Source organism: Amphiura filiformis, chromosome 11, assembly GCF_039555335.1.
Source record: "Amphiura filiformis chromosome 11, Afil_fr2py, whole genome shotgun sequence".
In the NCBI taxonomy this organism is placed as follows: domain Eukaryota; kingdom Metazoa; phylum Echinodermata; class Ophiuroidea; order Amphilepidida; family Amphiuridae; genus Amphiura; species Amphiura filiformis.
In genome coordinates, this window is record NC_092638.1 from 21,049,268 (window position 1) to 21,121,356 (window position 72,089).

The window sequence follows — 72,089 nt, forward strand, 5'->3', positions numbered from 1 at the left end:
GAAAAAAAAACGTATGATGAGAAAACGATGTATGTATGACGATACTACACTCCACGTCGTACATCAGAAAGCCATTTCGGATATGTTGAAGAATGATGTGAGACATGAAAAATTGTATGTATGATGATGAAGGCGCTGAATGATGAAGAGAAAGCCAAAAAGCATTAATCTTGGATACGTTAATAGTAATTTTCGTTAAGAAAATGTTTTAGTTGATTATGGCCACCCTCCCAGCAAACAAAAGTTATATTTTGGGTTTTGGTTTAGGTAAAAACGTTTTAATAACATTATAAAGGTCATGAAATCGTTTTAAAACGTTTTGTATGAAAACACACTACAACAATATTTTTAAAATGTTTTCGAAATGTCATTGTAAATTATTTTTGCAAACATTTTTGACCAAATATTTTGTCAACACTTAAATAACATTATGTTAAAATATTTGCACCAAGCAAACACAGAAATGTTCTTAAAATGTTTTTTACAAAACGTTTTGATAACATTTAAATGTCGGGTTATATAAAGGTCGTGAAAACATTTTAAAAACGTTATTGTAAACATTTTTTGCAAAATATTTTTTCAACCCCAAAATAACAACCTCTTTAGAAAGTTTTCAAAATGTTTTTGGAATGTTATTAAAACGTTTTTATACCCTTTATATAACCCGACATTTAAATGTTTTCTGTAAAACATTTGTGTTTGCTGTGCAGTAAATTACCAACAAATGTTATTTAATGTTATGAAAACGTTTTATACCATTAATGTACCCTTTATATAACCCGACATTTAAACGTTTTCTGACAACGTTTTATAACCTTTTGCGAATGATGTCGAAAACGTTTTGTGTTTGCTGGGCTGTTTGACATGAGAAGTGTGGTTAGGGGTGGTCATACTAGTCATGTGGCGGATTGTGCCCCCACATTTTTTTTTTCATTTTGGGAATTCAACACCACCCCGTATGTTCTGAGGTGGTTGTTTGGCTCCCTTTTCTTTTTTTCTTATAGTATCAAGCATGATTTCTTATTTTATTCTATAGCCTAATTATTTCTTAACTTTAGTATAGCCAAGGGGCTGTGCAATAATTAGTAGCCCCTCCCCGTTTAATTTTTCAAATGGTGTGCCAAGAACGCCCCCCCACATCCGACTCGGTCTGCCCAAATTGCTTGCCCCCCCGATCTAAGCATTGTGCCAAATATTCCTTGTCCCTCTCCCTCCCGGCTTGCCAAAAATTGACCCCCCTCCTCTTGGCAACTTTTTGCTGTGCCCAACGCATCTCCCTCTGTTCAAGTCAACCCCCCCGTTATTATAAGGACTATGCTAATGATTTAAGGATTGACATGTAGAGAATAAACCATACTTGATTGACAGAGAGTACTAAATTTGTACCTATTACGGTTTCGTGACACCAATCTTCCAAATACGACCAAGCCAGGGCTGCCCGGTGAAGTAAAATCCGGGGGGGGTCACTCCCATTGTGGCCCGTACACCATCCGCGATAATCAACTTTTGAAAAGCACCCTAAACAAGGATTTAACCCTTGGCTAAAACGACACCCTAAACAGGGATTTCATTCCTAACATCAAATTTCATACCCTAAATTTCATTTCCGCGTATTTAGCAATTGCAGTTGTTCATGTTTTTGACACGCTAAACGCGATACGCGCGTATCGTGCCTACCCACGAAAAACCCCAGACAAACGTATGTCTATGCGAAAAACGACCCTTTTTTCGCGTTTTCATTATCGCTGATCGTGTACAGGCCACAATGGGAGTGACCCCCCGGAGTAAAATGTACACTTGGAATAACACGGGAGCTTGGATAGATGGTAGGATTTCTTTCTCATAAAAATGTATGCTCCCCCGTTATTAAAGCGTGTACCGGGTAGAAAATTCAGATATTTTGAATAGAATAAGTAATTGAAACATAGACATGATAGAGCAAGTACTACAATCATAGCTTTTATTCTTTTTGATATATGACGCTAACTAGTTCATCTCCTATATATCTACAACACAGCGCTACCAGTAGGGGTCAATTGCCTATTGTGAGTGTCCCTGTCACCTGTGTTGTGTGCATACATGTAGGCAACAATAACTGCATGATGTGGGGTGGGGGCACCTAATACAAATGACCATACAGGTATATGTCCTCGGAAAGACCATCCCCCTTTTTTTTAATTCGCAGCTCCCAGCTAGCTAAAGACCCCCTATATTTGACCAAAATAGAGCTCCAAAAGACCCATGATTTTGATAATTTCAGCTCTAAAAGACCCCAAAATTGCTCATTCCTTTTATTTCTGGGGGTTATTTTTCAAACGATTTTCAACCAGAAAGCCGAGAAAGACCCTTGATTTTGAATGTTTGCAGCTCCAAAAGTTCTCATTTTACTTGTTCGCAGCTCCAAAAGACACCCTTTTACCGGTACGCCGCCAGCTCCCGAAGACCACCACCTAAAAATCCGAGGGAACAAACCCATCAATTGTTTTATGTGCCCAGGCTCCTTTCCCCCACCACCCCACGTATAAAGCAAATTAGCATCTGTTAACCATGTTAACGGCAAGCAGGAAGATGCGATTATTGACCTTTTCGGTAAATCCCATAAGCCTTAGCGAGTACACCTAAGCACTCGTCATTCTGCGTCACGCCGTTCTGCGCCGATGCGCACATCGTTTATGGAACATCGTTAGTGCGCATTGCAAGTCGGCGTGACGTCAAATGACGAGTTCTCAGGTGTACTCGCAAAGGGTTATGGGATTTACCGAAAAGGTCAATTACTGAATTTCAGTATTTGAGTAGTACTTAGTCTTTATTGCCAGTCGTTTAGTATCGAATTTAATAATTGTTCTCTATTATCAATATCATGAGTATTTGGAATGCTCAGATATCATGGATATGGAAGAACTATTACGACGGAATGTTAGTGATATACGTATTTACAACTGCAGGGATGCAGATAGGGCCTACGTATGGACATTTAAAGTTGTGAAACGAAATACGAAATGCATGTAGGCCTACAATAATTAAAAAATAAAATATAAATAGGCCTATTGCCTTGTATGGGCCCAACGAAGACGTACCTCCCTCTTTGCATGCTTTTGGTTCTTTGATTCACCATGCATGATTCTATAGATTCAGTGGTGGATCCAGGGGGTGCAAACTGCCCAAACAACTATCAAAGGACATGAAAGAAAACTAACACAACGGGGTATCCCTGGGTTATCCCCCACCCCCACCCCGGTCGTGTGCTTTGCCGCCAGTTGCCCCTCATTGGGCTCCCCCAGTTGCCTGCAATTTGGGGGGGGGGGGGGCAAAATCAACAAATTGGAAAGTGGAAATTTTCCTAATTTGGGGTTTTACTGGGGCAACAGGGACAAGAATTCTGACGGGGTATTTTCCCCCATGCCCCCTCGTGGCGCTGCCACTAGGTATTTGTCCCTCATTTATGGACTTGCCGCCTGTGTCCTCATTTAAATAGGGGCAACACGAATGGGCATTTGTAGTCTTGACATGCTTGAGGAAAAGTTTCCAATTTTGAGGGAAATAATCGAATATGCACAATATTCGACATGTTTGTTACCTCAAACATTGGTTTTCCCTTGGGTTGGCCGCCATAAATTTATCCCCCATCACTGACAATTGTTCCGGGGCGTTTAACATGTTTAACATAATTTCAAGCATTTTGCATGAAATATAAATAATTATGTCTAAAGTTAATAGCACGGGAGGGCAGTGGCGTGGCGTAGTCAAGGAGCGGGGGGAAGGGGGCAGCTCCCCCTTGTGAGAAGTCTTGCCCTCCCCAACAGTGGGATGCTGGCCACCCTGATCATGCTGGTATGATTTTTAGCCCATTTTTGACTATTTTCGTCAAAGTTCCCGGGTCAAAGTTCCCCCCTTAAAAGTTGGTTTGCCCCCCTTGTTCCCTCTTTGCCCACCCGCTGAAAAAGTGCTGGCTACGCCACTGCGGGAGGGATACCGGTAAAAGGGGTCTTTTGAGCTGCGAACAGTGTAAATCAAGTCTTTCTTAGCTTTTTTGTTGAAAAGAGAAGGAAGGGAAACTTAAGAACAAGAAGGGGAAGTAATTTAGGGGGAAGTAATTTAAAGGAACCGTGGCAGTGGCGTGCGCAGCACATTCAAAGCCCGGGATTCAAAGTGGCGGGGCCAGGTTGTTCAGTTCCCCCGAATGGAGTGTGGTTAGCTTAGGGTGCGGGCACTGCTAGCGGCTTGCCGCGAAGCCCCTCAGGTGGGGTCCAGGGGGCCTTAGGGCCCCTGGTGGAGTCCAGGGGAAGCTCTGGGGTTTTAGCGTTTTTAAAGGGCAAGGAATCCTATTTTGAGGGGGAAAATTTTGACGTTTTGGCACCGTCAAAAGTGACGGACTCTTTCATGAATACTTTCTCAGAGATTTTTCCTTCCACGGGACCTTCCAATTCCCCCCCCCCCCCGAATGACTGATGTCACGCGAATGACCAACAAAAGTGGGCGGGGGATGTGCAAACCCCCCTGTCCCCCCTTTTTTTTGCGCACGCCACTGCGGGAAGAAACGAGAGAAAGGGGGAAGAAATTGTAGAATGTAAAGATTTTACAAATGGGAATTCCCATGTAATATTGCGAGAACAAGGAATGGGAAATCCCAGTGTCATCTTGGGGGGGGTGGATAATATCTGGAATAGCTGATTGGGTTCCCAAAAATATGGCATGTGCAAAGACGGTGGAAGCGCAAAGATTGGCAGGCCGAGAAGCTCCGAGAAGGATAATCCCAGTGTCATCTGGGGGGGTGGATAGTATCTGGAATAGCTCATTGGGCTCCCATAAATCTGGCATGTGCAAAGGGCAAAGATGTTTGGCAGGCCGAGAAGCTCCGAGAAGGGCCGAATGCATTTTTGGCACGCTAATTTGTACAGCCCGTAAACTTGTTGGAAAATTACAGACTGTAACAGTTTGTGAAAACTTATTTATTTTTAATATAAAGCTAAAATATCAGGCAATTGAAGATAACAGATGTTTTCCTCTCATCATCACTTGAAGATATCGAGCTATACCTGTGATGATGCTAATGCATGTTCTCTTGAGCACCAGAAACAATTACACAAGGTCGTACAGGTCAAGTTTATCCTTTTTCTGTAGGGCCATTGTGGGATTACATCATTTTGAAGGTCTATGGTCCAAACATGTTTAATAGTGTTACATAATAGTAAAGGATACCATAAATTATGTTTTCAGCATAAACATGATAAGGGACGCACCGTAGATTCTGGGGGGGTATGTGAGTTTGGGTCAGGCCGAAGGTGGCAGATTTTTTTTTTCAATTTTATTTTATACCTAGGCCTATACAGAGTTGGGTGGGATTTTTTTTTTTTACTCATCAGTGAGGCGCAGTTCTTTTTTCGTCTCACTAGTGGGTGAAGTTTTTTTTTCTCCAAAAACTCCCATGCCCCCCCCCCCTCAGTGGAAATCAAATGGTGTGCTCCTAAAAAAGTATCCTCGTGCGTACCACCGTGGAACATATTGGATGTATGCGTATTAGGCCTATCTACTTCCTTCTAGAATCTCTGTAGTGTTAAGGGGGTACTACACCCCTGGCAAATTTTGTGCCTATTTTTGCATTTTTCTTAAAAATTATAGCAGATTGGTGACAAGTAAGATATGTATATTATTGGGGCAAGGACTACAACTACTGCACTGAAAATTCAGCAACTCAAGGCAGAAATGACAGAAACAACCGAAAATTGAGCCTCCCTTATGATCACAAAACCTTCCTAAAGTGTTTTTTTTATAGGCTAGAAAGCATCTCAACTGGAAGTTGTTTCAACATCTTACTAGTTCATAAAATACTCTGAGTACGTATGCTATTTAAGAAACAAAAAATTGACATTCAGTAGACTGACCCCTCTCGACTAATGATTGGGATTACTCCGTTTTGTGAGTGCAAACAATAAACTGAAATAGGTATCTGCCCATTTTTATGCAATTTAATTACAATTAAGGGCCAAAATTGAGTGTAAATGACACAAATTTCAGCTTAAAGAAAATTTTAATTGAAACAGGTTTGTAGGGAAATAGCACGCCGTACTTTGTAGTTTGTGAAACATGCTTTCTGAAATTACTATTTAACGATACTTGAGTGTACGATACGATGATGGTGAAGTGTACGATGATGTACATTGCATGTTTTTTCAAATGTATGTATGATGAAGATGAACGATGTGGACTTTTCGCCACGCATAACGAACTTGAAGTATGTCTGACGAAGTGGATCATGTTGTATGAGGAAGCTGTGCAGGTGGATGTCCGATGAAAAAAATCGGTGATGCACGATGTGGATTTTCGCCACGCATGACGAACGTGTGGCGTGTGTATGATGATGTGAAAGCGTTCGACACTACGTCGTGCGTAACACTGTTCATCGTACACCTTCATCATTAGACATACAATAATTATGAGCCAATGGAAATTTGACGAAGAGTGTGAAATCATCGTGCAACATTTTTTTCACGTCGTGCGTAGTTTTCCAAATTTCATCATCATACAACACATTTTTCATCGTACAACACAAATGTTGTATGATGATGAAACTCTCCATAGACTTGTGTATAAAATTTCATCATCATACAACAATATCCGATATGGCTTTCCGTAGTTTAGGGTCGCGGTGGTTGGTGGTATAACGCGTGTGTCCACTCGAATCTCAATGGTTTCTATTTTGATCACCAAGTCAGTGACAAAACTGGAATGTATTGGCGAAACTGGCAAGGATATAATGTCTTGAAGCGTTCGGAAATGAAGATGCGTCGTATTCAGTAGAAACTCCGGCGAACTTACTCCACAGAGAATTAAATTAAAGGCTCTGTGTGTTTCGGACACGTCATGCATTAAATAATTAAACTAATTATGTCTAAAAATTATAAGGGTGCATGTGATTCATATGAGCCAAGCATTCGGTGACAGCACTCCGGCCTAAACTCAGTGGCGTAACTAGGGGGGGGCAGAGGGGGCAACGTGCCCCGGGCGCTACACTTAGGGGGCGCCAAATTGACCAATTCAGCATCAATTCTGCGCCCCTCCAAGAGATGAAAGTCAAAATTTTCGCGCGCATTTCAGCACGAAATCAATTGAAAGAACAGTTTAAGACCAATATTCAACCCGGGGGGGCACTCCCTATCTGAAATGGCAGGGATGTGCCTCGGCCATGTTAAAAGTAGGGGGCATTCAGGTCATATGTACAATTACAAAAATATGGGGTCATTCAGTACACAACCTGAATAAAAATGGGGTCATTCGGTATAAAACTTTGCAAAAAGGATGGTCATTGGGGTAACAAAAAGTAAAATGGGAGTCATTGAGTACAGGATTGCCAAAAGAGTATCATTAAGTACACATAAATAAGTGCCAAACTGCGTAAAAACAACTTGGCCACCTTGGAAATGAGAAAAATCTCATTATTTCTGGAGGAGAACACAAAGACCACCTAAATTTGGGAATTAAAAGGGGGGTCATTGGGTATAGCAGGAAATAGAAAAAGGGGTCATTGAGTACATGAATTTTTTTTAAAGGGGGTCATTGGGTAATAGGTAGGACCATAAGACAAAAAAGGGGGTCATTGGGTACAAGCCGGTTTGAAAAAGGGGGTCTATCCCGAGGCACATGATGCATATCTGTCATGGAAGTGCCCCCCCCCCCCGGGTATTCAACTTCTAGTAACCAAAATTAATTAGTGGTAGGCTTTATTTGTCTAAAATTTCGCACGCTCCGCGCGCAATTGTTTCAAGAATTGCCTGCGTCTAAGATATTCTCGGGGGGGCGCCAATTTTGTTTCTTGCCCCGGGCGCTACCAACCCTAGTTACGCCACTGCCTAAACTTGTCCTTGGGCTAGAGAAGGCAATTTCCTTATATCTTTAATTGGGGTAATTTGATTAAACAAAAAGTTCATCTATAGGCGTGTGTTCCTTGAGCCAGTTGGTGAAAGGTCTTAGTTTATGATCACTATGTACTGTAAACATGTCTGCAGATGTGCACGGGCTTCAATATACTGTAAAGGGTAATAGCAATGGGTTCACTATTTGCCAGCGAAGTTGTTACAAACCACTCTGGTAATAATTGGATCACACACGTTTTGTAAACATTGATAGTACATGTCATGTCCCTCGTGCAAACTTCAAGCATCATAACGGGCTGCGCCATCAAGATCCCAAGTCCAAACCACGGGGTCCAAACAAGCTCGATGTTAAGTTTCTTTTTTCAGCAAAACGTTTTTGGGATTTTATTGGCGCACATAGTTAACAGATGTCAAAGGTCAAAATTCCCTATTTTCGCGCATTTTACTGTATCTATACAGATATACTACACATATTCAAGCGGAAAACAAGGAACAAGTCAATGAAAATTAATGTTAGATAAAGGAATTATTACAGAGGCAACTAGTCCATGGTGTTTCCCTGTATGTATGGTACCCAAGTCTGGCTCTCCAGGTTCTTATAGATTTGCAATAAATTTCAAGAAATTGAATGGTATTTGTCCACGTGACAATTTTCCTTTGCCAAATATCAACCATGCACTAGATGCTTAGGCGCTGCCAAACCCAAATACTTCTGTCTGAACTTTAGACCTTGCTTCATGTTATTGGCAAATAGGCTTAAAAGAGAGTTCAAAAGCTCTCACCGCTTTTTTAAATTTGTGACACCAGCTGGCCTATTTGCATTTCAAAGAATGCCATTTGGCCTTCATAACGCTCCAGCAACGTTTCAACGGGCTATGCAAGTTAACTGGCAGTTTGTTCTATGTTATCTTGATGATGGCACCAGTAGTTCTTTTTCGGAGCATTTGTGTCATTTAAAACAAGTGTTTGACCGTTTTCGTCAAACTGATCTAAAATATGCCGTAACCACAATAATAATGCATCCAATTCTTATAATTATGTTAATTTATTACTAGTCGTGCATAGGAAAATAAGAAATTGGTAACACATAAGTAAATTAACCCCCTGACCACTACGGGTGGGGGAGGGGCACATTATCAATTTTTTGATTGGTATATGCTCCCCCAGAATTCGGAGATGGTGGTCAAAATCAAGGGTCTTTCTTGACTTTCTGGTTGAAAATCGCCTGAAAAAATATGAGGAATGGGCAATTTTCTTTTGGAGCTGAACCTTTCAGAGCTCCATTTTGGTCAAATTCAGGGGTCTTTCGGAGCTGCACGGTCCAAAAACTTACCTATCCGGGGGAGCATACCCCGGGGCATACCCGTATGGTCATTTGTGTTAAGTTCCCCATTGACCACTAGTACTACTGCCTGACAGTGCTGTGCCCCTGATTGTTAATTATACATGATACAATCATCTGAATAACCATCAAAATAGAACTTTAAATCTCTGAGCAATTTTAAGCTTAATCCCCATCAGCCATACCGACTATATTCATACCATACCGTAAAACCCCGTCTACAAGCATATAGAGTGTTTTTGATGAAAGCTATAAATGAATACGGAACAGCCGTGAATATACCAATACTATACATTAGACTTACAAATAGTACTTGTCTGTATATGCTTGTATTTGTAATTTATTTGCACATACTCCATAATCATAATTTTGTCGATGGATAGAGCCTGGATTAATTTAGCTTTCGCCAAAATCACCCTATATGCTTGTAGACGAGGTCTTACGGTATTTCTGATTGGCTCAATACATGATAAAAGCCATCTTTATAATCAATTGAAATAGTTCTTAGATGCCGATAATTCGGCCAGTAGTGCCCATGGAATTAAACTAAGATTTCCGCTCTCCACTTGGTAAAATGAATCATGAGATTGAACTGTCCTTTGGAGGGTATTTAGTCATCAATCCTTACACGAATATCCATAATTATACATATTACATCTCTTCAATGTGTTGGCATGTGAGCAATGAGTAGTATACCCTTTGCATGAAGCCACTTATATTAAAAGTCATTTAGTAAAAAAATAATTAAAACCATGCATTTCAAAAGTGCCGATGCATGTAAAGAACACCCAAAGATTCAATCAGCTTGTTACACTTTAGTCTTCTGTAGTAACCCCAGTAATTTTCATGATTCCTGTTAAGAAAACACGATAGTGAAACACAATTAGCATCGATACATGTAGATATATTATATTTTCATATTCAAGGTGTCAAGGGATGACTTCAGAACCCAACCACCGGTTGATCACCGGCACCCTGACAGAACCAGTGGTTTGGCCTGGTTTCTATTATTGCAAGGTGTTCAGGGATGACTTCAGAACCCAACCACCGGTTGATCACTGGCGACCGGCGCCAGAACCTTAACCGGCAGTTTGGCACTGGTTTCTATCGTTAGGCCTGGTTTCTGTTGCTGCAGTGATAAAAAATTTTGAGTTGGTCAACTGAAATTTTTACAATGATTTTATTTTGATTCACCTAGCATCAGACAAAGTTTACAAACAGCACAAAAAATAGATCAAACCCCCCAGTTAGAGACCAATATCAGCTACGTGTGCAGGGGTGTAATGCTGATGAACATTATCAGGTTCAATTATTATCACAAACTGGGCTATTTTGTGAAAACAAACATGTTGTTGCAATGTTTAAAAAATATTATCAATGTATTACATCATCGTTCGTTTCAGTGAATGCTATTCACTACCCATCAAGTGTTGATAAAGACAACAGGTGTTTTTGAAACGTACACAAGTAAGTGAACATTCTGGATCAGATACAAGAACTTTGTATGTTATATTAATCAAACGAACCTCGGTATCCTGTTTGCAGTAGTCAGGTAATTTGAAGTATTTATCAGGATCACGAATACCGTGTTCAAAATTCATATTCCCATTCGTTGAAACTATGTCTTCTGTTATGGAAAAGAAAAACACGATATAGAAATTTATATTATTATAGACATATCCATCAACATTGACCATCATCCATGTCATATTAATTTAGAGTTGAGATAAATTTGCTCAGCTGAAATTCTACAACCTTCTTCAGCAGAATTTGATTAACTGTGTAATTGGACCCCTGCATAAGCGGCCATTTGGATTTTATGCAAATTGAGACATCTTTATTTTGCAATAAGCTCACGGAAGTCATACTTTTAATAGGACTTCTAGTACACAATAGGTTATGGTGTCCTAGGAAATGCATTATAGTGGAAGAAACTTAATGCTCTGCGTGCTAGCCATGAGCTTCAACATGAAAAATCCAAGATTTGAGATATTTTCTCAAAATATCAAGAGCTATCTTAAGAACCACTGAACCAATGCTAGGCTTGTTTGTACTCATTTTAATGCATTTTTCATGCTGATTCCAAATATGATCATGAAAATTTACAATTCTGAAATTTTTGAATTATTTTTTTTTTAAAAACTTGTCGTCTGCATTCGACATCCACGTGGAGAGAGTTAAGTTGTAATTAGTTTGAAGTTTAGTAAAGGCTCATTTCATGGAACAACAAACTGGCTACATGAAGTACAACATATTGGGAGCGTGAATTCCAAATAGCGTTACCCGAATGGGCGACTCCATTTGAAATCTACACCCCATGTGTGGGAGATTAAGATCATGTCTTCGATAGGGATGTAGGGATTTCAACTGGAATAGCCCATTACATGCCCGTAACCAGGATTTATTTGGGGGGGCTGATTTTGAAAAAGTAGACCTTTTTACAAAATTTGAACTTCTTTGGACTTGGGGCGGATTTTGAAAAAGTGGACTTTTTTTGGCAAAATTTGGACCTCTTTTGATCAAAAAGGTAATAAAAAAACCCCTATTTTTTGGGTCAAAAAAGGGACTTTTGGGGTCCCCCCGGTTACGAGTCTGGCCTATTATAACACTCACGTGTGACTCCTCCAGATGTAATCTTCCCATTGAAACTTCCACTAATAGGAATGCAGCCATTATCAGTGTCTACAGATATGCTGGCTGTACCAGTGGTCTTCGGGTCCGATACCGTCAGTGTAAACCACCATGTGTCAAAATACACGCCCTTGTCGCCGAAGTAAGACTTACCAATGTAAGTTGCATTCTCTGTTTTGAAACATCAAAATATTTTGTTAAAAAACAGTGTGCATCATTTCATCAGACACAATTATTGAAGCTGGTCTAGTTAAAAATAATCATGTTGTTGCTAACATCCTTAAAGGAGGATTTCGTGATCCTAGCATGATCCTCTTTTTATGACATTTTGCAGTAGATATCCACGGAAAAAGCTCATTCCCAAAATTTCATTGATTCCAGTGATTATGTGTATTACACTGCTCCACTGTTGTAATTTCGTTCTGGTATAGGCGCGCCTACCAGAACGAAATTCAAATTTGACGATATTTTTGCTAAACGAATTAATCTGCAAATAATTTTTGGTATATAAATAATTATGTAACCAGTGGTTTCCAGCGGTATAAAAAATATCAACAAATTTGCGAAAGGCCAATAAGTCGGCAACCTTTATTTCATAAACACATCAAAACACAAAAAACTATAATTGGGCATATTTGGGCATTGTGTGTGCTTTTTGTGAAAAATTGGTATACTGATGGATTGTAAAAACAACAAAAAGTAGGTATAGAGAAAGTCAGCATCTGAAAGTCTGGGTGGCACACCCCCTTACAAAAAACTTAGAGGGCCCCCCCCCCCCCGGTCTGGTGGGTGATTAACCGGTGCTCTCCATTTTAAGAACATTTCTTGTTTACCTGGTATGCATCTGTAAGTTGGGAAGTCAGTCGCTGGTGCATGTATACATTGTTTCTTGGTAAGATCAATTTGCCATGTCAGTTTCTGTATGATGAATAAAACAAAATAGACTATACATGAAGAAAACATCCATCTCAAAATAATGTGACTATGAGCATCTGTGCATGCTTTAAAATGACATCTCGGTATCATCATGAGCTGCGTTATGGATTGCAGGCCTCCAGTGTAGGTTTTTAGCATCAGTGGCGGCGGAAATTCCCCAGTAAGAACTCTTCTTCCCCTGTTGCCCCCCCCCCCCCAGTAAAAAACCCAAAATTACGAAAATGCGGCAATAAGCGCATAATTTGTTGATTTTGACCCCCCCCCCCCACCCCGAAATTCACTTTGCCCCTCCAATGCCCCCTAAAAATTCATGGCGCCGCCACTGCAACATTGCAGCATTGTCATGATTGTTCAGATTTTGAAAAGTTCTTTGCAAACTTGAAACTATACATCACAAAAGAGCGGTGGTAAATGCATTTTGAGCACCCCACCCTTTAGTTGGTAAAAATCTGGATCCGCTCATGAGTAAAATGGGGGAGGGAGGTCGATTTTCATCCCTTCAAAGGCGTCTGAAGGGTCCACAAGTTCCCCACTAAGATCAAGAAGTTTTAGAATAGGCCTAAATCGAAACTTTTTTTTTTTACAAAATTAACAAAAGAAAGTAATTGATAGCGTAGCCAGCGGGGTGGCAAGGGGGAGGATTGCCCCTTCGGAAACCTAAAATGGGGACGAAGAAGCGGAAAAATAGGGACGAGAAGAAGGGGAGAAAAGAGAGAAAGAGAGGGAGAAAGAGAGGAGAAAGGGGAGGAGAGGGAGAAAGAAAAGGAAAGGGAAGAAGAAGGGAAAGGGAGGGAAAGGGAGGAGAGGAGAGTAAAAATAGGGACGATACTGACGTTTGCCACCCACCTCGGACTGACAATGCTGGCTACGCGCCTGGTCCTATCTCATTTTGTTTCACACAACTGGTATAGGGCCCAAAGTCAATGTGGTCCACCTTGGACGACAACTGATTTTATCGATATGCCACTACTTCCAGGGCTGACGTTGGTAAGCACATATTCGTTACTTCAAAAGTCGCTGCAGAACTGAAGTGCAACTTTCAAAACTGCATGACGGAGAAGGGGAGAACTTAAATTCGTTAAAAAAACCCATTTATTTGAAGTCTTTAGGGTGACCTTTGAGTTTGTTGGCCCCTTTATTATCTCAGTTCGAGATTCGCGGACCACGGGGGAGGCAAGGGAGGCCCCAAATATTTTTCTTGCCCCCCCCCCCACACACACTTTTGAGGCAAAAAAACCCCAATTTTCTAAAATTTCCACTTTTTGCGGCAATTTTGCGCAAATTTTGTCGATTTTGCTCCCCCAAAAAAAATTACTTTGCCTCACCCTATGCCCCCCCCCTTCCGAAAAAAAATCCTGGTGCCGCCGACTTACCTTCGTCAGGTCAGTAACTGTTCTAAAGCTCTGGGAGTCTTGTCCTGTGAAGAATGTATAATTACCAAATGTTCCATACCGCTTATTTGTGTAGTCGAATGCAGTCTGTTGTGCCCCGGAGAAAGCCACTGGAATTTTCTGGTCTACCATGAAGCCGGCTGTTGTGGAACCTGAAAAAAGGTAACGTAAGCCTATTTTAATACAGATTCAAGTAGTATTGGTTTATAATACTCCCGATTCTAGAAAAATACAGTAGGGCCTACTAATTTTTTTTGATGGATTAAAAAAATACTATCCGTTTTGGCAAATGAAACATACATTAGGAAACGAATTTGGAGAAAACCTTCTGTTAATAAAATACTATGCTGAGCCACCAGCATGGGTGGCTCACGCTCCAGTAATTTCAGATGATTGAGCTCAGTAATAAATCAAAGAATGTCTTCCAATTCATGAAAACAAATAGATAATCAGCTTATCGGATCAAAATCTTAGAGGGAAGGTCTTGCTGCTCAGCGAGTGTTTGTAATTATAAGAAGATTTTCTCCAAATTCATTCTCTAATGAGCCCAATTATTATAATCCTTTAGTATATTTAGTGGGAACTAACTGACAAAAAAGGTCAAATTTTAATACTTGGCCAATGTCTGGAAATAAGGGCTAAAAAATTCCGTTTAAGGGTGTTTTTCGTATGCTGTGACAATGAAGCCCAAAGACTTGTAGAGAGACTATTATCAAGTTATGCATTCTAATTTTTGGAAAACCCATTTTGTCATCTTTTTATAACCAATTATCAAAATTAACAAAAAATATAAAATTATGAACAAACTCTTATAGCCTATAACCCAGCAAACACACAAACGTTTTAAAAACGTTTTAGATGAGTTATATTTTGGCTTTGGTTTAGGTAAAAACGTTTTGATAACATTAAAATGTCGGGTTATATAAAGGTCATGAAAACGTTTTAAAACGTTTTGTATGAAAACACATTGTAAACTATTTTTGCAAACATTTTTGACAAATATTTTGTCAACACTTAAAATATTGCACCCAGCAAACACAGAAATGTTCTTAAAATGTTTTAAACGTTTTAATAACATTTAAATGTTGGGTTACATAAAGGTCATGAAAACGTTTTAAAACGTTTTGTATGAAAACACACTACAACAATATTTGTTCAAAATGTTATTGTTAACTATATAGGCCTATTTGCAAAAATTTTTTGCTGAATATTTTGTCAACACTTAAATAACATTATGTTAAAACATTTGCACCCAGCAAGCACAGAAATGTTCTTAAAATGTTTTTTCATAACGTTTTAATAACATTTAAGGGATGGGGTATGGACGTTTGGATAGTATTTTTGTGGGACATGAGAGTACATCAGGCATATCGAATTGCATTCTGAATACGGAGAATGTCCTGATGATATCAAATAATTTTGATTTTTTTTTTAAATTAACGATATAATACGCATTTTATGGCAAATGATTAAAAAATGATATTTTTAATATTTAACAGTCCTCGAAGTAAACTTTATAAATCTAATGATATGTACTTAAAGTGCATGAGCTGGGAAGAAAAGCCCACAATCAATTGAAAATTTTGACCTCTCGTATTGAAGATATGGATTTTTTTCCCCAAAACACCAAAAAAAAATAGGTCTTTTTGGGAAAAAAATGTATATCAATAATATGTTTGTCATAAAATTTGTATTATATCGCGAATTTCAAAAAATCTAAATTATTTGATATCTCAAGGACATTCCTCGTATTCAGAATGCAATTCGATAGGTCTGGTGTGCAGGGAAGACCGAAATTTGAGCATAATGTCCCAGCATAAATACGATAAATATTCACTTTATACATGTAGTGTGGTGCCAAAATCGAACTTACCTTGAAACATAGTAAATTGATCAGGATAACAACATTTCTTTGGCTCTGCTGCCTGTGCTATCGCCGTCGCTGTGATAGCGACTACAACTATTAAGCGTATATGAAGCATGTTTATTTTAATGAAAGAACACCACTGGAAATCAAAATAAGAAATTTGCCAGGAGAATGGAGACTGCGCTTAATCTATAGCCTTATATAGTTTGTCAGATTTCGTTCATACAAACTATTCACTCATAAGCACGTGAGCCGGGCACGTGAGCTTTGTTTCTCGATTATTTCAAAGTTCACTGGTTACTAATAACAGGGTGACCCAATTTAAAATGATTACACGCCACAGGCTATTCAGTCAAAGACTTCAGTACAACAACATAATAAAAATTCCTTTAAAAAAGGAATGAGGCGCCCAATGTGAGGTTGGACGTGATATGGTGAATTCCACGGTGTTTAGATTTGGTATTATAATGATTTTTTCTAGGGAAGAGTAGAAGATGATCAAATGCAAGAGAAATGTGTTTGATTGGGGAATGCGTATGACAGGACCGTTTTAGATGAAATAAAACGAAGCTTTCGTGTCAATTTGCGATCAATTATGTGGAGTTCTGTTTTAGGGGTCTATTGTAGTGAGGATATTGCTTTGGATATTAAATATTATTAAAATGTCGTATTTTTGCAATCTAAATTCGTGTTGCGGAATTGGAAAAATTATAACTCAATTATATCATCAAAAGGTCTTCTCACTCGCTATACTTATGCACTGCTGCACTGCGGCCCGGGTTCAATTCCCCACCGGCTAGGCTGCCCATGTCCTCGCATGATTTTTTTCGGTGCTCCGGGATTCCTCATCCTGCTTCTAAAATCGGACCGTCTCTCTATATCACTGTCTCGTCATATTCGGTTGGCATTAATTTAGTAGCCTCTGAGCACCATTGGGCTTTGCAGTATTAGTAAATAAATAAATAAATAAATAAATAAATAAATAAATAAATAAATAAATAAATAAATAAATAAATAAATATTAGTAAGTAAATAAATAAATAAACAAATAAATTATTAATTAATTTAAATAAATAAATAAAAATAAATAAATAAATAAATAAATAAATAAATAATTATTAATGAATGAATGAATGAATGAATGAATGAATGAATGAATGAATGAATTAATTAATTAATTAATTAATTAATTAATTAATTAATTAAAACGTGAAGGAATAAATGAATGAATAAATTAATTAATTGATTAATAGGTAAGTATTAGTAAGTAAATGAATAAATAAATAAGTAATTAATTAATTCTAACTTAATTAATTAATTAATTAATTATACTATATGCCTTACACTAGTCATTTTTAGACACCCTATATTGACGAAAGCAAACAATCCAGGTTTCTATTGACCTCACTTCAAGTTCAATATTTATTTTATTTTATCATTTCGTGTCAATTTAATCAATAGGTGACGCGACCTTTTGTTGGTCGAAGCAACCAAAAAATAATCGATTTTCATTGTATAAACCAATATATTATTGAAAAATAACACTTTAATGTTTTGCAAAAATTCTTTCTACAAATCATATACTTTCAAAACTTGCTTGATTTATTGTTTTTAATGAGTTATGTACGTTTGACAAAAGTGTTGTTGTTTCATCCCTCTTTACAACATAACTCAAGAACCACAGAACCTACAAAAGTATATCTGTGATATTTGAATTCTTTCTTCTACACACTCGCTATGAAATGATCAATGCCTTTATTGCTGGTTTTCCTCTTGATTACACAGTCATCCAATTCTTTATCCAATCCAATTCGCTTTATATACCATACCCGTTGAAATATGACCAATGAGCCTAAATCTTTTATGTTGCTGTGGCTAAAAAAGGTCCAGTTTAAATCAGTCGCTCATTTTGGCGACTCCGGGGGGACTCAAATATGACAGTGTACGCATGCGTGACCAAATTTTTTCAAACACCCCTAAACGAGTTTTACCCTACCAGCAAATTTAGCCCCTTAATAAGGTAATTTAGTGTAGAATTTACCCCCTAATGAGGTTTTGGCTGATGAAAACGCAACAAATGTAACCTTTTTGGACTTATAATTTACCAAAAATTTGAAAAGGTACCCTAAACAAGTTGTCCAGTTTCAGAAAACTACCCTTATTCTTGAAAATCACTGTTTTTAGACCCTAAACGCGTCACGCGCGTAACTTGCCTTGCCTAAAAAAACACCCCCTTTTACTTGTTTTTTTGGTCACGCATGCGTACAGACCATTTATGTGAGTGATCCCCCCGGGTGGCGACTGGAGTATGAACTTCGAAAAACACGTGTCTATATAGTCTATTGCAATGAATTCATGATCACATGATTCATAATAATTATTTCATCAGTATAATTTGGTCATAGTAGGGCCTAGTAAACACGATTATTACGTTACTGGAGTTTAGGCCCCTAAACCCTGCAGCACTAGCACTGGTCCCGGGTACTGACATCCAGTACTAACCCTAGTGCTCCAGGATCGCTGTGTTGACGAAAGCTCAATTTTGCCCCATAAACCTTTGTACAGAGAGCTACACAGATGCATACAAAAATGTGAGCTAGTTACGTTTATCATGTTTATTTATTTATCAATGTCTACAAAAATCACGTTTTCCACGTCATCTCACGAGGTGCTGATAAAAAAAAGTATCTCATGACCTTCTATAGGCCTACACGTTAAGGTTAAATACAATTGATTTTCAAGGCTTGATTCCAGAGGGGCGTAAGTTAATAATGGAAACAGCCATGCAGAAAAGAATGAACCATAGATTTTATCACGCGTAGGCCTACAATCAATCTGAACTAGGGCCACGGACAAACCGCGGCTCGTGAGTCATCCTATATGTTGCAGGGATAGGGAAGGGGCGACCATGATAGGACCATATGGGCTGATGGGGGGAGGGGGTGGTTGTGGGCAGCCGTTTTCGGCAATTTTCCTTTGGATTTTCTAAATTTTCAATTTTTAAAATTATCCTGGATGATATCTGTCGTGAAATAAATCAATGCTTCTATAGGCTAGGCCTAGTATGCCTATTTATACCCTGATTATGCAATATATAGGCCTTCAACAGTAACAAAACCAACCACCAATATTTTGTTAATCTAATTCCCCGTCTAATTCGTAAAAATATATTCATAGGCCGCGCCTATTATAGACTAGTAGGCCTACGGTATAGCCTAAAAATTCCTGAATTATAACAATCAATCGCTGCAGTCAGAAAGAGAGAAGCGAACAAGAAAAAAGAAAAAAGTGAGAGAAAAATAAAATAAAATAGATGGAATGGACCACATAGGGACTCGAACACGTACCAAAGTTTTCCAGTTCAAAACAACAGTATTGTATAGTCGAACGTGAGTCCGCGCGCTAACCGATTGAGCTACTGAGTGCCCTGTGAAATCGATTGATCTCAAACTGATTATTATGGAATAGTGCATACCAGGCTCTTATGATAAACAATCTCATCACCGCTGTAAATGTCGGAGGTATCGATGGCGAAAAACCTCGATTTTGGCAAAAGTAGCTTAAATTTGGAGTGAAATTCAAATGGTAAAGGAATCGACATACTTTTGAGAAATAATGTAGGCAGTTAGAAATCAAAATTAACGTTCCACAATCCAGATATCGATAATGTAACATAACAGTGTTTTGTGGTACAAGATTCTCGAAAATTGTTCCCAAAAACGGGCTAATAAAATTTAATCGGTACTGTATTTGGTTCTTCCCCATGGCAACATTATTTCTTTGGTCGATTTGTAGTACAATACAAAAAAGAAGAAAACAATCACTCGGCGTGGTTTTATACGGAGCGAATATTTGAAAAAAACTGCATGGAACGTGTTTTTGATCTTGTGAACATGGTGCGTAAAAATGATTTCAACGAAGGATTTTCAAACGGATTCTAAAAATGTGTATAAACACACAAAAATAATGTTAAGATACATCCATGCACTAACATTTGACTCGCTGCGATATTTGATTGCTGAGAAAACGCGGTTTTAGAGAACAACTTTATACGTCTTTTATACGTTTTTTATACGTTTCTTCGTGTAACCTTAACACAGTCACTTACCGGTAACTGATAAAAGAGAGTCCCCGTCATGACTCGCCTTTTCTTCAGGTTTTTCTTATACGCTATTGTGACAACTGTATAGGTTGCTTAAAGGGCTATAGCAAGGGTGCAGGTACATTTATATCCAGTAGAGCAAGCTACGGGGTTTGATTATTTAAATGTTATCTTCAGTAGATAGCAGGTACTTCACTCTACCGTATTAAGTTGTATTCAGTATAGCACGAGGATTTCATAGCACCGGGATCAACAAACTATAATTAATTCCGTATATCAATAGGTTTAATTAGGCCCTATATACTATAAAGTTACTTCAGTAGCAGCAGGGGGTCCAGTATGCTAAAGACGTCTACTGTCTGTTCAATTAGCTTAGATTCTTGAATTTTAAAGATAAAAAAAAAAATAAAAAATTTTGGTCAAAGTCATCAACGAAAAGTGTTAGCACAGCCTTAGACCTAACGTGATTTATACTTTTCAAATTCTAATGTTCAATTTAAAACCTCATTTCTTTTCAATTTTGGTCTTTTCCCGCGATATTTTCATAAAAAGCCGTAGAACGTCGGGTACCATAAACTTTTTTGAATCAATCCATTTAGAGCAATGGGGACGAATGTCATAATGCGCTGAGATACACACTTAAAACTACGGGGTCAAAAAATGACCCAAACGGGGTCATTTTTGACCCCAGCATAGTTATCAACTAAACACCATACCACTAACGGGGTCATTTTGACCCCATTGGTCGGGGTCATTGCAATGACTACGTATTTGGGTCAAATAGTAACCCCATTGGGGTCAAAATATTACCACATTTCGGGGTCAAATGAAATGACCCTTCAAAAGGGTTGCCTTATTGGGTTACTTAATGACCTCATTTCGGGGTCAAATGAAATGACCCATTTGAAAGGGTTGTTTTATAGGGTTACTCAATAACCACATTTAGGGGTTGTTTGGATTTTTTTTAGTAGGCCTATGGTCATGCTGGTCCCACCAGGACATAAGTGTGTTTCTGCACAGAGAAAGCATTACATAAACAGCAAACTGCAAAATGCATCTCTGTGTAGGCCTATCACACTCACACACAGTCAGTCATCGCCTATGACAGTTCACGTATTATAAGCTTACATGATATAAGCTTATAACAACTGCAGCCAAGACACCAGCCATGACAGCATGAAATTGAATGAATCTGCGTGCATATAGGCCTAAGGGTCTATGCATCCTTGCAGTCTCACTTTTCAACTAACTTTTCATATTCCATCATGCAGACAAGCACACACGACAATCCGCTGAGCTGCGCAATCAGAACAAATATGGCGCTGATGTGACCACGTGAGCCGATGCACACCGTGTGTGCAAATAGTTCCGAAATGCAAGTCATTATAAAGTTGACAAATTGGGTAACTTCGGTCAAAAAATTAGTTTTATTTATTAATCAACACACATTAATTGCAGCTCATGTTTAAACTCATTTATGAATTGAGATTTTCAAAGCGGAAGATTGAAACTGATATCAATGCGCGACGGTATCGGCAAAATGACCACTAAGTTTTTGACCACGTTCGTCGTGGCTAAAATGACCTCGTGGATGTGGTCAAATTAAAACAGTACAACCCCCTTGAAGGGTCAAAACAACCCCAAACGTGGTCAATTCAAAATGACCACGGAAAATATAACCCCGTAGTTTTTAGTGTGTAGTATTTATTCAACCATCCGCATCACGAAGTATTGTCCAGCAAAATAGCTATATTTGCCAGTATGCCTAATTTGTGTTGAAACCCTACCGTTGAAACATTGCGTTATTATAAATTTATGAACTAAGGTTTTCTAAAATAGGCCCAGCTTATATAAATACATTCCTTGCGTATTTATTTATTTATTCATTTTAATCATTTATTTGTGCGAATGGGTCTGAGAAGGTGTAGGCCTATTATTGTTATAAAACTACACATTTATTTTCAATTTGTTATTTCGTTTTGTTTGTTGAATACAAACTATGCGAAGGGCATTTGGAAACAAAAGAACTTTTGTACAAGAAAATATTATTTAAAATTATTTTTAAGTTCTTGTATTTAAAGTTCTTGTATCTGAAAATGTCAAGCGAATGCTGATATTCTTGGGAAGGAATGATGGTATTAAACAAAACTCAATTTACATTGTAAACCAGTTGAAATAAGAACGAAATCCATAATTTTAATGTCATTGTTTAGGAAAAAATAATGCTCAGAATAATGTTATGCATTCGTGGAACAAAAACCGGTGGACCATCATCACCTATATATAGAACCTATCCAATAACCGGAACGGTATAACAATTGAAATGGCAGGGCAGATTGGTGGACAGATTGTTTTGCTAAATTGGATGGGTCTACACTCTTAAAACAAACTAATCAAAAATGATTAGAAACTAATCAAATTTGATTAGACTGCCGTATCGATAGGTGACTTACTAGAATCTAATCAAAATGATACGGAGAGTCTAATCAAATATTTGATGAGGGGAACTAATCATTTTTTTACAAGTTATCTAATCAAAATGATTAGATAACTATTCAAATTTGATTTGATCCTTATCAAAATAATACGTAATATATCAAAAAATGAATAGTTTACTAGTTGCAGTTGATTAGAATCCATTCAATTTATTTGAATCTATTTGACTAGAATCTGGTTAAAATTCTAGTCATGTTAATTTGGGGAAATGCGTCATCTCTTGTCCGCTTCACGCTAAGAGAGGAACACTATACGACTCAACACTGTGGTGTCAAATAGCCATCGAGTGTATTTGATAGCATGGTGACACGTATTACAGAAATTATCTATAAAATTACGGTCTTAAAAGAGGATGGCAGAAAATTATAATGTATTTGCTTGAAAATATAAAATCTATGGTGTTAAATAGCGTTTGCCCTGTGTTCTTCACCCGTGGTTTTGTTTCCTATTATTTCAACTGAGATTCTAACGTACTTTTAAAACATAATGAACACAAAAATACAGATGCTAGATTAATATATCAATAAAAGTGGATTTCTTACTAGTGCCTATGTCCCCACCGTACTGTACAAATGTGTAATGGCGGCCGACCAAGACCCCGGATACAGCAGCGTGCGTACTTTTGACCAATGAAATCCCTCATTATCGTTGACGTCATTTTGATGAGTGTGTCGATTCAAAGTTTTCTGCGATGTTGATACTAAATCGCATCAAACGATATGATTCGATTTAAAAATGATAAGGGATCTATTCAAATTGATGAGTTTCTATTTAAAAAAAATGAATAGACTTTCTATTCAAAAAAATGAATAGGCTGTCATTAGAGTGTATGCCCTAAGTTGAGAATGGACCGTCCCACTCGATTTGTAAAAAGGTCGCGAACCCTTTTGGTGGACCCAAGTAACTGCCTAAAATGAGGCAAAATTGAAAAGAAATGGGGTTTTAAACTGAACTTTGGAATTTGCAAAGTATAAATCACGTTAGGTCTAAGGCTGTGCTAACACTTTTCTTTGATGACTTTGACCACAATTTTCTATTTTTTCAAATATCTTAAAAATTCAAGAATCTAAGCTAATTGAACAGACAGTAAGATTGCATCTTTTAAGATGCAATCCTATAGACATCTAAGCAGGTGTGATTGGGGATTTGAAAAAAATCCGGAAATTATTTTACTACCGCCTATGCTTAGGGATGTCCTAGCGCTTGCGCGAGGCGTTCTGCGCCCCGGCGGGGTTGCAAGGGGCCAACGCCCCCTGCAGAAAATTTCCTGACTTTTCGACCCCTTGATTCTAAACATTTGAGGTTGTTTGTTTGTTTTTTGTTTAAGTTATTTATTTTTTTAGTTTTGGAGTGCTCCCTGGAGCTAAATGCTAGGATCATTTATGTTGACTACACAATAAAAAAATGTTTGTGTTTTTTAGCAAAGTGATAATTTGTATTCATTTTGCACTCTATTAATGATTTCAAAATGCATTGAATTTGTATCCATTTTGAAATCATTAATAGAGGGGTTTTTTAAGTCAACCATGAACAAAATGAATTATCCTAGCATTTAGCTCTAGGTCCAGGGACACTCTAAACCCGATTTTTTTAAATCGAACTAGACGTCTTAGATTTCATTTTATTGAGGACGGTAACGCGTAAGATGATTGATCATATATGATTTGATTTCTGACTGATGATTCGTCGATTTATGCATCTTAGACGTCTAAGCATGGTTATGCGCAAAATCTCACGCGTTTTTGAACCGAATAGCCATCGATATATACCTATACTCCGGTAGACGCGTTACAAAAGGTTAAGGGGTGGGGTATGAACGTTTGGACAGTATTTATTGGGGGACATTAGAGCACATCAGACATATCGAATTGCATTCTGAATACGAAGAATGTCCTTCTGATATCAAATAATTTTGATTCTTCGTATTCAGAATGCAATTCGATATGTCTGATGTGCTTTCATGTCCCACAAAAAAATACTGTCGAAACGCTCAAAACGCTCATTCCAGATCCCTTAAGCGCACGTTTTTGCGTCGAATGGCCAGGCCATCGATTAGATGTGTTACTAAAATGGCTCAATTGTTCAACGGTTAAAAATTATGTATTCTTTTGTATTCAGAAGACAGGACGAATAATGAAAGACCTGAACGTGAAATGTAACTGCAACAATATCTTCTTTATTCTTACGCTATGCTCTTCTGTATAGCACGGGCGGCGTCATTATACTGTAAAGCTGTAGATAGCAATGGGTTCACTATACAAATCAATCAATCAATCAATCAATCAATCAATCATTCAATCAATCAACTTTATTTTAATATCTTAAAGGGGCATTTCGTGATCCACAGCCTCATCCCCCCACTTTTCTCAAAAAAAGTTGAGATTTTTATATCACTGGAAACCTCTGGCTACATAATGCTTATGTACAAAATATTTCTTGCAGATTAATTCGTTTTGCAAAGATATCTTGAAATTTGAATTTCGTTCTGGTGCACCAGAACGAAATTACAACGCATTGTCTATGGAGCAGTGTAATCCACATAATCATGCATAACTCGCAAACGCAAAATCGGAATCAACTGAAATTCTGGGAATAGGCTTTTTTCGTGGATATGTACTGAAAAATGTCATAGAAAGAGGATGCTAGGATCACGAAATACTCCTTTAACATCAAAATATAAATGTACAAAATCTTTAAACTATTATACGTTTATCATGTTTATTGATCAATGTCTACAAAACATCACGTTTCCCACGTCATCTCACGGGGTGCTGATAAAAAAATATGATCTCATGATCTTCTATACACGTTTACGCAGTCACTTGACACACCGGTAACTGATAAAAGAGGATCCCCGTAATTCGCCTATTCTTCGGGGTTTTCTTGCACGCTATTATAATACAAAACAATGATCATGATGATATTGAGCAAGAACCACTAACCGCGAAATCCAACAAGCTTAAACTATAAGTTATCTTCAGTAGATAGCAGATCGTTAACTATTACAACGTTATCAGCAGATAGCAAAAGGTTCTCTTCTATCGTGTACCAAAGTTATCTTCAATAGATAGCAGAGCGTTCACCATTACAACATTATCAGCAGATAAAAAGAGGTTCTCTTCTACCGTGTACCAAACTTATCTTCAGTAGATAGCAGAGCGTTCACTATTACAACATCATCAGCAGCAGATAACAAGAGGTTCTATTCTACCGTGTACCAAAGTTATCTTCAGTAGATAGCAGAGCGTTCACTATTACAACATTATCAGCAGATAAAAAGAGGTTCTCTTCTACCGTGTACCAAAGTTATCTTCAGTATTATAGCAGATCGTTAAGTATTACAACATTATCAGCAGCAGATAACAAGAGGTTCTATTCTACCGTGTACCAAAGTTATCTTCAGTAGATAGCAGAGCGTTCACTATTACAACATTATCAGCAGATAAAAAGAGGTTCTCTTCTACCGTGTACCAAAGTTATCTTCAGTAGATAGCAGATCGTTAACTATTACAACATTATCAGCAGATAAAAAGAGGTTCTCTTCTACCGTGTACCAAAGTTATCTTCAGTATTATAGCAGATCGTTAACTATTACACCATTATCAGCAGCAGATAACAAGAGGTTCTATTCTACCGTGTACCAAAGTTATCTTCAGTAGATAGCAGAGCGTTCACTATTACAACATTATCAGCAGATAAAAAGAGGTTCTCTTCTACCGTGTACCAAAGTTATCTTCAGTAGATAGCAGATCGTTAACTATTACAACATTATCAGCAGATAAAAAGAGGTTCTCTTCTACCGTGTACCAAAGTATAAATGTACAGTATTATAGCAGATCGTTAACTATTACAACATTATCAGCAGCAGATAACAAGAGGTTCTATTCTACCGTGTACCAAAGTTATCTTCAGTAGATAGCAGAGCGTTCACTATTACAACATTATCAGCAGATAAAAAGAGGTTCTCTTCTACCGTGTACCAAAGTTATCTTCAGTAGATAGCAGATCGTTAACTATTACAACGTTATCAGCAGATAGCAAGAGGTTCTCTTCTACCGTGTACCAACGTTATATTCAGCAGCTCAGATGGATTCATATAGCCTACTGTAAAGTTATTTTCAGTAGATAATATAGTCGCTACTCTAGATCTAGTGGATAGCAACGTTCATTTTGATTTTCATACGTTTAGTTTAAAAGTTCTATAGCTATAATTTCATTAGATGATCGTGTTTGAAACTACAGTCTGAAGATAACAAAGCGCCCACTTGGTTATGATGCTACCTTTCATGTCTTAAAGGGGCATTTCGTGATCCACAGCCTCATCCCCCCACTTTTCCCAAAAAAAGTTGAGATTTTTACACCACTGGATACCTCTGGCTACATAATGTTTATGTACCAAATATTTCTTGCAGATTAATTCGTTTATCAAAGATATCGTTAAATTTGAATTTCGTTCTGGTGCACCAGAACGAAATTACAACACATTGTCTATGGAGCAGTGTAATACACATAATCATGCATAACTCGCAAACGCAAAATCGGAATCAACTGAAATTTTGGAAATAAGCTTTTTCGTGGATATCTACTGAAAAATGTCATAAAAAGAGGATGCTAGGATCACAAAATCCTCCTTTAAGCAGATTGCCAATACTGGTTTTCGTAACAAAAAAATGAAATCCCGGGGGGGGGGGCACTCATGTATAAATGTTGCACGCACGACATGGATGACACTTGGCAAGGATTCCAAAGTGCCATGCATAGAAATAACACCCATTCAATCAGCTTGTTACAACTTGGTCTGCTGTAGTAACCCCAGTAATTTGGATGGTTCCTGTAAAGAAAACACAATAGGGAAACACAAATTAGCAAATCGTCTGTATTGGCAAATATGCGCCCCTTTGGTTTGGCTACACTCTTAGAACCATTTGAGTCCCGTGTACAGCACCCTAAGCAATGTTTAAATTCTATAAAGAACCTTGAAAAGTTCTATAAAGAACCTTAAAGATTTAATTAGGCCTAGGAACTTTCTAATTCATTAATTCATGGACACGTAACAAAGTTAAGAAAAGTGAAAAGGAGTGTTAACCCATTTTGGTTCTAAAAATCATTTTCTTGGTTGAATGAGAACCTTTAATTATGTTCTACTTTACCATGTAAGGGTTCTTTCTGAATGGTTCCTTAAAGGTTCTTCAAGCTTAAGTTTCTACAAACAACCATTTTCTTGGCTAAGAACTTTTTTGGTTCTACAAAGAACCCCGTTGGTTTTCCACTTTTCCAACGGACATGGGGGCTCCATTTCATCCCTCAGACCCCTTCCTTATATCAAACTACTCGCATCACTCGGATCCACAACATGCTCATATATCAGGGCACAATTTTTTAAACCCCAATACATTTGTACATTCATTGAATGACCTTTGAAACTTTGGGTACAAAAACTCATACTCTGCAACTTGAGGTCAAATTTTGCACTATGTTTGTTTAATTGAGGTTATTGGAGTATGCCATTGGGATGAGGCCATTGTGGTCCATACTCACATTATTAACCTGTTTGCAGTAGTCAGGCAACTTGAAGTATTTGTCAGGATCACGAATACCTAGTTCAAAGTTCGTATACCCACTCGTTGAAACTACGTCTTCTGTTATGAAAAAAATACGTTAATAGGTCTATTATTATTCTGCTTCTGCTTAATTACTCCTCAACGCTACAATTGTAACCAGACGAGGAGGGATTATTAGGCATGCTCAAAATTCGTGCAAAATTCTCGCTATTCGCAATAAGGGCGCCGCCAGCGGTTTGCGATGTAATCGTGATGTATCATGGGAAAATCGTGATGTATCATGGGAAAAGGTCGACATCAAGTCCGCGCAATACGAATATTACCATGCTATTACATAGGAACACGTGACAATATTTTTTAGTTTGTCAATATAACGGTATTACACGCAAATCGATAGAGAAAAATTAATTGTGCACATTTCAAATCACATTATTAAGTATTATTGAGTATCGATTCGCGTGTAACACCTTTATTTTGACAAACTAAAAAATATTGTCACATGTTCCTATGTAATAGCATGGTAATATTCGTATTGCGCGGACTTGGATGTCGACCTTTTCCCATGATACATCACGATTACATCGCAAACCGCTGGCGGCGCCCTTATTGCGAATAGCGAGAATTGATATTTTAGCTGCACAGAAAGCCACGTAAAATATTACCAAATAGCTAGGATCATAGGATGTGACGCGGTCTATATCCGAAGTGTATATATTTGTTCCCAATGTTTTTGGGTGGAATGGTTTTTGCTCCAAAAGTAGACATATTCTATTCCGATTCCGAAACGTCTTTGATCCAAACGGCCATTTATCCGGAAGGTCTTTATTCTGGCAGGTATTACTCCAAAGGGTATAATTGCTCCGAACATCACACGCGTGTTTTTGATCCGAAGGGTCGTTTCTCCGCGGCAATATCGTCAGAGGATTTTTTTGCTTCTAGAAATACCGTAATGACCCCTATACCATGTTCGGACTAACGCCTCTTCGGAATTTTGGGACTGATGACTCGTCGGGAATAAAACGCTTTTGGAGTAACGAATTTTCCACTTTAACCATTAGGAGTAACGGCAAGGACATTTTCGGACAAACGACCACTTGGATTACATCTCCCCAAAATATCATCTCCCCACAATATGTGGACACAAAGATTCAGATTGGCGAAGCTGAAATCACTCCTCCTTCATCCACAATCAAGAACTTGGGTGTTCATTTTGATTCTGCAATGACCATGTCTGATCATGTAACATCTGTGTGCAAGTCTATCAATTTCATCTTATGAAACTTGTCGAAAATGCGTCGTTACATCACTAAGGAGGCATGCCATGCGGGCACTCGTCCTCTCCAAGCTAGATTACGCAAAATGCGCTTTTAAGTTGTTGTAGAGGAAAGGATACTACCAGGTTTCAACGCCTTCAGAACAGAGCTGCCCGTATCGTTTTCAAGGTTCCTTATAATATTATTATTAAATAATGTTCATTTCGGGACCGGGAAATGTGGGATTGGAGTTGTTTTTTGAAGGGGGATTTGGGATTTGCCAAGGAACACAAAGTCAGAACTGACGACAACAAATTTATGAGACTCACGTGTGACTCCTGCACCTGTGCTCTTCCCATTGAAACTATCCCCAATAGGAATGCATCCATTGGAATCTACTGCTATGCTATATAAACCAGCGGTCTCCAAGTAATCTGTTGTATTAAACATCCATGTGTCCATATACAGGCTCTTGTCACCAAAGTAGCTCTTACCGATGTAAGTTGCGTTCTCTGTTTTGAAAAATGGAAATTGTTCAAAATATTGTGCACCGTTTCATTAGACACATATTTGAGGACTCTATAGTCTACTAGAAGTGCCCAGGACCTATATCATGTATACGGCGCACAAAAAGTATCGGTAAACTTAAAACAAAAGCAATATCTTAAAGACACTTAATTACCAAGTAGAGTACCGTAAAACCTCGTCTACAAGCATATATAGATCGAGTGCTTCTGATGAAAGCTAAATTATTCCAGGCGCCATTATGGAATTTAAGCAAATAAGTTACAGATCAAAGCATATACAAACAAGTATTATTGTAAGATCAATCTATTATATGCTTGTAGACGAGGTTTTACGGTATAATAAATAGGCCTAGGCTAGATGGTTAATTTTGTTTTGCGTATTTTGACACCTCAAATATGATAACACAAACAGTGTATCTAATGTTAATACTTGTTATACAATGGCACACATGTTACCTACTTATTCTGTTATACTTTCATTGGAATAGCTTCAAAAGCTTGATTCGTTTTGGTGTGATGGCATTGATATTATTTTGTGTCAAGTAGAGTCCCGTAAAACCTCGTCTACAAGCTTATAGAGTGCTTCTGATGAAAGCTAAATTATCCCAGGCGCCATTATGGAATTTAAGCAAATAAGTTACAGATCAAAGCATATACAAACAAGCATTATTGTAAGATCAATCTCTTATATATGCTTGTAGACGAGGTTTTACGGTATAATAAATAGGTCTAGACTAGATGGTTAATTTTGTTTTGCGTATTTTGACACCTTAAATATCATAACACAAACAGTGTAATGTTAATACTTGTTATACAATGGCACACATGACACCTATACTTATTCTGCTATACTTTCATTGGAATATCTTGGTGTAGATTATTCATCCAGTAGTTCAAAACATTATTTTGTAAATTAAATCAATAGCAAAGTGAGTTGCAAATTTTAATTCCAGTATTTGATTTAATTTACAAAATAATATTTCATTGGAATAGTTTCAAAAGCTTGATTCGTTTTGGCGTGACATTGATATTATTGAAAATATGTAATTTACAGCGCAAAGGCCTCATATTTAGTAATTTTGCAGTTTTTGAAACAGGGTGTTTTGTCAAAACTTGGGATTCACCATTTTTACACGATATTCTGTAACTTCTATCAGAAACTTCCAATTTTCAAAATTTGCAATTGCTAAGAAAGCTATAAATATATGTAGAACTTAGAATTCAAAACAATATGACCAATAGCAATGCTACCGGTATTCATTTCATATACGGTACCTAACAAAATTCAACTTTCCCGATATAGATCATTCTTGGACACCCTGTATAACCAACAGTGTTCTGTTAATACTCATGCTTTCCATTTTAAGAACATTTCTTGTTTACCTGGTATGCATCTGTAAGTATTGAAGTCGGCAAGGCTGGATTTTGTACATTGCTTTTTGATAGGATCAATTACCCATAACAGTTTCTGCATGAGGGATATAAAAAATACAAGAAATCAAGAAAACGTCAATCTAAAGATGACTAGGGCCTATAATAAGTCAAATCGGCATTGGAAATTTGCAATGCATTGTGGGATAGTTTTTGCAGTTTTGGGATACTTTGCCCTCTGACCTATTGGGAAAATTCAGAAATATTGGTTTTTGTGTATACAAAATATAATCTAAAATGTTTTACAAGAATGAAAACAAATCCAAGAAACATAATTATTTTATAAATCAATTATTTAAATATTTTTAATGACAAGATTATGACAATAATAAATTAATTAGCCTAATAATTTTAGTAATTTTCCCGATATGACAGAGGTCAAAGTGTCCCAAAACTGCTCCAAAAACCGGAAGTTTCAATGCCGATTGGGCTTATACGATGGTGAAACGTACGTTTGACCCATGTGATGTATCGTTCGAGTCTTTTTGTCGAACTCAGACTCGGCTCTGACTCGGACACAAAAAAGACTCTGCTCGGCTAACGGTTAGGATTCAGACGAGGTGGACTCGGGTACAAGTCTGGTTTGTCCTAGACAAAATTGGGACATCGGCGTTTTTATTGCAGCTAACTATCTCATCTCTATAAAAGACCTTTCTATTAAAATATTATCAAAAAGGAAGTAGGGGACAATGCTAGTTTGCATACACTTGGATCCACAACATGCTCATCTATCAGGGCACAGTAGTTTACCCCAATACATTTGAACATTCATTGAATGACCTTTAAAATTTTGAGCACAAAAACTCTGCAACTTGAGGTCAAATTTTGCACTAAGGTAATATTGAACTATGCCATTGGGTTGAAGCCATTGTGGTCCGTATAAATAAAACAAAAATGGCCGTTTATAATGTACAGGGTTTAAATTTTAAAATAATATTGGTCGATCGGTAAAACCCATACCAATGTATTCCTCTCATCATAAGGATTCAAAAAAAGTATATAGAAAATTTGAGCCCTGCACAAGCGGCCATTTCTGTTTTATGTCAATTTGGGCGTTCCTCTGCTTCACGGGGTCGTTTGCAATGCTTTCGAGATACTGACAACAAAAAACATAATAGACTCACCATCATACCCAAAAAGTCATTTTTCATTTTTACTGCCTTTTTCTCAAAACGGCAAAAAATGACTTAGGTTATGGAGTCACGGTACATCGTCATTATGATGTTCCTGGTTTCGTCGGAACAGGATTCGCCTTACCTTCGCCATGTCTTCCACTACTCTAGTGCTCTGGGAGTCTTGTCCTGAAAAGAATGTATAATTAGCATAATATCCGATCCGGCCATTTGTGTAGTCGAATGCAATGTCCTGTGCCTCATATAAAGCCAGTGGAGCTTTCGTTTCTTCTGTAAAGGTGGCTATTGTAGAACCTGTAAACCAAAAGTAAGGGCACATAAAATTAATTTTTTGGTTCATGTCTTGAGGATTTTCTTCATGAACTCATGAGGCCGAGGCCCGGGGCCGAGGCTAGGCTGTCAAGCTTCAACATTACCTTAAGGGGTACTACACCCCTGTCCATTTTTGTGCCTATTTTTGCATTTTTCTCAAAAATTATAGCGCATTGGGGACAAGTAAGATATGTATATTATAGGGCAAGGACTACAACTACTGCACTGGAAGTTTTATTTCAGCACAGACAACAGTTGTGGAGTTATAGTCAAAAATGAGGGAAAACCAATATTTGATCAATAAATCAATAAATCAATACTTCAATTGCTTTGATTTGCTGCATTTTCAGTGCAATTTGCAGCTAGTCCTTGCCCCTATAATATACATATCTTACCTGTCACCAATGTGATATAATTTATGAGAAAAACGCAAAAATAGGCACAAAATTGGCCAGGGGTGTAGTACCCCCTTAAAGCCATATTATAACGTTTGCTGAGGAGGACGCCCTCAATATTTTTCAAAATTCTTATTTTTACACGATTATATTGTACTTTAACAAACCAATTTATCCAGCAAAAATCAAGACTCTAGGTGCTGTAGTTGTCAAAATCCAAGATTTAGATTAAAACGCAGGAACCGTCGTTTTATTATTACGATGGAATTACGCATACACTACGCATACGTTCATAACACAGTACGCACATTGCGTGCGGGACGGTGATCTATACAACAAAGGATCGTAGTACCATAACACCACCGAAGGAGTGATACTTAGGCCTATTGGCGACATCGGCGCTGGTAGTAAATTCCAATTTTCTTTGCTTTGCCTCAAAAATAAAAGGGGGTATATCTGACAGTTTATGGCAAAGAAATGCCAATCTATATTGTATGAAAATGTTATAATGTGACTTTAAATGTACACATATTGTATTGCAACATGTAATGAATCACTGCGCAGATTGTTTAAACCACCGACCCCGGAATAAATACCAGGGAACTTGTCTTTGCATGGAGAAATTTCGTGCAATTATTGTGACACAAAATTTGACATGCAACCTACAATCTAAATAATTGCATCAATTTATTCTTTCCAATTGTGTATTTTGATTTCCCCTCGGGCAATCCTTGGGAATGATATGATATGACGGTTCAAAATGCTATTGAGACTTCTGGGACACCCTGTACCGTATGGCCGGGATATAAGCTCTTTCACGACTGCACTCATGAGCTGGTCTGAATTTAAAGATGTTGCCAAAAGCCACCACAACCAATAGATTCTTGGCCTTGAAGTTGCCACGAAGACCGTCGGGAAATGAACCCGAGCACCCATCCCGGATTCTCATGCGCCGAAGCCGACTCACGACGAAACGATCTATATCAAAATACAAACGGTTGTCGTTGCGCTCTTGCAGATCGAATCTAGACTGCGGAACTCAGTCTTCCATGATAGTCGTCATTTATCATTTGGTCGTTATATGACTATCAGGGAGAGACTGAGTGGTTATGTAATGTACACGGAGGTGCATCCTTAACGTGTTGGTTACCGGTTTTTAATTCATCTTCGTTAGCAATTACGCACACTTACTATTGTACTGAAATTGTCTCTAGTCGTATATGAGGTGATTACGGTTTCTTCTTGTTGATTCCATATTGAAATCAGATGATTATTTCTTACACATTTTAGGCATGAAATCGGTGAGCACGCCGAATTTTTCACTCGCAGTCGTCCATGTTTATCGCGCAATGCAATATGGGAAGGAGGGGGAGGTCACAACAGGTCAGAATTAGCATATTCATGATATTACTAATTCCACTCGGCTATAGGGGTGGTAATTGACTTGATTGACAAATTACCCAGACGGCGTAGGGCGATCCCCGGGCGATCCCATCACCTCATTCATTTCTAAGTTGTAGCATACCTATTAAGAAGTGGTAGGGTCCACAGAGACCCGGATTGAAGAAGGTCATCACATGACCATCAGTGTTGAATTATTTGGCAGCTTCGCCGAACACTGTGTTTGAACAGAAAGGATTCCGCAGATAATGGTAAATTTAGGATCATTGTAGACTATGAAGTCATTAGATAGTCGATCTTTATGTTTTGGTGTGTTACATGTTGTTACAAAATAGGAATTTCATTAACAAAACTCACAAGCAATCTCAACAACTTCCACATGGAGTAATTCGTGTTGTTTATCAGGGTCATAGGTCATACGACACATATTTTGTGTCTTTCCGCCCCTCGGAAAATGGCTTCTATAGTTAGTGACTAGATCGAATCTACCAATTTAAAACAAGCACAAGACCATAGTCCTCTATTTATACAGGGTGTAACAATAAAATTTGTACAATTTTGAAAATAGAATGACATAAGTATGCCGCTTATTTTGTTGGTTTGATATTTATATGACCATCAAGATAATTTCTTTAGCCACCAGATAAGCTTTGTTCCAATAATATTGATGGTATACAAGTAACCCGACAAGTAAAGATATGGCCAATTATGTAACCTAGTCTTAAAACCGCTTGGGCCACTTTTGTCTAAGTGTTACAAAAGTGACTGAATAGAGTTGAACCATGGACCAGTTGGACGGTAGTTTTAAACAATGGGGTATTCGAACTGGTAGAAATGATTACATAATAGAATATCTCCTTGAGTTTTTGAAAGTCACAACTAAGCACTGACATAACAATCCCACCTATTAAAAATCGTGGCTGCAGCTCAACACCTTCAATTCACGTTGGAAGAGCGTATTTTTTTTTATGGTTGTGACATTCGGTAGCACATGGAGTAAAGCAGAAACCATAAGAGTGTTTATAGGTCATTTTCCAAACTCACACGTCTTCCATCAAGGCATATAATTACATATAACTATGAGAAATATGTAGAATTTATTAACAGACATGCTGGCAATAGTGGCCGCACCAGCACAGCTAGAAGAAGCCAGGCTGATTTCAAAATTTTATCGTTTTGTACATTCGGATGCAAAAACTGTTCTCAGTTTTACCAATGATATCTCAGGGATATGAGAAATAACTTTATTTATAAGATAATTTGAAAGAAATTTCATGACTTTATTATAGATTTTAAAGAAATACCTTATCATATTATTATTAAGTTCACTATATGAAGAGTCTATGAAGAAACACCACTTATAATAATTCTTTTGGGTTAGTTCTTTGATGTTTAATGCACGATAAGAATATCTACGCAAACATGGCAAAAGTGGCCCAACACGTTTTCTGGACGATTTAAATAATTGGACATAAATTTTGAAGCCAATCTAGTAAAATAAGCAACTAAACGTCTTCTTTTAGCCAAGATATTACTGATTGTATTGCATGCATATAACATTTGTGCTATAACTCTTTTAGTTTTTTCCTGAGAAGTCAAAATGCAATTGTATAAATTTTATTGTTACACCCTGTATATCAGCATAAACATGATAAAACTCTACTTCATTTGGTGTTCAAATCAAACCATGGACTGTAGAAATAAACACTTACCTTTTAAGACGGTATATTGATCAGGAAAGCAACATTTCTTTGGCTCTGCTGCCTGGGCTATCGCCGTCGCTGTGGTAACGACTGCAATAATTATTAAGAGTATGTAAAGCATGTTTATAAGGAGAACACACTACCGCTGGAAATAAAAATATGAGGCTTGCGGAAGAATGGAGACTGAGCTAAATGCACTAAGATTCTCGAGTATAAATAATATTCATACTATATGAGTACTGCCACACGTGTGTCAATCTCTTAAACAAACCATACCACACGAATGTTTGCGCATTGATTATTTTGACTGAGTCATTTGCGCAAACGTGGAAGAAGTGATGCCGGCATATATTTTATCGTTCTGTAAACAAAAATCTAAACGATGAATCACATGTGGTCGTTTCTAGTTTCCATAATTTAATAAAACCAAGTAGCTGAGGTGTTAAGCTCAATATGCTGGGAAAATATTGTAATCAATGACCCCATGTTGACTTTGTCTAAATAAGCTGTATTTTTGCTGGAGAGGGTCCGAATATCCGCCATCCTGAAGAAATTTGGTGTACTGAAAATACCCACCCGCAACTGTCAATCAAATACGGGATAAGTCTATTTCACTATTAAAGCAGTACGCACCCCGGGGTACGCACAACGTTGCCGTGCAAATTACGTAAATTTTAAGCTACGGCGCTGTATTCAAATCAACTCGATAATTATATAGGCTACGTTTCAAAGTTCAAGGTTAATAATCACAAAAGGGTGACCAAATTTAAAACGATTACACGCCAAAGGCTAGCAGACCTCAGTGCAACAACATTGACGACTAAGGGACCGTTCACAAACACTTATGGGGGGGGGCTGATGAAAATAGTTCATCGCGAAAAATTTTCGGGCCCGCTCCCCCCTTTTTGACATGAAAATTGTGGGGCAACCCCATAGAAAAGCATATATAAACTCAAATGTCCCAGCCCCCCCCCCCCTTAGGAGAGTCAAAAAAATGTAGGGCCTCTTTTTGCATCAGGCCCCCCTAACAAGTGTTTGTGAACGGTCCGTAAATATTTTATTTGTGCAACGGTGGAAGTTTAAAAAAAAATACGATATCATAGAAACTGTTCAGTGGCGCAGCCAGCGGGGAAGACCCGGGGAGCCCCAGGGGACTAGGAAGGGAACAGATCATGCCCCCGACAATATATCCATAGGAAAACTGTTGTAAAAAAGATACCCCCATCCTCCACCAATAAAATACCGGCCCGGCCAAAATGAGGCACATCGGGACATTTTATCGCCATCCCTGACCCCACCAAAACAGGAAGAAACGTAGTTTACCCCCCCCATCCCGACCAGGAAAGGAGGGGACGCGCCTGGAACTAGATACGTTAAGACGTTAACATGGTTAAGCCACGTCATTTTGGGACACCCTATATTCCTATTGACGAAAGCAAACAATCCAGGGTGACCTTGCTTCCACACTATTTATTTTAGTATCATTTCATTTCGTGTCAATTCAATGAGTAAATTAGCTTTCCTCGTGATTAGGGACCGTTCACAAACACTTGTAAGGGGGGCCTGATGCAAAAAAAAAATTCGTTGCGAAAAATTTTTTTCGCCCCCCCCCAACACTATTTATTTTAGTATCATTTCATTTCGTGTCAATTCAATGAGTAAAATTAGCTTTCCTCGTGATAAGGGACCGTTCACAAACACTTGTAAGGGGGCATGAGGCAAAACAATTGCATCGAAAAATTTTTTCGCCCCCCCCCCTTTACAGGCCTAGCAGCCCCCCCTTTTTTTTTTGACGTGAAAATTATGGGTCAACCCCATACATGTAGAAAAACATATAAACTCCAGGAGAATTTGTGGTCATTTTTTCAGGGCCCCCTCCTTAGGAGGGTCAAAAATTTCAGGCCCCCTTTGCATCAGACCCCCCCTTACAAGTGTTTGTGAACGGTCCCTTACACAGTCATCGTATATTTCCAGTCGCTTACTCACGTTGAAATTTAATGAGCTTAACTTACTCTTTCTTGTTACTGTATGTGGCGAAATTAAAGAGATAAAAAATAAGGGGCGTAGCTGGGGGAACCGGGAGGCTGCCCCAGAAAATTTTCAGGGATAAAATGGGGACGACAAAGAGTAAAGGGTCCTTTAAGGGTACTACACCCCTACCAAATTTGTGCCTATTTTTGCATTTTTCTCAAAAATTATAGCACATTGGTGACAAGTAAGATATGTATATTATAGGGGCAAGGACTACAACTACTGTACTGGAAATTTTATTTCAGCACAGACAACAGTTGTAGAGTCATTACAGTCAAAAATGAGGGAAAACCAATATTTGATCAATAAATCAATAACTACTTGCCTTGAGTTGCTGAATTTCCAGTGCAGTTGTTGTAGTCCTTGCCCCTATAATAGAAATATCTTACTTGTGACCTATGCGCTATAATTTTTGAGAAAAATGCAAAAATAGGCACAAGATTGGTCAGGGGTGTAGTACACCCTTAAATGACTAAAAAATGGGAAAAACTTTGTCCCCTCACGTTAAATTCCTGGCTACGCTACTGTAAAAAAATGCCCAGTCTAAATGCACGGTCGCTCATTTTGGCGACTGGAGTATGAACACAGCTTCGAAAAACAGGTAAATGACTTGTTTGTTTGTTTATTTGTTTGTTTGTTTACTCAAGTTGGTCCGTGAGGTACACATGCTAATCTATGGGAAACCCATGGACCGTTCCAAGCTCATACTAAAATAAGCACAATCTCTTATATACAAACCATCGTCTGTGGGTCAACAAGCTTTCCACAAAATAGAAATTCAAAAAAAAAAAAAATGTCCCTCGACCACCTTTGTCCCCCTGCAAAGGTCCTGGTTACGTCACTGATAATGATATGGTGTAAAATAAAATTGGTCCGCAACATTATTCATTTTTATAATCATTGCTCAATTAAAGGAACAAACCAAATGTTCGATGACTTCTTATAAACAAAAGTGCTTTCGCTATAAGGCTGATCCCTACCCTCCCTATAACGTAAATTTAAAATGTTGAAAAGCAAATGATCAACTATGTTTTAGGCCTAACTTGGTTTTTTTTTCACAAACGTAATCGGACTTTTTGAGCCCTTTCCCTACAACTAACGAAAGGACTTTCGCCCTAACGAAAGGACTTTTGTATGGGACGTCATCCAACTTTTGCTTTGTTCTCTATAACCATGCAAAGGTCGTTCCATATTATTGATGTAAAAATATCAAAGTAAATGTTGGAGGCTACTCAGGGAGGTCTAGTTCAATTTACATTTCATATTATGTCTTTGTCGTGTTTTTGCTTTATGGTTATGAGCAGGTAGAACTTTAACACGTGTTAGTACTAAACTATGGTTTTGGGTATTTTAATTCAAACTCGTAAATGTCACCAATTTAATCATGATGTAATTTGACAACACACGAACTCTTACGAAAGAGTTCGACTATAATTATATTTATGATGAATATTGGAATTGGATGTCTACCATTGTATAGGGGATTCACGCGTGTGTGTGTGTGTGGAGAGTTACCATATACACTGTAAATACAAGTGTTTAGGGTTTCTGTAACACTTTTTAAACACTGCAAGGTGTTTCATTTTTCATACACCAGAACACCTAAACACTAAAGAAAACACATAAACACATGAGAGTATTTAGATTCTAAACATTTCAACAAGTTTACTTTCATAGTGTTTAGAAAGTAAATGCACATGTGTTTACTTTGTAAACATTTGGTGTGTTTACTTTGTAAACACTATGAAAATAAACAATAAACAACACATAGTTCTCTTTGCTACAAAGCTTCATATCTTCAGCATACTAGATAGGATTGGGATATTCACTGTCACGAGTTTAATAGTACGGGATTCAATTGACTATAAAGTTGTCTTCGGTAAATAGTAATAATAGGTTCACTATATCCTATAACATTATCTTCAGTAGATAGCACAGGTTTTACTATGCTATAAAGCTATCTTCAGTAGATAGCGGAGGCTTCACCATGCTATAAAGCTATCTTCAGTAGATAGCACAGGCTCCACCATGCTATAAAGCTATCTTCAGTAGATGGCACAGGCTCCACCATGCTATAAAGCTATCTTCAGTAGATGGCACAGGCTTCATCATGCCATAAAGCTATCTTCAGTAGATAGCACAGGTTTTACTATGCTATAAAGCTATCTTCAGTAGATAACGGAGGCTTCACCATGCTATAAAGCTATCTTCAGTAGATAGCACAGGCTTCACCATGCTATAAAGCTATCTTCAGTACATGGTACAGGCTTCATCATGCCATAAAGCTATCTTCAGTAGATAGCACAGGTTTTACTATGCTATAAAGCTATCTTCAGTAGATGGCGGAGGCTTCACCATGCTATAAAGCTATCTTCAGTAGATAGCACAGGCTCCACCATGCTATAAAGCTATCTTCAGTACATGGCACAGGCTTCATCATGCCATAAAGCTATCTTCAGTAGATAGCACAGGTTTTACTATGCTATAAAGCTATCTTCAGTAGATAGCGGAGGCTTCACCATGCTATAAAGCTATCTTCAGTAGATAGCACAGGCTCCACCATGCTATAAAGCTATCTTCAGTAGATGGCACAGGCTCCACCATGCTATAAAGCTATATTCAGTAGATGGCACAGGCTTCATCATGCCATAAAGTTATGTTCAGTAGATAGCACAGGTTTTACTATGCTATAAAGCTATCTTCAGTAGATAGCACAGGTTTTACTATGCTATAAAGCTATCTTCAGTAGATAGCACAGGCTTCACCATGCTATAAAGCTATCTTCAGTAGATAGCACAGGCTTCACCATGCTATAAAGCTATCTTCAGTAGATAGCACAGGCTTCACCGTGCTATAAAGCTTTCTTCAGTAGATAGCACAGGCCTCACTATGATATAAAGCTATCTTCAGTAGATAGCAGAGGCTTCACCATGCTATAAAGCTATCTTCAGTAGATAGCACAGGCTTCACCATGCTATAAAGCTATCTTCAGTAGATCGCACATGCTTCACCATGCTATGAAGCTATCTTCAGTAGATAGCACATGCTTCACCATGCTATAAAGCTATCGTCAGTAGATAGCACATGCTTCACCATGCTAGAAAGCTATCTATAGTAGATAGCGCGTCATCTCACAATGCTACAAAGCTATCTTCAGTAGATAGCATGGGGTTCACTATACTGTAAAGTTCAGTAGATAACAAGCGGTTTCACTGTTACAGAGTTATCATAATTTTATAGCAACGGGTTCAATAATAAACTTAATTCATCAGCATGAATGACAACGTTCTGAAGACAGCAACATAAGTAATCGTTCACTCTTCTATGAACCTTTCATGTCTTCAAAAATATACTCCCGTAACTGCAACAACAGGCATTAAATACAATTGGTTTTATTTTTTTCAGATATGAAACATTGGTTTATGACACTTGTTCTTCACACAGGTCGTGACGATCGAAGCAGAACAGAAATTAGTACATTTTGGCACCCACGGAGGTATTTACATTGATATTGCCACAAAAAGCAATCAGCTGAAGCAATAACAACAATAGAGTCTCCAACATTGAACGAATTTTATTCTTATGTATTTTTTATTGTTGTCTGGTTCACTAGACCTTTTAGGTCATAATTTCTAATAATACCTCTAATTGCCACTGAACCCCGCTCTGACTTTTACTTCATGGATAGTAGGCCTACCGCTACTTATTTCCTGTTTGTGCTGCCTGTCTAAACACCAAATCCAACTTTAACGGTGTTGAAAAAAAACGAGCAAAAATTGTATCATCAGTCATCGCGCTACAAGATTGAGGCCATGGCAGGTCTACCAGATGATTGCATGATTCCATAGGTATTCCAACGATGGATAATTTTGTGGCATGGTCTTCCACAGGGTATCCACTATACGAGATAGTCAGCAAGTTTCCTCTACCAGTCTTAGCTAAGCTGGTGGCTGGTACTGATACGGGGAGTCATGCCTTATCAGGTGTAATTTATCGTCTCAAACGCTTGTTACGAATACACATTATTACGGCACAGACTATGCCATTGGATGGGTCTACTGCTGAGAAGCTTTGCATACCCAAGGATTACAGAGGACTCTTCAAGGTTTGTATTTTATGATTGATAGCCTATAATAATTGATTCTCGAGAAATTATCATCACGTTTCAATAAATGGGGAGTTTCTACGGTATACGTCAAAAATCCGAATTACATTTATATTGCGTTATATGCTAATTATTTTTAACAATATTATACCGAGGTACAACTAAATGTGCTTCAAATAAACATAACACAAACAGAAATTCCTCACATACGTAACCCGTCATCAATCTAAACCTGCTCATGTTCTGACATTTTGATTGACGCACCCATGTGCAGCATCTTGTTAGCCCCAATTTGATACCGCATTATTGCTACTGACCAGAGGATGATTTAAGCACTTCCCAGCAAGTCTTGCGGTTAGCACAGCTGTGTGAGTGAACATGACACCACTGCCCGCCCACTGCATACACACGTGCATTGTTAAATTTGAATTTGGACAGATCTATTTACAATAAAAACACCTTCAAAAAGTTGGTCGATTTCACATTTTATGTTATCTACAGAAGGTGTGAATTATCCTTCATGCATACATCACTTTAGATCTGAAATCGACCAAGTAATAATGACACACGGGCAATTCTAAAACAACATCTTTTGCACAGAGTTCAATGGGATTTGAAAAGTAAAATGGCAGTTGAAACTCTAGTGATAACACTTTTACAGTGCATGATGGGGCTTCCTTAAATCATCCTCTGGCTACTGACAAAGATTGATTGACCAGTATTTGAAATTTGGTGCTATCCCAAGAGCCCGTACAAAGCGCGGTTTATTCATTATTGTAAAGTTGAAATTTGAATTGTTACACTGCTTTACCGCAGCTGTATACGCGGGCATGGTGCGGTCGTTTCGGGCATGTCATGGTCACGCTCTGCCATTTACCTTTGAGCTCTGCAAATGTGCGTGCTCCTTTTAATTTGAAACTTTTAAATAGTGCATCAAATTTCATAAAGGCCCTACTACATGTAGTATCAATCTTTGTCAATTTAGAGCTTTTGGTAGCTAATCAAATTGGAGCTAAAAACTTTCTGCACACAATCGTATCAATAAAATTGCCACAAAATGCGCAGGTTAAATTTATGACGTGTTACATAAGTGAGGCCTTTCTTTTTGTGTTGTATTTATATAACTCTCATATCTCTTTTTATGTGTATAGATTTTACCATTAAAAGATGATATGTATCAAGATATATGCATGGAAGATATCATCCAGTACCAACCAAGATACATCAAGGTTTTGGAACGGGTTGATCACATCACTTCAGCACCGTGGATTAAACTCAATAGCGGAGATATGGTGGAGGTGGTGGGCATCAAGACAATGGCTAGGAAGAGTGGCGTTCAGAAATGTCTTAGGTAAAGCACCTTATAGACGAATCCAACGAGCCAAGTCATGGTCAGGATTTGGTCGGCCATTATTGGGTCCCCGCATGCACCAAACTGGTGTTGTGAGTGCCCAATTGGGTGGATTAAACCCGCTTAAAATTCGATGTTAGATTATTTTGTGTTGTAAACTGTCACCATTCTTTTGTCTATAGGTGCCCAGCAAACACAAAAAACGTTTTAAAAACGTTTTAAATAAGTTATATTTTGGCTTTTGGTTTAGGTAAAACGTTTTAATAACATTAAAATGTCGGGTTATATAAAGGTCATGATAACGTTTTAAAACGTTTTGTATGAAAACACACTACAACAATATTTTTAAATGTTTTCAAAAATGTTATTGTAAACTATTTTTGCAAACATTTTTGCCAAATATTGTGTCAATACTTAAATAACATTATGTTAAAATATTTGAACCCAGCAAACACAGAAATGTTCTTAAAATGTTTTTTCAAAACCTTTTAATAACATTTAAATGTCGGGTTATATAAAGGTCATGAAAACGTTTTTAAAACGTTATTGAAAATATTTTGGGCAAACATTTTTTGCAAAATATTTTTTCAACCCCAAAATAACATTCTGTTTAGAATGATTTGTATCAAGTTTTCAAGAATGTCTTTGGAATGTTATTAAAACGTTTTTATACCCTTTATATAACCCGACATTTTAATGTTTTTTGTAAAACATTTGTGTTTGCTGCACAGTAAATTACCAACAAATGTTTTTTAATGTTATGAAAACGTTTTATACCATTAATGTACCCTTTATATAACCCGACATTTAAACGTTTTCTGACAACCTTTTATAACCTTTTGCGAATGATGTCGAAAACGTTTTGTGGTTGCTGGGTGTAACACGGGTGATAGAATGCAGTTTAAAATACCCTCCAAGGCCGCACCATTTCACATTTTAGGTGAGATAGAGCCGACGGGGACCCAGCTAATGGCTGCCATTGAGGTGTAGGAATGCGTGAAATTGGGTTCGTCTATAGAAGCTTACGCGACGCGGCGATTGTTGAATTTATGTTCCAATCGTTGCGTCATCCACGAGCGATCGGATTTTGATCAATCATATAAATTATTCTTGTCCAAGACAACAAGAAACGATCCAGCTCATTGGTCAGATTTCAGTCGATTCGTCGCTAGCGGTTAGAGAATAAATTCAACTTACCACCACTAACAGAGACGTAGCCCTACTATGTTCTCAGCGCAGTGGCGCAACTAGGGTTGGTAGCGCCCGAGGCAAGAAACAAACAGAATCGATGCTGAATTGGTCAATTTGGCGCCCCCTATAAGGGTGGCGCCCGGCCCCTGCCCCTAGTTACGCCACTGCCTCAGCGTGGGACAAAGCGATACCTCAGCGTGGGACAAAGCGATACCTCGGTTTTTACCTCACAAAGTATGTTTAAGTATACAGTGTTACGAGTCGCCCGGGTTCATTTCCCGGATGAGCCCCCAATTTTGTTACCAGTCGAACAGACTCAAGGCCAAAATCCCCTCTTACCCAAATTCACACGAATGCACAACCATACACTGTTTGATTAAGCTAACAAAATCAGAGTTTTTAATTGAAAGCAAAATATGATTGGTACAATATATGACAACAAATGCATATACAAAAATAATCACACAATTACAATGATTAATTTAACTACTCAGTAATTAACCAGCAGTCTTCTTCTTGATGATAACTTGTTCATTTACAATATTCTTGTCGGCTGATCCTGGTGTTCACTTGTCCTGCGAAAATCAGCGAAGTCCATTGTACACTTGCATATATCCGTGCGTATAAAATTCTCACACGAAAATGGTGCTGCTTTCTCCAAATATTTATCTCCTTGCGCAGTTATCCTAACACTTAACTCCCTGCGCCGTTATCCTAACACCTCCAGGAAATAGGCTTCTTTAACACTGCTTCACTTGACAGATGTGTTGTTTAATACAAACCAGACTCCAGCAAGTCTCTCAAACTCTCCTTCGTTACTATATTAAAATAGCACATTATTGGCTATGTATACTGGTTTAAATGTACCTCTTTTGAAGCACAACAATGACAACACGTAGAGAGTTTACAATCTCTAATGACATTCTGCCAAGAACAAACTCACTTCTCCTTCCACTTTTGTATTCCTCAAAAAAAAAAACATGATCTATTAATAGACCATTCTGTTATATTACAACACTTCCTGTGTGTGATTCCCCATGATGTCATCTACTTAAGGTATATTCTTGGGGTTTCCCAGGATTAATTATACACATTAACCTTTCACATTACATTACATCACTTCCTGGGGTTTTTCCTAATGGTGCAATACACTGAAGTGGGGATTTCCAAGTTCCAAACATAGATCTGACTTTGTTTACAGTAAGTTCGGGGGAATCCCAAATGACTTTACACGCCAACTCTTGCAAGTGCAAGGGGCTTTCCCATCTCATGAAATACTTTCAGCTTGTAAACAAAGTTAAATAATTAAGTTAAATTACTCAGGTCACATCACAACAGGCCCTGTCCGAACACCCAGCTGCCAATGATTGTTGTCAAAAGAACTTCAAGCGGAATAATTTGTCTCTCTCCATGTTTAATAGTATGTCTTCTATTTGTACTCCTTTTTGTACCATATGCATAGGCCATCTGATTCGGTCATGTCGTATATAGTTTAAACTATCTTTTATCAGGTTGCAGAATTCAACTTGCACATTCGTGTTAAATCCCGATTGTCGAGGTAAATTTCAAGTGATTGAGGATGACACGGAGTACACATTATCAGATCTGGTGACCCGTTTCCCGCTTCCTCAGAGAGTAACTTTGGTAAAGCAGGAAAGACACAGCCATGAATTGTTGCAGTTTGTTTATACATCAAAGGAAAATCAAATGGCACCACTGTTACTGAAAGGACAGAGTCAGGAAGAATACATCGTAGGTACGTAGAGACACTGGAAATCATTGGTAGCCCTATCATGCGCTTTTCCTTTTCGCTGCTATTCCGAAGATTATTTCGAACACGTTTTTAACTGCATATACATTAGAGAATGAATTTGGAGAAAACCTTCTGATTATTACAAACACTTGCTGAGCAGCAAGACCTTCCCTCTAAGCTTTTAATCCGATAAGCTGATTATCTATTTGTTTTCATCAATTGGAAGACATTCTTTGATGTATTACTATACTGAGCTCAATCATCTGAAATTACTGGAGCGTGAGCCACCCAGGCTGGTGGCTCAGCATAGTATTTTATTAACAGAAGGTTTTCTCCCAATTCGTTTCCTAATGATATTTGGGTCTGCTATACCGAAAGTAAAATCAGTATTTTGAAGAGCTTGTTTCCAAATCATGTTAAGTCCACAAACACATGTTTCTGATTTACCTGTGCAATATTGCAATGGGTTGTGATGCTATAGGTATCGTAATTTTAGTTGGATGCACCATTACAAAGCAAACAGTGGGTGGATGCACAGTAACAATACTGTGTGAGGCCTTTGTTTCCCAAATGATAACAATTATCTGCATATTGTTAAGCAGCATTGTTGTGGTAAATATAAATGGCTTGTTGATGGTACAAATCATTGTTGCTAATGTCAAACTTATGAAAGTTATTGTGATTGTATCACACAAGTAAATGAGAAATATGTGGTTGTGGACATAATTTGGAAACAAGCTCTTCATTTTTTTTGTGGGACATGAGAGCATATCCTATACACCAAATTGCATTCTGAATACAATGAATGTCCTTTTGATACAAAATAATTGTGAATTTTTTAAAATTCGGGACAGGGCTATAATACAAATTTAATGGCAAATTATACAAAATTGATATTTTTGATATCTAATAGTCCTCGAAGTGAACTTTATACCTAAAACCTAAATATCTTTTAGGGAAAATGCATATCTTCAATATACGAAAGGTCAAAATTTTCAAATGATGAACGGCTTTTCCTCCCAGCTACATATACTTTAAGTACATAATCATTAGATAATTTTTTATAAAGTTTACTTCGAGGACTGTTGAATGTCAAAATATCAATTTTGAATGATTTGTCAGAAAGACATTCCTCGTCAGAATCCAATTTGATGTGTCTGATGTGCTCTCATGTCCTGCAAAAATACTGTGCAAACGTTGCTATCCGATCCCTTAAAGACATTAAATTTATGGTGAACTGATACCGTATTTAATCGTTCCTCTTATCTTCATTCACAGGCGAGGAGTTAAACGGCCACAATGGTATTGTAGCTCACGTTGATGCCAACCTGAGGTTTCATCTTCCTAAAGTGGTAGTCCATTCTCCAAGAAATCCTGTGAAACCAAAAGATTCAGCTAGCCTTCGTATGAACTCAAAATCCATTGATGGCGACGACGACGACGACTTCATACTTCGTGTGGATTATCTGATATGTACAGAAATGGACAAGCTCATCTTCTGTAAACCACGGTATCAAATATTTGTCGACCTCGCTCTTCCTCGACGACCTTCTGCACTAACCCAGACCGCGACACATCTGGCACCGCCCATGGGTCTCGCAGATGAACCAATATATGTGAATATTGCAAGAATATTACAGAAAGCACGGGATCCCGTAACGTCCTCAGTGGTGGGAGTGCATGACAGGACTCTTACTCCTGATAGGATTGGAGAGCGACTACCAATGATGACCCCGGAGGACATGGGTGCTTTTAGTAAGTGCTTACCATAATGTGGGTTTTTGAATTATTACAAATTCAAAACATCGGCGGGATAAAAGTGGGGCGTATCAAGCGGGGGTGTGGACAAAGTCCAGGTGCCACGAGGATTCAGGGACCCCAAGCAAAAGTGATTGGGATTGGGCTGATAGGATATGTTACAGGGTCCGCACTATTCCTTTTTCCATGGGCCCCGAGGCTACGCCCCTGGCTAAAAGTTGGGTTCTTGAAGGATCGAGGACTGCGCGTGCAATGATTGTAAAGCGGAGCGATCAGATTTTGTTTTCAAAGTTGCATCTCAATGATTTCCTACAAGATCAAGAGTCAATGAATGAAACTAATTCTATAAATTTGGCGATACGACTAGACAAAATAATAAAAGAATACAACTTGTTTCGCTGTCATTAATGCATCATTACCCTTCAACTTGAGTACTGAACTGAATTCCTTTTGTTCTTAACCATGCTACAGTGAATCCACATGCAAGACGGCCTGTTTCAAGTTCTGACGACTACGCCAGTCTCAGTAGTAAGTGTGGCCGAGTGGATAAGGCGCCCGACTCATAATCCATAGATTGCGAGTTCGAGCCCCGCTCGTGCCAACGTGTTGTGTCCTTGGGCAAGGCACTTTATCCTCATTGCCTACTGGGGGATGGGGTTGGGTTGGATTGGATGTTTGTATAGTTGTTTGTTTTAAATGAAATATTGGCGCTGATTAAGCTGCTGCCTGCAAATTGCATTGTGTCTGTTTAGATGTGTTTAATGTACAATTCTAGCAATTTGACCTGCGGGTCACTATTAGTGTTTGAAATAAAACCTTCCTTTAAGTGAACCAAACACAATCAAACGTTTCAAATGATTGTTGTCAATTAATGATAGGCATATCATATGGTATAGATTTCTTTGAAAAGTATATATCTGGCGGTATAATGCACATCGAGAAACCGGTGTTTTCGCCGGCTGTTGGGTACTTCGGACTGCTTTCGGACATCTCTGATGGATGGAGTTGGGTGGATTGGGGTAAATGGTGTGGGTGTGTGTGGATGGGGGTGTGGGGTGTGCTCTAAGATTTGATACTGTTTACTGAGAGCCTAAGATCAAAGTCTATTAGGGGCTGTGCAATAATTATGAGCCCTGGGGGAGGGCAAGACATTTTTGGCTAGCCGAAAGGGGGGGGAGCAATTTTTGGCAAGCCGAGAGGAGGGGGCAAGCGATTTTTGGCACACATTCTTGGGCGCCTTTTAAATAAAACGCTCTAAAAAGGCTTAGGAAAACCGTACGGAAACGCTTAAATATGCAAATTTTCCTGCCCGCTGCGCTCACAACATGTAGGCCTATATAGACCATTTAAGGTTTGCAAATTGGGATCCCAAAATTTGGCATGTGGAAGGGGGGGCAAAGAATTTTGGCGGGCTGAGAGGGGGTGGGGGCAAGCGATTTTGGCGGACCGAGGGGAGGGGCAAGCGATTTTGGCGAGCCGTTTGGACATTTTACCCCCCCCCCCCCGGATCTTAATTATTGCACAGCCCCTTAAAATTAGTATGTTTAGAATTTGGTGTAAAATTGAATCGTATTTTCAGGTGATGATGATGATGATGACTACGAAGATGTTGACGTGCCCATTCAACCTACCAATGAGGGGGAGAAGGAGGATAATGTCACGGTAAGCGGAGGAAAACCATGCGTTGATGGGGCGGGGTGTTCATTGAAAGTAGCTTACCCTCAGACAGAATTTCAGCGCGGGCGAAAATATTTGTGGTCAACAATTTCACAAATCATGTCAGCAAAACGGTGACCCTGTAATTTAAGTTAGTTAGAAATGTGTTTTGGTATACGTTGATGTTTTATGCCTTTTCGCTATCTACAGAAGATAGCATTCGGGCTCTAATTGATAAAATAAAAAAAAAAAATAAGTCATACATTTAGCAGAACGCGTCTTATAGGGAAGTCATTTGGTATATTCTAAACGTTTCATGTATGTTTGTTGTTGTTGTTTTTTTTTTTTGTTGTTGTTGGTTTTTTTTTTTTGCTATTTGCACAAGATAGCATTTTACGGCAAATGTACCCCGGTACCCAATCGGGGGATTGTGGACATAGCCATACGGCTAGCGAAGCGAGCAAAAAATTTGAGAACAGTCCGGAATCGAGACCCGTGCCCCGACTTTTGAAAACTAGCAGTACACACTACTTGAGGCAGGTCAATTCGTCAAATATTTGATTGAAATTCTGTTCAGTTTCTGCGAAAACAAGTCCCAGATATTCCAAAATACTTGTATGCGTTTTTACAGAGCTCGTTCTGTTTATTCAGTGAATGAGTGAATGAGCATCATCATTCAAATTCACTTCATTCGGCTGCGAAGCAGGCGACTACAAAGTTTCTCCATGTACTACGATTTAAAGCCAATTAAGTGGTAATGGCATCTGGCATTAAAAAGTTGTTGAAGTCCCCCAACAGTTTTTGCACATAAGAGAAGTAGAATGTTCTTTGTCTTCAAGGTCTTCTTTTACCGTGTAGAAAGCATATCTTCTGCAGGGTTTATCTTCCTGCATCCTCAGGATATGTTCCAGTTGTCGTGATTCAAAGGTACACCCCAGATGTCACGATGTTATATCATGGTAAACCAACTTATCTATATTTATCAACAGGTCCGGGTAGAACAACAATCTTTCAACTTACAAATAAATCCAAATGAATACAGTCAAGAAACTTCAGATTCGTCACTTAATAATTGGACACATACGGGTAAGTGGAATGCAATAAATCCATTGGCCTACAAGCGCCGCTTACAGCACAAATGAAAATCCTTCAACATAATTATTAAAAAAACCGTTTTAAGACATTTTCTCACAATGCGAACTACTGAACCAATACCAGGCTTGTTTGTACCCATTTTAATGCATTTTTCATGCTGATTCCAAATATGGCCATAAAAATATAAAATTCTGAATTTTTTGAATTTTTAAAGTAAATTTGAAACTTGTCTATACGGTCGATCGAGAAGGTTAAATTACCCTCATATCTCGGCACACACCCCACATCCTAATCCTGATGCACCCATAAACAGAAACACTTAGGCCGTACATGACTACATGTACACAGTCCACACACAATTACAAAGTGCATTTTCCATACCCAGGGTTTCCGGTGAAAACTACCCGAGACACATATCATACATTACAGACATTTGTGCCATTGTGGGGGTGGGGGGGGGCTGTATTCGGGGATGATTAGGCCAAGTAAAAAAAAGTTAGTTTCTCGTTCCGCCCGCATCGCTTTTTTTAGCTGCCTCATCCAAAAAGGTTTTTCTTTCTTTTGTTTGTATGTGTATGCCAGCACACATTATTTATAACGTTTCCTTAAAATAGTTATACCAGCAAGAAAGTTTTAATTTTGCCAAGTCCAGCTGTCTATTTCTATAATTTTATTGATAGCTGATCGGTCACTTTGTTACAAAATTATATGTAAAACTAATGTTGGTGTTTATACTTGATGATACCATGCTGCAGGTGAAGAAGAGAAGGAAATGGAGGATGTTTATGAACCGGACTATGCAAACATTGACAAGCTAACAGAACCTACTAGTAGTAGTATCACGGTAGTTGGAGACGAGGACCCAGACCAGAGCGAGGCGGAGAATATGGTAATTGAGTAATGTAATGACGAGAGCCGAAAATTATACCGGACAATTAGGACCGAAGAATAACCAAATTAAAAATTGACCGATGTACATTAAGAGATCGGATACCGACGTTTGTAGGCCTACTTTTTATTTTTGTGGGACCTGAGAGCATATCAGATACACCAAATTGCATTCTGAATACGAGAAATGTCCATCTGATATTAAATCATTTTGATTTTTTGAAATTCGCGAAGCATGATAAGTACAAATTTTATGGCAAATTATCAAAAATTGATATTTTAAACATTTAACAGTCCTCAAAGTAAACTTTATAAATATAATGATATGTAATTTAAGTGTATGTAGCTGGGAGGAAAAGCCGACCATCATTTGAACATTTTGACCTTTTGTACGAATGATATACATTTTTTCCCAAAAGACCTAATTTTTAGGTCTTTTTGCTATAAAATATGTATTATATCGCGAATTTCAAAAAATCAAAATGATTTGATATCATCAGGACATTCCTCGTATTCCACAGGTCGTATGAATGTAATCATTTGGTTGTCTTGATGTGCTCTCATGTCCCACCAAAAAAAAAAATACTGTGCAAACGTCGCTATCCCATAATATTTTAATAAATGTACAACATTTCTATTCATACAGGCCATAAAACAACAATCATTTGATTTAGAAATGGATCTAAAAGAATGTAAGCAACAAATGTCGGATACTTCACCTCATGACGATAACCCAGATGAGCAGACGGCCCATGTCAAGACTACCGATTTTCTTACATCCAATTGTAGCATCTCATCATCAGAATCGCCAGCTAAAGACCTGCCGGATCTTGTACTCAACATACACACGGTAAGGCGGGTCCGACTCCTGCATTTAGTGGCGTAGCCTGCACATTTTCAGAGGGTGGACAAAGGGGGGGGGGCCTTAAAATCTTAAATATCGGGCCGGCCACAATCTCAGAGGGGGCTAGAATTTTCACGGGGGGGGGGGGGAGGGCAGCTGCAGCAGATCCCATTTTTTATAATAAGATGAAGGTTGCAGCATGAATTCACTATAGCTGGGGAATTGCCAGTTTTACTACTTTGGTGAAAGCAATAATTTTCTCCTGACAGATATATGAACAGAATTTGTAGACTCTCTGTGTTGGGATTCTGTGTTTCTTCAAAGAAAGATACCTGTGAGCCAAGCAGATTGCATAGCCAATAATGTGCTATTAGAGCAACAACGAGGAATATTTTGAATACAAGAAAGTGACCTCCTTCGCAAGGGACTAATATTCTTCTGTCGACTTTGGAGTTTGGTTTATAAACAACACATCTGTCAATAAATTGGATCAGTGCAAGAAATGCCCCTTTTTTTAAATTGTCATCTGTGCGAGGATTTTATATGCAAAGGATATTCAAATTCAAGCGTATAGTGGACTCCCTCTAACACAAATGAATCAGGGTATACATCAGTCGTCCATAACATTGAGTGCAACATAACTGACCATACTGTATATGCACTTATCATTCATGTGCAAAATTCATTATCATTTATTACTTTTTATTAAATATTTAGATATTGTTAACTTAATTAAACAGTGTGTTATTGTTGTGTATTCGTGTAAGAACTGGGAAAGGGTGGTTTTGGCCTTGAGTTATTACCATGATTACGGCTCATAACAAATTTAAAAAATAAAGTAGTGCTGTATTTTTCAGCAGTCAAGTTAGCTCAATCGATAAGGCGTTCGACTCTAGTGAGAGAGGTTGCGGGTTCGAACTCTGGTGGTGCCTAGTAAGCTCACATGGAAAAATTAAGTCAGCTTGAAATTCCCATGGATAAGGACCTCACTGCTAATTTGTCTCGTTGTAACCCATACAGTTAGCAGCCTGGTCAACCGATTCTTTAGAAATGCTTAGTCGCGCTGAAAGTCGATCGATACATGTTAAAATCAGCACAATTCAGAGATACACCTTTTTGCTATGAAATTAATTTTCTCGGTCAAATATAAAGCAATATATTTTTTTTCTTCAGTAATGTCAGTTAAAAACTTGGTGCTTGGATATACATTTTTTTTTTACAAATCCTGGTGTTAAAATTAAGCATCAAATTGTGTCTTAGTGTGATATTTTTGATTTTTATAGGCCTTCAGTTCGCACGCGAGCTTTTTACGGAATTCATTTTTTAGCGTCTCAAACTAATATAGTTTGCTAAATAAAGATATTTCCCACCTCTGTAAAGCACATCGTGTGGGTCTATATATTATAGTTTTGTTAGAATTTCCGTTTTATTTTACCCTTTTTCCCTTCATACTCCGAAAATGTCTAACTCATTACTTTTATCTCGAGAGCAACCAACAGAAATAGTCGATATTTCCTTTGTTGTTTATCCAGGTCAATTTTCCATTGAAAGCAAATTGCCCGACCAGCGATTTGGTAGCCCAAATCCCCAATTGAGTGTTCTGGTTAAACATGATCAGTAGGAGCGCTATTATAATAGGCCTGGGAATTTCTTTGCTATATTGAAGTTCTAGCAACACTGTAGCCATGCCGGTATTCCTATTAAACCCAGGGATATCGATCCACAATGCTAGTATTTATAGCCTTAGATTTCACTCGTTGATTTTGAAAAATGGTCAGCCGGCAGTTAAAATAGTGAAATGAAAACGCAAATTCTGACAAAACTATGATATATCGCTCACGGTGATGTGCGTTAGAAAGTTGGGAAAAATCCTTCATTAGCGAACTATTGAAACTTTGAAAAGCTAAAAGGTTGATCCAAAAAAGGCTCATGAACAGAGTTTAAGCCTATCAAAATCGAAAATCTTACACTAAATGACTAAATTTCACGCCTAAGTTTAACACTAGAATTTGAAAAAAATACAGTATCAAGCACTACAATTTTTCCTGACATTTACTGAAAAAAATGAAAATGATTGCTTTTCATTTGGCCGAGAAAATAAATTTTACATCGAAAAGGTGTAACTAAAAATTTAGCTCATTTCAACACCAAATTCGATCGTTTGTATTGCCTCATTAAATGACTGAGTGAGCCTTGCCAAACAAAAGAATCGGTTGTGCAGGCTGCTAACTGCATACGAAACTCGGGGAGCTGATCCTGGTTGCGAAGGTTATTTGTGGAATGTCGAGCGCTCTTGAAGCAGCAAATTTGTTGTTTAATAGTTTGTGGAATGATGTGGGGCCGTAGTGGTCAGCGACAACCTGTAAAGTGTGCTGAGGCTTGTGGATCAACGTATAGGCATTGTGCCTGTGCGTAGCGCACTATAAATCACTGCGCTTTTTTTTCTGGAATCGGGATTAATCCGTGTTGAGGGAGGCAAATCTGAAAATTTTGTATTTTTGTTTCAGGGGATATTGGATAATTAAAATAATTCTGTCTTTTATAAATGTGTGCATTGTTTTTCAGATTTATCCCAAAGATAGAAGGCAATTGGAAAAGTGCACTGTGGAAGAAGTAGCCAATATTCTACGCACATTGCTCAACCTTGATGACACCGTACTGCAGGAGTTTCGATATAATAGCATCGATGGTGAACTCCTGTGTTCTCTCGATGAGAACATTCTGAAAACAGACTTAAAGCTGAGTAGATTGCAAATTAATAAACTACTGAGATTTATTAAAGGCTGGCGACCAAATTTTGGTGCGTCACAGAGATAGACCTTCTTAAGTTTGCATCAGAGACCGAGCTGGTGTGGGTCACAGTGAGTGAGTGTATCGGTATGGATGGGAAAATCAAATCTTGTTATATGCATTCTGGTTATATTTTGTAGGGTTTGTTGCACCGTTCTTGAGTTATTACCAAAACGGTCAAAGGTAAAAAATTTGGCCCCATAGCAGCTAAATGTGTGAAAATGCTGTAACTTTAGTAAGAAAACTCTCAAAAATACAGTAGATCAGGTCTATTCATGTGTTTGTTAAAGAAATCCTGACTGCTATGGACTCAGGTACAACTTTTAAAACAGCCTCTTTTCTTACACAATAACCATTGTGACTGAATGCAATGTGTGATGCAATAAATTGGTCCACATGTGTAAATGAAATAGGCTATACATACCCTTTTACATTTCGTAAAATATTTTTCGACTTATTTTAAAAAGTATAGGGAGGAAGTTGTGGACCCCCCTATATTTTATACAGAACCCATATCATTCCTCTTTTGTGTCAGCTTTATTTGTATCAATATCAACAAGAAGTTACTAACCAAAGACTTTGACGTGAAGTGTCGTCGATCTGGCGTCGATCCTTGAGGAAGGTGTATTCAAGGATCACAGTGACACCTGCATTAGTAAGAAAACTCTCAAAAATACAGTAGATCAGGTTTATTCCTGTGTTTGTCAAAGAAAACCTGACTGCTATGGACTCAGGTACAACTTTTAAACTTTTAAACTTTTAAAATTTTCAGTACAAACACTGCTATGTCATCTCCCTGAAGGGAACATAATTGATGATACTAAAACCATAACATCATGAAATTCATCCAAATTACGATTTTGTCATTTTTGGAAAAAACACACATGTGCTTAAATGATGTGCATATCAGGAAACATAAAAGCAACCCAATAAAGACAAAACCTGTAATTCAAAATACCGGTGAAATGGAAGTATAACATATTATATGTATTCTTGCTAAGGCCAAAAAACAAAGTACACTGTATGTCTCAAAGCTGCCACTCCCATTTGTTTTGCAGTGTGCATTTGTCTTGGAGTTATTGACCAATAATAAGCCCAATCACCATTATAACTTCCGGTTTTTGAGGAGTTTTGGGACACTTTGACCTCTGACATATCGGGGAAATTGCTGTAATTATTAATAATTAATTAATTATTGTCATAATGTTATCATTAAAAATAAATAACTAATTTATTTATTCAATAACAATGTTTTTTGGGTTTGTTTTCATTCTTGTAAAACATTTTAGATTATTATGCACAAAAACCAATTTTTCTGAATTTTGCCAATAGGTCAGAGGGCAAAGTGTCCCAAAACTGCAAAAACTGTCCCACAATGCATTGCAAACTTCCAATGCCGATTGGGCTTATTGTTTGCAATTATTTTTACAACAATGCAAGTCTGGAGAGGGTGGAGGGGCAAAAACCGCATTCATTTTACAATCTTCACACGTTTAAGACATATTCCTTTTTTGCCTTAGGCGAGGCATTCAATTTCAGAAACCAAATCATGGTTAACATATGAACAGTGGAGTAGTCAGGACATTTTCAGAGGGGGGAGGTAAACATATGTGCGAAATATCAACCTGAAAGATCAACTTTGGCCAATATTTAAAATAGCTTTTAACAAACATAATCAAGGACATTAATTGTGATTGTGACATGATCTGGTCCATGGGGGCCAAAGGATGTATTTTTGAAAATTGAGTTACTTTAATTATTACATTATACATACAATAGGCTATCATGCTTTGTTCTGAAGTTTTTTGATGCCTAATTTCTTATGTATTTTATTGTTTTTTGCTCCATATTTTTACCTTTATCTCAGTTTCAAATTTGCCGCCTTTGGCCCCCATGGACCAGATTGTGTTACAGTTTATAGGATGTCATTAAAATCTTGGTTTGTCCCCTTATGCCAAACATTGTGTATAGAATATCTGCTTTCCCTTCAATTGTATAAGAATATTCCAGACATTTTTGAATAATAGAATAAGAGTATTATATACAGACCATAACCTTGATTCTATGAGTTTATTTATTGCTTTACAAATTCAGCATACAAGACACAGAACACATCAACGACAAGTTCAAAGTTCTACACTTCACATAATTATTCACAAGCTTTCAGCTAAATTGACAAGACAATTATTGTTGAACAATGCTTATCAAAACAACAAATCATTCCCCTTTCATTTGTCCAATTGTACCTTTGGTATCAAATTCATAATGATACTTTTCCAATCCTTTTGATGTATTTATTCTGAAGGGCTGTTTTCCTAATACCCTTCAAGAAAACCTGCAGGACAAAAGCCATTACAAACAAGAAATGTCTTCAAAAAGACATTACAATACAATATTGAGTCCTTGTTTCTTTATTAATGACCTTCCCGTAGGAACTCAACAACAACCCATAATAGGAGAGGGTTACCGCTCATACTACCCCCATCCACAGTCTACGCCAAGCTGGCACACTTGCATGTGACATAAACGACAGTATCACCCATATGTGAGCTGCTCCCACAAAATGAGTGTAAAGTCGCAAGCTTGGGGTTTTGAGACGTTCCAGCTGTTGTGTTCATGTTCTTTGTTTGAAGACACCTGTATTGGCAGTGGTATGGTCCTTTGTGAATGGGGACAGAATTGAATTATTTCCCCATTCACAAAGGATGTACCACTGACTATACAGGTGTCTTCAAACAAAGAACAACAACTCAACAATTGGAAGGTCTCGAAACTCCCAACTTAAAAAAAATGACTTTGCGTTCATTTTGTGGAAACAAGTCACATATAATGTGATTAATGTCACCACTATAAAGACAGCCTGTCTGAATACTGGTCTGTACCCTGTGCCAACACCCCGGACCAATACCCTGTCACCACATTACCATATACATGCAGTAAGTTTACATAGTGATGTTACACATCGACACAAACACACAACATTACCTTTACATTGGATCTATAATTACATTATTACTTTTTCATCATCATGAAAACAAGACATGTTTTTGGTTTATAAACTTTGGATATATCTAAACATATAAATAGGCATATTTCTCTACACTCTAATTTCGTACTAATTCATTTTGTGAATAGAATCCCTATTCATTTATTTTTGATCCAGTAACTATTCGTTTTGATGAGATATACTATTCATTTTGATTAGGTATATTATCACTTTCATGCTTTGAACCGACAATCTTATCAAAATGAATAGTTTCAGTTTTATTTTAACAGGTAACTATTCAGATCTCCAACTCATTATTTGACAAGATTACTCACATCATTTTGAAAAGATTCTGTTAAGTCTCCCTCTGACAAGATAAACTATTCAAATTTCATTTTATTCACCTATTCATTTTTGACAGGATAACTATTGTGAGGTTTCTATTTTAGCACTTAAAGAGGAAGCCCTGCCAGAGCAATTTTTCTGGGGTGAACCAACCCTGCCTGGTTATCAAATTAATAAATGACAGGTGCTAATTGATGCAATAACATTAAAACATCAATTAGCATCTGTCAAATTCAGGGATATCCTTGTCACTGATTAATTTGATAATTGGGCAGGTTTAGTTCACCCCAGAACTGCTCTGGCGGGGCTTTCTCTTTAAACAGTTAATTTCAGTTCCCAGGGGTGTAGGTGGGGGAGTGGGTGAAAAGGTCAAATCTTCCATTTCTGTAAACATTCAATTTCAGTCACAACAGAGAAACAGAGCCAATTGTTCTCGCAACAAAAAACAATTTAGACATAAAATGCACACTTAAACAACATGTTTTTGGACTCAAGAATATGCACACATAACCAAGTTGTTTTCCAGTACATTGGCTAAGTTGGTCGAGTACAATTTGTACATGTTGGTCTATTATTTGTGACAGATTTGTGTTGAATGTATCTAGTCTATTTTCAGTCTTTGCACATAAAAAGAGAGCCCTTGTCTGTAGGAGTACATATGAAATCAGCTGAACACTCCTTTGATCCTCTGGTCAATATGCGCATAGTGTGACGCATCATGCAACACTGATCACACACACCAGCGTGGTATTTTGCATTTAGATGCAAAGGACTTGAATGCTGGACCCAATAGGTGCAAAGGACTTGACTGCTGGACCCAAATTATATCAATTGATCTGTGACATCTGGGAAAAAGGTCTACTGGCTTGATTTGCAATATGCAATCTTCAACAACATCATACAGTCTTGAAACAGGTTCCAATAAGTTTGGTAATTAAGAACTAAAGCTATTTTAATTTGTCAAAACCAAGTGAAGAAACTTATAACAAGCTTTGAAAAAGTCAGTGGTTCACTGACGAAACTGTTAGCAAGAAAATAGTAAGTTTCTACAATTGGTTTTGACAAATTAAAAACTCTTACAGTAATTATGTATTATGTTACCTTTTTGATATAATTTTACTATGTAAGGGATCGGATAGCAACGTTTGCACAGTATTTTTGTGGGACTTTAATGCACATCAGACACACCAAATTGAATTCTGAATATGAGGAATGTCCTTCTGAAATCAAAATGAAATTCACGATATAATACAAATTTTATGGCAAATTATTAAAAATTGATATTTTTGACATTTACTAGTCCTAAAAGTACACTTTATAAATCTAATGATATGTACTTCAAGTGTATGTAGCTGGGACGAAAAGCCGACCATCATTTGAAAATGTTGACCTTTCGTATTGAAGATATACATTTTCCCCCAAAACACCTAAAATGTCTTTGAAAGAAACATTTTTTGAAGTTTTTCAAGCCCCCCTGACCAAGTGGTGTTTGAGCACTCTCTGTACACCTTGGATACAGTGGTGTATATCTACAATTTTGGTACTACAATACTACATGTATAAACAATATACATAACAATCATGATACAATGGTGCTTAATTGCACTTCACATCCTCATTTTACCATTAAGACAATGAAATATTAGTTACTATGACATTATCAGGGTTAGCTATAACCTAATCAGGGTTAGCTGTGACCTAATCAGGGTTACCTATAACCTAGCTATAACCTAATCAGGGTTAGCTATGGCCTAGTCAGGGCTAGCTGTGACCTAATCTGGGTTAGCTATAATCTAATCAGGGTTATCTATAACCTAATCAGCATTAGCTATAAGCTGATCAGGGTTAGCTATAACCTAATCAGGGTTAGCTATAACCTAATCAGGGTTAGCTATGGCCTAATCAGGGTTAGCAATAACCTAATCAGGGTTAGCTATGACCTAATCAGGGTTAGAATTTCGTAATACATCAAATCACAAATCAATCTTGATTCTTCCAATGGGATTTTGTAAAAATTATTTCGAGGTGTAGTTGAATTTAAGAAGACTGTATCTGCAATAGCTGCTTGGTGTTATACCTTCAAATGTGTACAATATAGAATGCCAAACTTGTCAAATGTCTATGAGGCAGCTATTGCACTAACACCTTGATTTGATTATCACAAGTTATCTACAATGAAGACTTTGGAAGTAGTAGATGTCGCATTTAAGACAGACCATCACAATATGTTAAAGCCATATTATAACATTTCTTTTAAAAATAGATTAGTATTTATTTTCCATAAAATGTTAGGTTTTACTGTCAGATATGTCCCCTTTTAATTTTGAGCCGAACAAGTAAGGTAAAGCAAAGAAAATTGGAATTCACTACTAGCGCCAATGCATGTTACTCCGGCGGTTGTAATACAGTAGATTAAACAACGTAGATATGTTGCATACAATATTGTACGTACAATAAAAAGTCTGAATACTGCTTTAGAATAGTGTCTAGTGAAAAGAGCGGTATCATTCAATCTAATGAATCTATGATTGCACACAAAAAAAGTGATCAGTGCAGCCTGCCTAAAGTGCAGGGCAATACATTCAATCAAAAACAGTGTAGACCCATCACTCTGGTAATTAATCCTGTTACATCACTACTTCTATGGCGAATTTGATTTGTACAATGTTTTTTGTTACAAGATTCTTTTCCAGAATCAATTTTCGGATGCTTACTGAATATAGGTATACCAGGCAAACCTTAGTTAACACATTTGCTAGTCAGCGAAATTTGCCTAGACCGGGGACCAAACACAATACATATTTACATAGAAATTTCAATTTTTTTCAAGAACAGGTCGGTCAAGGAAACCTACATAAATATGTTTTCTATACTTCACTTGACCCAAATATATGATTTTTTATGGTGATGAGACACTCACACATGGAATTTTAGAGGGATTTTGATAGCAGTTCCATTAAAAAAAGCTGCTATAATCATGAGACTAAGATCTAGAAACACCCCCGTAATGCTGTTTTGGGGAATTTTGCCAGCAGAATCTTTTTGATGAAAGTCGATCTTTGAAAAGATGTAACTTTGCCACGGAAAGTGCTATGACAAAAAGGTTTTCAGTTACGGCTTTCTCTACTCAGGGGCTTTAATTTGATATATAAGATGATGCAGTTTGATGGCAAATTTGAATTCACCTAGCATACCTACTGAATACCCTGCTATTTATTCCACATTTGCACAAAATATACAACACAAATATCATTTTGATAGACACATAATGCTTACATGTTTTGTTCACAAAAGGTACAATGGATGACAAAGGGAACATATAATACTGCATAGGACCATGCTATTTCAGTTACTGGTATCATTATTTGTATGTAGACCAATGGACCTCTTTAAGAGTAATAAAATTCGTTATTCTGACAATAATTTGGTTAATATAAAACATTAATTTCATTAAATGTGATATTGCAGCTAGGCAGGTCTGAATTTTTTTTTTTGAAGATCATGAAAGAGTAGAGAAATTGCCATGTGTGACCAAGTATGCAAGATGATCTGATTGCAATCATCCAAACACACATCTTCCCCCATCTCACATGATTGCAAAGTTATGAACTTTTTATGTCAGCTGTCAATATGTCTATTGACAGTTCCCCTAGTATATTGTATATAAGGTGTATCATCTTGTTTATTTAGTTGCTCTGAAGATGGCACTTGCTAGAGTTCCAAGAGCTCAGCCCTCTGAAAAGGACTTCTCTAGACTAGGGAAAGATTAAATATTACTCATTTTTATGTCCTTATTCAAGTTATGTTTTCATTGTTTCTCCTTGCTTTTGCCTATATCTCCAATTCATTATTGCTTATTTTGGTCTGAGTATATAAAAGTATACAATATTTAGAATGGTAAACACTTGACGAATCCATCTGTGGAATCAAATTTAGGTAAAAATGCTCAGTTTGGGAGAAAATGTCAAAAAAACAACAACAATTTTTTGACCCAAATTTTTTTGAGCAACATAAAAGAAATTCTTCTTCGGTCAAATTTTGTTTTTATTAATTTTCAAAATTTAGAAATATATATCTTGTTAAAGCTTTATCTATTTCTAATTTAGACCCAATTTCACCATTAATGGTTATAATTTTGGTGAAAATAAATAATGCGTTTTGGTGATTATTTATACAAAATTGAGCATTTTTCAACCATTTTTGGTGGATATTTCTCAATGTTGCCACACTCTTCACATGGCCTAAATAGTGTTTCCACAATAGTGGACCTAATGGTACATCAATCCAGTCAGAATAACTAATTCTACCCTTACAAGATTATTGCCATTGAAATCAGTCTAGCGCCGTCATCCATGTCTCTAGTTGTTTGATCTGCTGTAGAACACTGCTCCTACTGGTTCCTCCAGCGCTGGTATATTGCTCAACACTGTTCTCATAGTCCCACACACTGCTGACATCTGGCTCAAATGCAGGGCTGAAATGATACACAAAATAAGAAGGTGTTTTGTTAGAGATCATATGGATACAAATTTGATATACACTTCAATGTGTGGAGAATTCTGACCAAAGTTAGATTCTTATAGTTCTTAGGGTTACAGAAACATCAGCATTTTTCACATTGGCTGAATTGCACACCCTGATTATCACATACTATGAAAGTATATCGTCCAAGAACTTGCTCAAAATAGTTCAAATGCACGCCATATCAATAGTATTAAAGCAAGTGAATCAAGTCTGCCACATAGTTGGGCAACATCAATTTCCTGAAAATCCATCTGGTCCTTCAACAGGTGGCTGGGGGCAGGGCTTGACTGTGGTATTAGGGGGGTTATCCAGGGAATAGGCTGCAGGGTATCACACTCCTCCTAAAAAAAATTTGGCTCTTTTTAAGACAAATTATCATTGTCCAATTCGGAAAGGCAACAAATTTTTATTTTTTTTTTCATTTCAGGATTTTTGGGGCCAAATTTCCGAAAAATTAAAATCCCTGATCCACCCATCTGACAACATGGCTAATATTAGGGATAACCATCAAAATTTCATGTTGACCCTATTGCTACAAAAGATTGTTTTCTGAGTAGAACTAATCAACAGAAGTATTTTGGTGGTTAAATGGTCAAAATCGGTCAAAAACTTTTGAATTATGAATTATCAAAGTTTCCCATTCTGACCGGTCATTGGAGCGAAATAAAATGACAAGGTCCAAAAATAGCAGTTGGGAGCAAAATTGGCATAAGCATATATTTACCTTTATATATTTCTTTATTTTAACATATTTGCAAACATGAAACAAGCATATTGTGAAAGTATCAAAGGGGTTTCTTATGAAATGGCACTTAACTAGTCACTGGCATAACTTATTTTTTCAAACCAAGGCATTGAAATCATGCATTTAGAGGACATTTGCCAAAAATCATCCAAGATAGCCGATATGGCACAAAATCAAAATTGCACTAAGTAGGTGAACTTTTTTTCACAACCAAGAATTTCAATGTTATTGGGTTTAATATGACCAATTAGTAGGTGTATGTAAACAAAATCTTAAGTTTTGAAGGTCATTGACTCATTGACTCATTACGTCAGGATAGAACGTGAAAATTTCCCACTCAAAAACGTAAGTCCAGTTGCCTAGATTGTAGTTCAAAATAATTTATCATTGACTCATTCACAACAATAGAGATTATCCTCATCATGCTCATGTGTATTCCTGTAGTATTCCTCATTCAAACCAAAGTAGCACTCAATACATTATGAGTATCTTTGTTCAAACCAATTCAATGCTTGACCTCGGAGTTACCTGCATGACTATCGCGGGCTATTTTGAAACAGTTATGATTGCACATTCAGGTACTTCTTTTGAAAGTCCTAAACAAGGTATAGCCAGCAGCAAGTTGTAGATGTTATAGGCCTAAATATAAGAAAACGTTTAGGGTTAAGATCAGGTGAACAATACATCGAATGAGCACGAAACTTCACATTTATGTTCAGAAAGGTGTCTTCTTAACATGATTTGAAAGGAATATAAAAATTCCAAAGGGAAGCTGGTGATTTAATTTGTAACTCGAGATCTACTTGTTCAATTTTTTTTAACCTTTTTACAGAGGGTATGATAGAGGTATTACTGGCAACTCTGCCAAATTACAGCTCAGTAGGCCACGTTTTTCACCTGATCTTACTGATTTGAATATTTTGTGCCATTCTTGAGCAGTGCTAAACTCAGCCACTGGCAATTAAGCGCACTGTGGCGATGGACCAATTTTGACTCGCACTTACAGAAAAACAAAATAAGTTATGTTGCTGTAATTTGCAAGATAGTTACAAAATATAATTGGCAGTAACTTCCCCAAATTTTACAGAAAAATATTGAAAAATAAAAGAATGAGATCAATTTAGAAATGTATGTGCAAGCAGTGCACAGTTGAGCTCCCTGCATGTCTATGGGAGTGTTCTAATCAAGTTGATGGTTCATTGGTCATCCCTACTAATATGTCCAACAATGAATTGAGAAAATGGAAAAAGGTTTCACCAAAAGACAGTCGACGCGGGCCAAAATTTTGTCCACAACTGTAGTTTCATACGCAGTTTTCACAACTTTAATAATAACCTTTCTGGTGGTTTCACTTCCATCCTATGCATAAAAGATAACTCACTGTTTATCATCCTTTTTATCATGTTTATCTCTCTGCCATCATCAGTCCATCCGGCGTATCTTCATCATAGAACTCTTCAAGGATTCCACCTGTTTCCAATCCCACCAAAACATCCCTGTACTAGTGTTCCCAGATGGCCCTAAATAGAGTCCATTCAGATTGGAGTAGGTACACCCAAAGTACCACCAAGCACCTTGGCGTTGTTTAGCACACTTGTAATCATTATCATTGTCTTTAGTACTAAAAGCCATGTTGTTATTAACTTGTAATGAGTCACCTGCAGTACCGCTAGAGTATTCTCCAATTGAAAGTCTGTACTTCGTTGATGCATCCTCAATTTTGAAATAATCATACTGAGCATGAGCTTTGTTCCCATTAAAATCTTCTAAATTGACCATCAAACTCCAATTACCATTTTTTGTAAGTCTATGCATGTTTGCTAATCCCATCCAGAACTCTCCATCTAACTTGCCAAATCCTTTTTCATATCTCTTCCAACCGCGGTAGAAATCTATCGTGCCGTTGAAGCGTCTTTGAAAAACGATCCAGCCTTTGCCGTCAATGTCCAGATCACAGTAAACTTCCAGTAACCCCGAACCATCTTGCGGATGGATGGTGTAGATCCCGTTTCGGTAAGATCCTAAAGAAAGAACGATATCGTGACAGTCCCTTGGAGGTGAGGACACTTGAATTTTGTCATCCATCATCGACACCGGCGGTTGATTCTCAATCAGATGAGCAATGACGTGTGAGAGAAAATCTAAAGTTGAAGTCATATTTTCCATCCATTGCTCGTGTTGATAAAAACCACCATGGAGAGTTGATGACATGTTCTCCATCATGGCTATCACTCGATCCTGCTTGTCCTCAAACTGTAGCAGCACACCCATCATGTCATCCATTACGGTTGTGTCTGTGTTTGGATATTCACAATGAGTTCCATTGCAGGCCTCTGTTGCTTGACGAGAAAGGCGCTTGACTGGGCTGGAGTTTAATGATACTACTAGTAGCAGCATCCCAGCTATAATATAACTGTAAAGCCTTGGCATTGTGGTTTGAACTGTAGGTCCTTTTTTATATATCTAACACTCCACAGGAAGAGAAGTTAACTGGACTTGTACAAGTTGCCAAATATTTAGTCTCAATCAAAGAGTTACAATATATCAATACACAGCTCCCGTATATGGACATACTGATTGAATCTACAGATGTAGGTGTACAGGGTGTTTTCTCAAGTAGATTGGTTATGTTACATGAACTAACTAACACTTTGCAAGCATAAAACACTTTTTGTTGAGGCCCACTTTTATTGGGAAACCCTGTATTGGGTCATGTTGTATTAAACTTATTTTCATACCACTTTTTTTTTCTTTGTACCAAAAAGTGAATTTCTAGCAACTAGATAATTTTGAAATTGTCTATGTGTGTCAAATAGTTCATAACAAGCACAATAATTCATAGCAATTTTTGTGACATACTAATTTGGATAACAAATATTATAAAAGTTATTTGTGTGAAAATATGTTGTTCTTAGAATCTTTCCTTGTGTGTCAATGATACACACATCAGATGGTAATGCAATAAACCAGATAGGACTAGATAGACTTAACCAGAGGTCTCAGGTCATAGGTCATGTTCAAACAGACGTTACATCCATCGATTTCACAGACTTGGTGTAATAATCCAGTGAAACTCTAAAGAAGAAAGTATACCAAGTAACACCAAAGTGGTCATGTTCACACAAGCACAAGCTCCTAAAATTCCTCTGCCTTGAGAATAACGGTGATGATCCAAACACAGATTTGTATCCATATAAGGGATTATACCATGCTTCCAGACAGTTATTTCTTTCACAGGCACAATATCTTGAGATGCCACTGATTTGGTTTTATGGAGAAAGTTGCTTACACCTAAGGGTTACATTCACATAGCACAACTTCTTAAGTGTTTAATGGTAATAAACCATCAAAACACCAAATTGTGTAGACCTGCACAAGTATAACACCAAGTTTACGCCAGTTGTCATTTTCAAATGAGTACTATGTTTTTAAGATAGTACCTGGTTGGTTAAAAGGTGATTATCCTTTAAAGAAAATACTGAGTTGTATCCACACAAAAGAGATTACCGGTACTCCAATTAAATAAATAAGTTCTGGTACTTGGATTACCCCAAGTTTAAAATACATAGTCATGTTCACATGGGTACAATATCTTAAGCTTTTGCTTACTATTATCAAAACATTGAGCTGTGTTCACACAAATTAATTTTCACCATGTTTTACACCAAGCAGCCATGCTTATATGGACAGAAACCTGAGATTTCACTGATTTTATCCATTCAAACACCAAGCTATGTCCACACAAGAAATTACACCCAAGTTGCCAACCATGTTCACATTGCACATAATCTTAAGATGTCACTACCTTGGTGTAAAGCTTCAATAACTTATAACTCACCTGACAGTCTTCAGATCTTCCACTGTGAGGTCTGCGACAGCACACATCTTAGTCTCTGCCAAAGCCACACAGCCTCCAGATAAACCATGAGCATCACGGAATGGAATCTGAAAACATCACATACAAAACTGTACAAATTAGCTCTTACACCACATAGTCACCTAAAATTCTCAAGCATTCAACATTATAATTTGTAGGTTGCAATATTTTAATTGTTCATATAATATTGTACAAGCCTGAGCATTTTATCCACATTTGGGTAATATTTTGGTCTAGAATTAGAGGCACTATCATCCAAAATAAAAATCTTAAATCATCAAAATCATTATATTTGCATTTGTGCAAGTATACCCGTGCCATTGATATACCTGAGAGTGACCAAAAAAGGATATTTGATATTTTAATCACAGTAGAAGGATCCTTATGTACATAATTATGGACACTTACCAACACACAATTTAACAGAGTTTCACATTTTTTCAGTACTGCTACTGTGTTTTTCATTTTCCAGTTAAAGAAAATACAAATTTTCCTTCACTTTTAAGCTACTCTACAAATTTCAAACATTTTTACTTTCGCAGTATCATTGATACATGTTTTCATGCTTTTAAGACCACGTTCCTGGTTAAATCAGGCAATAAATTTATAAGCAAGTGTTTTCCTGGTTAGGCAGTAATATAATTTGTGACATGATCAAGGGGAATGAGTCCCATGTCAGCCCTGGTCAAAAATGAGTTTTACACATGTTTCTAAAGAGGACATTTAGTGTTTTTAGAAACTGAAAACCCCATGTTGATACGACTTTTCTTTGTGAAGTTACGTCAATTTATCAATCGCTGAAAACAATATAAAATAAAAGAACTTGAACATTTTCTTTGCCAATATCTCAAAATCAATATTAGCGACACCCGACTCATTTCCCTTGATCGTGTCATATTTATGATCAGGTTTTGGTTATGAAGCACTGGTGCTACCAGCTGGTGGTTAATGAGCTGACTACATGCAATGTAATGTGTATCTAGGCATTCACCTGGAACAAAGAAAGATCACCTAAAAGTATATGATCCATATCACAGGAATATATTATCATTATCTATAAATTGCAGTATTGCATTGATCTATCTCCCCTTGTTATTACAATATTTTACCATGTTGACAAATGCCATTCTTTGCTAACATGCCTGCAAAACAGAACATGCTTTGCCCTCATTTGACAGTGATTACCCCCACATACTTACCCCCACCCCACCCCCACAATATACATATCAACCCGTGGCATAGCCAGTACTTTTTCAGAGGGCGGGCAAAGAGGGGAGCAAGACAAATTTTAAGGGGGCACGCAAACATTGACGAAAATGGTCAAAATCTTAAATATCGGGGCAGCCACCATCCCACAGGGGGGCAAGACTTTTCACAGGGGTGAAGCTGCCCCTCCCCCCCCCCCTTGGCTACGCCACTGATATCAACACTAGCATCATCACCATTAGCACTGCCATAGCCACCATACTAATAAAATTGTCACTTACCCCTTTCCTGACTAGATAGTACGCCAAGTCAGTAGCCAGCATATCAGGACTGAGAGCACCTCTCATGGCCTCCTTGTTGATGGTCAGTGTAGACAGGACACCAGTAGTTACTTGCAACACTCCTGAAATGACCAAGGTAGTTGGACAATACACATTCACAGTACACATTTACCAGTGACTGATTTCAAAGAGCACTGGGCTGTTCCAGTTGAAATCCACATTACCCCTGTGGAAGATTTTGGAAATATCTTCCACAGGGGGAGTATGTTTTTGAAATGTAATTGGCCAGGGGTAATCATTTTTGAAACCCATACTCCCCCTGTATTATGGCTTTACCCATATCTTCCACAACTGGAGTGAGTATTTCAAATGGAAGTTACCCAATTGTCTATTCTATTCAAACTCATACTCCCTCTGTGGAAGACTTTAGCTAAATCTTCCACAGGGGTAGTGTGGATTTTAAATGGAATAGCCCATTTAACCGGTTTGTGCTTTAAGCAGTCAAATTCTCATGTCTATAATTTTAGGTGAAAAAGGTAAAATTGTCACAATTTTACATATTTTGTGTTGCATGGTTTCAATGAGAATTGATTATTGAATGATAATTGGGGAAGTTATTTTGATAGTCTACATAGTAAACAAGTAACAAACAGGATGAAGAGTGCTCAGCGTGCTCGCGAAAAACACTCATTCCGTTTTCTACTACTGTTTGATCAGAAGAGCAAAAGGTTCCAATAACCAGTCATTTGTTTATAACCATATTGAAATGATGCAATTGTCGGCTGCTACGTGTTTCTTTTATAGGTGGGAATAAATGCCACACTCATAAGCAGAGGGTTGTCACTTCAACAGAGGAAGGTTGAACAAGCTCAACCTACTTTCCTCTCCTAACAAAAGGTAGTTGTCGACATGTGCATCATTTTCATGTGCATTTATTCAGTATTGTACCTACCCATAAGCGTGTCATAGACATCAAACATGGCTTCCTTGTCTTCTTGTAAATCTTTGTTGTAAGTACTGGGTAAACCCTTCATAGACATCATAAAACCTGCACACTGCCAAATAAAAAATCAGTATAACACCAGAATTAAAAGAAGTGAGGTTACTTTCACATCTAATGTCCTTTCATTTCAACACAAACCATTTTGGTAAAAAGAAATTGAGATTTTAACATAAAATTTTAGATTCAGCCAATCAATTTGGTTGAATTTAATTTGATACCATTTTAGCCCAAAAATTGTTGGTTTGAATAAAAAGATGCTTGGGGCATTTAATCCCTCTACTAAATGTGCTTCACTGTCTTGAGCCAAGACTGTAGGCTATGTGAGCATCAATTCATTTTGCGCATGTATAGTGCAAGTAGAAAGCCACTACTATATTTTGGGAGAAAACATTCTTTGCATTTTGGTAATGGTAATGCAAGCATCAAAGAATTCCCACATTACACCAGCATGAACTTGAACCCTCTGCTCTTCCATGTAAGCTATATCTCTTTCTGTTGTCTTAAAAAACAATTTAACAAAACATAACAAATCCATTATATAACTTACATGTCCAAAGACTCGTCCACTTTTGCCTCAGTATCAATTCTAAGCTGTCTGGATTCTTCTTCTGTGGCATCAGGCTACTGCCAGTACTATGAATAACATAAGGAGAGAAAAGTGTAATTCAAAAAATTAGTTTTGAATGCTTGGGGATTTTAGGTATGTGTAAAATAAAATTACATATTGTCCTTTAACAGTTCTTTTTAAAGCATACTTTTGTCAAAAGTTGACAAAAAACTAGAGTAAAATAGGGCTGTTATGAGTAGGATTTGTGTTGTCGACAAACCAATACATCAATGAAGTCAAAATATTACCGTCATATTTGCAGCATCAGAATATTGGGATTGTAATGGAAAGATAATCTGCCCCACTTGTGAATGAAAATAGAAGACTGATGCAGTTATGTCATGATAAATAATGGCGATGTTACGCTTAACTTTAGCTTATCTCTAATATGGTCTATGCTTGTCCACAATCAGGAAAATTGCATTGTCAACAATATTGTTGAAAACAGATTTGTTGACAACAGCCCTAAATTATATGAAGTAACATGTTAGTGAAGTAAAATATAACATCATTGGGCAGGAAAAACCTCCTATGTGTCATTTGCCCCTGAACATGTTTAAAGCAAAACCTCCTATGTAACCTGTTGGCAGTTTTGTTTTAAACATGTTCAGGGGCCACAAGCACATAGGAGGTTTTTCCTGCCAAATGACGTAAGATAACCCCTTTTACCATATTAAGGTCGTGGTGCCCTTATCTTTCCC

General features: G+C 37.6%; 4 protein-coding genes and 1 long non-coding RNA gene across 5 annotated transcripts in view; 2 read left to right on the plus strand and 3 right to left on the minus strand.

Annotated features, from left to right (window-relative positions):
* Window positions 1-8,897: 8,897 nt before the first annotated feature.
* On the minus strand, window positions 8,898-16,232 carry LOC140164539 (development-specific protein LVN1.2-like). The gene is made up of 6 exons (XM_072187841.1): window positions 16,045-16,232; window positions 14,154-14,323; window positions 12,678-12,762; window positions 11,827-12,015; window positions 10,740-10,840; window positions 8,898-10,066 (listed from the first exon to the last, which is right to left on the minus strand). Exons 1-6 carry the CDS (start codon window positions 16,151-16,153, stop codon window positions 10,058-10,060), a joined length of 663 nt encoding a protein of 220 aa, XP_072043942.1. The 5' UTR covers window positions 16,154-16,232; the 3' UTR covers window positions 8,898-10,057.
* Window positions 16,233-26,063: 9,831 nt separating this feature from the next.
* LOC140164541 (uncharacterized) lies at window positions 26,064-26,633 on the plus strand. Its single transcript, XR_011860538.1, has 3 exons — window positions 26,064-26,171; window positions 26,259-26,424; window positions 26,515-26,633. It is a non-coding gene; the product is annotated as an uncharacterized lncRNA (long non-coding RNA).
* LOC140164538 (development-specific protein LVN1.2-like) lies at window positions 26,431-36,565 on the minus strand. The gene is made up of 6 exons (XM_072187840.1): window positions 36,362-36,565; window positions 32,666-32,835; window positions 31,361-31,445; window positions 29,780-29,962; window positions 28,175-28,275; window positions 26,431-27,467 (listed from the first exon to the last, which is right to left on the minus strand). Exons 1-6 carry the CDS (start codon window positions 36,471-36,473, stop codon window positions 27,423-27,425), a joined length of 696 nt encoding a protein of 231 aa, XP_072043941.1. The 5' UTR covers window positions 36,474-36,565; the 3' UTR covers window positions 26,431-27,422.
* A 5,674-nt stretch (window positions 36,566-42,239) lies between these two features.
* On the plus strand, window positions 42,240-57,868 carry LOC140164537 (uncharacterized). Its single transcript, XM_072187839.1, has 10 exons — window positions 42,240-42,488; window positions 43,640-43,839; window positions 46,542-46,786; window positions 48,062-48,538; window positions 49,013-49,069; window positions 50,121-50,203; window positions 51,187-51,283; window positions 52,048-52,181; window positions 52,827-53,030; window positions 55,590-57,868. Exons 1-10 carry the CDS (start codon window positions 42,243-42,245, stop codon window positions 55,839-55,841), a joined length of 1,995 nt encoding a protein of 664 aa, XP_072043940.1. The 5' UTR covers window positions 42,240-42,242; the 3' UTR covers window positions 55,842-57,868.
* Window positions 57,869-63,191: 5,323 nt separating this feature from the next.
* LOC140164540 (argininosuccinate lyase-like) overlaps window positions 63,192-72,089 on the minus strand; it is a 25,634-nt gene continuing 16,736 nt past the window's right edge. The window contains 6 exon segments of the mRNA XM_072187842.1: window positions 63,192-63,619; window positions 68,253-68,359; window positions 69,779-69,900; window positions 70,731-70,833; window positions 71,329-71,355; window positions 71,357-71,414. Coding sequence (XP_072043943.1) covers window positions 63,478-63,619; window positions 68,253-68,359; window positions 69,779-69,900; window positions 70,731-70,833; window positions 71,329-71,355; window positions 71,357-71,414 — 559 coding nt within the window. The 3' untranslated portion in view covers window positions 63,192-63,477.

Bases quoted from the DNA above. Each gene is read 5' to 3' on its own strand.
- LOC140164539 (XM_072187841.1), bottom strand. From the start codon at position 16,153: ATGCTTCATATACGCTTAATAGTTGTAGTCGCTATCACAGCGACGGCG. The intron at 14,324-16,044 runs GTAAGTTCGATT...ACCTTTTTTCAG, and splicing joins TCAATTTACTATGTTTCAAG to GTTCCACAACAGCCGGCTTC. The intron at 12,763-14,153 runs GTAAGTCGGCGG...TTCATCATACAG, and splicing joins CAGTTACTGACCTGACGAAG to AAACTGACATGGCAAATTGA.
- LOC140164538 (XM_072187840.1), bottom strand. From the start codon at position 36,473: ATGCTTTACATACTCTTAATAATTATTGCAGTCGTTACCACAGCGACG. The intron at 31,446-32,665 runs GTAAGGCGAATC...TCCCTCATGCAG, and splicing joins TAGTGGAAGACATGGCGAAG to AAACTGTTATGGGTAATTGA. The intron at 27,468-28,174 runs GTGAGTATGGAC...TTTTCTTTACAG, and splicing joins ACTGCAAACAGGTTAATAAT to GAACCATCCAAATTACTGGG.
- LOC140164537 (XM_072187839.1), top strand. From the start codon at position 42,243: ATGGATAATTTTGTGGCATGGTCTTCCACAGGGTATCCACTATACGAG. The intron at 42,489-43,639 runs GTTTGTATTTTA...TTATGTGTATAG, and splicing joins ATTACAGAGGACTCTTCAAG to ATTTTACCATTAAAAGATGA. The intron at 49,070-50,120 runs GTAAGTGTGGCC...TCGTATTTTCAG, and splicing joins CGACTACGCCAGTCTCAGTA to GTGATGATGATGATGATGAC.